At 46.0% G+C, this 52256-nt stretch overlaps 1 protein-coding gene across 1 annotated transcript; it reads right to left on the bottom strand.

The window, feature by feature from the left end:
• Window positions 1-9968: 9968 nt before the first annotated feature.
• On the bottom strand, window positions 9969-48268 carry LOC6596773 (broad-complex core protein). Its single transcript, XM_026990090.1, has 8 exons — window positions 47850-48268; window positions 28888-29505; window positions 24738-24926; window positions 24235-24670; window positions 23895-24162; window positions 23681-23823; window positions 23446-23496; window positions 9969-11386 (listed from the first exon to the last, which is right to left on the bottom strand). Exons 2-8 carry the CDS (start codon window positions 29071-29073, stop codon window positions 9984-9986), a joined length of 2676 nt encoding a protein of 891 aa, XP_026845891.1. The 5' UTR covers window positions 29074-29505; window positions 47850-48268; the 3' UTR covers window positions 9969-9983.
• Between the last annotated feature and the right edge of the window lie 3988 nt (window positions 48269-52256).

Below are 52256 nucleotides of genomic sequence, written 5' to 3'. Positions count from 1 at the left end.
ACGATAAATAAGCAAATACTCGTCAAGTCGTTACCCAAACCCCACATGCAGGCCACGCAAGCAAAGCGAGTTACAAATGGCGAGTAGCGAGAAGCGAGAGCATGCAGCGGGAGTGAAAATTAAATCAAAAGTAAAACAACAAACATCACAATTACAATACAACTAGATTGACAATCGCATTTCGAATATGAAGTTCAGAAGTGTCATTTGCTTTGGTTTTGGTTCGCTTGTTTTCTGTTTTTTGCTTTTGGTTTTTTTTTTTTGTCGTTTTGGATTTGGTTTCGGTTTTGTTAAGTTGTTGTTGTTTTGCTTTTCTTTTGTAACGAAATAAGAAGAAAATTTAACAGAACGAAAAGCTAAAGGTAAGTTAATGATAAATTATGAATTGCAGTTAGTAAAATTATTGGGCAGCTACGATCAATCGTGGATCGAGCACGGAGGAAGCGTGGTGAGACTCTTTTTGATTGGATTTGTATTTGTTGTCGTATCCCTATTACCACGCAAACTTACCAAAACGAAAAGTGAAATATTTTGAGTAGTCTTGTTTCAATAGATATATATGTTTATAATAGTTGTAGCGGTTTGGTTTTTATCCATTATTAAGGTTTCTCTATATATTTATTTTAAAGATATTCTTTATACAGATGTATGTGGTGTGTACTCTTGCTTATTTTGTACAGTTGCATCAGAGCGGGAACAATAGGCGATGAGAGAGAAAGAGAGAGAGAGAGTAGAGGTAGATGTAGAGATACAGAGAAAGAGACAACTATACAAGTACTGGAAACGCATATGCTAAGGTCAACGCTGAGTGAACAGAGGAACAGAGGATCGAAGATGATCAGATGATCAATGGTACAGAGAAAAAAGAGAATTGACTTCTAAAGGGGTGTTAGGGAGTATGTGTGTGTGTGGGTAGAGGAAAAATAGGAGCCGCGCCCCTTACTTGTAGAGATTTTATGGGAAAACAGAAGTCCAATCTCCTGCAACTTCCTTGAATTAACAGTACAGTACCCAGATCCACCAACGAGTGTGCAAATCAAACAAGGCAACATCGAGTGCAATAACTACGAGTATTCATACTCGTTTCTTTTTGTTTGTATGGCTGTAACGGTTAATATAGCTAGCGGTTAGTATAGCTGAAGATGAAGAGGTATAGAGGAAAAAAGAAAAGATAGAGAGATAGACAGAGCGAGCGGCGAGGTCTTTCGATCAATGCTTAGGTGCTTTACAGCCTTTACTTTGGTTCATCAGCTTTACAAGAGGTAGAGTTAATGTTAAGAATGTGAGCGAGTAAGAGAGAGAGCAGAGCGAGTGGGAGAGCGACTACGGTAGCGAGTGTGTGGGTCGTACTTACAGGTCGCAGATGTTCTTTTGTAAATGAGTAGTAGTTGGTCTATAGCTACAGCGAGTCTAGTACAGAGTGAGAGCGAGTAGTGGCGAGAGGCGAGGCGAGTTTTGGAGCGCGTGAGCAGGCAAAGGTTATGTTATATGTAGTATACATACAAGTATTTAGGTATGTGAAGGGCCAAAGCGGCGGTAGAGAGACAAGGTGATTAGATAGTACTTGCGGTAGCCAAGGCTGGCAATGCTGACTAGCTGCTAATAGTAGTTTTGTTTTCTGATTATCTAGTTTGTATATAGAGGAGGCACTTTTTACAGTAGATATCGATATCGCAGTTGTCTCAAGATCAAAATACAGATATCGATTGATGGATAGTTAGTGTGTGTGAGCCAAGTAGAAGAAGAATAGAGAGATAGAGAGATAGAGAGATAGAGAGAGAGAGAGTAAAGACTAGAGCAAAGAGGCGCAAGAGATAAATGTATATTGAGTTGGAGTCAGAGTGACAGCGAATAGACAGTCGACTGCAGGGAGAGAGAGAGACAGAGGGAGAAAAAGAGAAAGAATAGGTTGCGTGTAAGAACGAGAGGCCATGAGAGGAGGGATATAGAATTCTGTAATGTTACTAACTACGTATCTTCTCTTTTGTTTTGTATTTTTACTACCAATGTAGCTTAAGATGTTGGGCTAACCTTTAGCAAGCGCGCGATCTTGTACTTTGACTGACTAACGAGTAGTGGCTATCTGGTAGCGAGTAGAGAGTACCGAGTACCCAACTACCGAGTTAGAGTTGCAGCAGCTGGGGTGCTGTGACGGTGGGTTGGCTTGAAATCAGCTCTCACATCTTTCCGATTTTTTGGGCAAGACTCTGGGGGGATTTTTGATTTATTGGCTCTCTTGATCTCACGCTTCACCCGACAAATTGTGTTTTGTTGTTGTAGCTGTTGTTGTTGATGTTGTTGTTCTTGTTGTTGTTGCTGTTGTTGTTGTTGTTGTTGCTGATGAGCCAAGCCATGCCACGCCGTTGTTTGCAGCAACATTTATAGCACTAAGCACAAGGTCGACCGGCAAACTGGGACTTACGTTTATGATTAATAAGTGTATTTTTTTTTTTTAACTTTATTTCTTAACTATATGTCTTCGAATTATATATATATTTGTATATATTTCTTTTGCTTTTTATATGTATATGTGTTGGAAGAAAGCACGTTCTCTGTTTTTGTTTTGTCCAAGGTCTAATAAGGAAATTACGTAGATACGTTCAGTATTCAGTTTTTAGAAAGGCAACTTGTGCAAAAAGAAAAAACACGAAAACAAACCGAGCTCTAATTGTAAAATTGACTACAAGTACGTTGTATGAGGTATAAGGTATAAAGAAGGCCACAGAGTGTATAAACAGTGTATATATTCATCATATGTTTATCATATCATAATGGTCCATAGGCATGAGTTGTGAAAAAGTCAGCAAGTCTACTACGTTTAGGTCGAACATCGATGTACATGAGGTATAATCTAAAGTTCCAAACTGTCCTAAAAGAGTTCCAAATAATGTATTTTCCTATACCTATCTTAGAGTCTAATGTCTTTTGTGTATAATACGCGTACAATCTATTTTCCTTTTTTCCTGCTCATATATTTTCGGTTATATTCAGATTTGTCATCAGGGTTTTCTGGGATCTCTACATATATTACGGTTTCGTTTCTTTGTTCGTCTTGTATAATAGGCTTGTATGCTATATATATTTGTATGTATGTATATATATCACTACAAATGGCATTGCTTTAAGTTAATTAGTTTGAGTTTTAGTTTGAGTTCGGGATCTTGTGCTAGTGCTAGTTCTAGTTCTAGTTCTAGTTCTAGGTGCTCGAGGTGGCTATGGAAGTGCCACCGAGACTACTGCTGTTACCGTTGATCGTCTCAGATCGCTGGTACAGATAGTAGTCGTAGAGTGTCATTATTTGTCGCTGCTGTATGAGCAGTTGGTACTGGTCATTGAGTCGCTTGGGATAGGCCCCTCCTAAACCAGGATCATGGGCTGTCATGGGCAAGCCAGTCATGGGTGCTGCAGTTGCAGATAAAGTCGGTGTCGTCTTAGCTGTGTAGTGCGTCGTCGTCAGGTTGATGTTGGTGTTGGTGGCTTTCTTCGCTGTTGTTTGCTGTGGCACATTGATAGTGCCCGGCAAAGGTGTTAAATCTCAGATTGACGAATTAAACTGATTATAGAGTTTGATATCCTTCATTTCCATTTCGCCGGGTCGTGACTTGTGATAGGTATAAATGTGCGTCATGAGCGAGTTGCGCGAGCAATAGACTCGCTCGCAGATGGCACAACGGTATTCCTCTTGGCGCACGGCGTGCTTGTCGGCAATGTGGCGCTTGAGGGAGGCTTTCGAGCAGAGGAGCTTACCGCACAGCTGACATGAGAAGAGTTTCTTGGGCGAATTTCCTGTAAATTGGTTGTGGATTTTTGGATTTTGGTTGGTATTGGTTTTTGTACTAGTAGAGATCTTCATATGTTTTTTTTTTTTTATTTTTATTTCTATCTATTTTACTTTTCATTTGAGTGTCGTTTGGTTGTCGTTACTCATTCTTATTATTCTTACTTCTAAAATGATGTGTGTGTATTCGATGTGTTCTGGATGAATGCAGTTCACATATACATATGTAAAAATATATACGTATATGGTATTCTTCATCCGCTAGTGCGCGGAGTGGAGTACCAAAAACAGAGTGGGGGGAACAAAAACTGCATATTTCTGTATGTCTTGGCTTATGATGATGGCAAAAGGACATTAATAAATAACATTACATAGACATATATAACGAAAAAATGATTAAGAATTACACAAAAAACCAACACAGTCGTTGTACGGGCCTTAGGACCTGTAACCTGGATCAGGCATCATTCGATTCGATGCCGCATACAGGTGCAGGTAGCGGCGCACACACACATAGCTGGCGGCCGGGTGTTATCGACTTAACAGTTACGGTTATCGGTTACGGTTATCGGTTATCAGCTAACGCATAGCTGGAGCTTGGTGCTGGGAGTGTGGGGGGGGATTGAGGGAGGCCTGTGGTGGGTGAATGCAGCGATCATGTGTTTAGGAGTCAAGATGGGGGGCACTAAAAACCAGGTCCGTGTCAGGGGTTAAAGGACTCAACAAAATCCCTCGTTGAACAGCTATCGAAGACGCCAAACAGCTGCTAGGGGATTATTTCTGGCAGGGGGTTATATGATACGATGATATGTGCTATATATGTGTGTACTATGTGATATGGTTCAAAAAAACTAGAACCAATTCAATGGCCACACCGCAGTTGATAGGGAAACCAACCAGATCCAAAGACAGCGACACTCCCCGGGTGGAGGCAACCCCAAAAGAGACTGTGGTTGGTAGAGGGGTTACAGGGGGTAGGGTCAATGGGGCAAAGGCAAAGAAAGAAATCGTCGGCACGTACAATTGTTCACTTATATACATTCTATTTATTTAAATAATAACACAATATCGGTTTTTTTTTTTGTTTTTTTTTTTAAATTATGAAAATATTTTTCATATTCTTTGTAGTTGTCTGTGGGTGTTGGTATGGGTGTGGGTGTGGGTGTGGATGTACGTCTCTGTAGCTGTTCATGTGTGTGTGTGTGTGCGTGTGTGTGTATGTGTGTATCAGTGTTAGTTGGTTGGGCTTCCATCTCGCATCGTTTTGATCTTAATAAACTTTCTTTACTATTTATGATTTTTACGAAATAAATGGGGTTTTCTATCTGTTTCTGTTTCCAGTTTGATTTTTGGTTTTGCTTTTCCTTTTGCTTAGAGTTGTGCCTAGTTGACATTTACATGAATATAAATTAGTAATTATTTAAACGTTTCATTTTGTTTCTTTGCTTTTTTGCTTTGCATATATATGGATGTAAGTGTGTGTTGCTTATTGGCGCAGACTTTGTGCCTAGGCGCCCTTTTGCCTATATACAGAGGTGTACGTACAGGAGACACAAAATGTACATTTTTCTTACTAATCTAAGAGGGGGAAAACTTAATAGTTTCATTGTATATTGGAGCTTTGCATTTGCAGAAGAATAATTCGAATGTGGTTTGTCAAAGAACGCTCAAATATCTGCTTGTATCTGGCTCTGAGATCGATCTCTTTCTTTGTTGCTTTGCGATCTGCTGCTGTGTTACGGAAGTATTGTACGGATATTGTAATGGGTATTTGGTATTGTTAATGGAATTATTACTATCTCTATAAGTATGGGGTCTGTGTGTGTGTGCGAGAATATTGGAGAATTGGTTTGATTCTTTGATTCTTTCTGGCCAAACGGAACAAAACGGAATGAAACATTGGTACTACCACTTTCTCAGTTTCATTCCAAACGGTTCTATTTCTATGTCTATTCCGATTGATAGTTGTTGGGGCTTGTTCGGCTCTCTTTTTCTTCATCCTCCGATTTGCTATTTGATTTGACGTTTGTATGTAATTCTATCCATGAATTGGTTACTGTTACTGTTACTGTTACTGTTACTGTTACTGCACTGTTTACTATGTACCATACTGTATCTTGTCTCTGTAGTTATTGTAGTTTTGAGTTTACTTCTTATATATTCGCGTATTGTAATTGTAATTGTATTTTGTAATTGTAAGCTTTTATGTGGCTTGGAGCTAGTGGTTCATTGGATAATACGGTATTGAGTATGCTTATATAACTGCCAAGGGGCGGTGGAGTGATTGGTGTGGGGGAGGAGGGTGTATGGGTGGATAAGTGGAGAGGGATGGCGGAAACACAAATACTCATATAGTAAATACATACATTGAAACGGATCAACTATTCGGCTTATTCGGGTTATCGGTATTCTGCGTGTGTTCGGTATTTGGTATTCTGTATTGGTTTGTTTATCGTTTATCGTTTATCGACGAGTTACTGTTTGCTATCGATCATATCGATCGACCGATCTCTTACTGTTTGCTATCTGGGGTATTAATCAATATGCTATTTTAGTGAGATGGTTTTCGGTTAGTTTATCTTCTCAGCTTAGTTTTAGTTTATCCTGTTCGGTTTTCTGTGTGTGTATGTGTGTATGTGTGCGGTGTGGTGTGTGTGTGTGTTTTTGAGAGTTTACTGTATCGGTATCTGAGTATCTGAGACTGATCTGATGACTGTTTTAGTTAGATACACATTTTACATCATATGTACATACACACAAACAACATTTAAAGTGCAAAGCTGTCTCTTCGAACTGGTATTCACAGTATTCATAGTATTCATACTGCTGTGTTTTACAATTTACATTTACATTTTCATTTATTGAACGTAATAAAAAACGATGTGACATTGCAGAGGTCCGAGGATGAGGCTGAGGCCAGTCCCCGGATAGTAGTAGTAGTAGTAGTAGTAGTAGTACAAGGAAGCTGTTTACTCGTGTAAATAACAAATATATTGGTAGATATGGCATTGCATATGGAGATCCTCTTCGCGACTCTCCGGTGGGGGTGGGGTTGGGGGGAATAACAAATAGAAGGTCTGGGTTTGGGTTTGGGTTTGGTTTTGGGTTCTCTTAAAATTAGATACAGATATAGATATAGTTTTGTGTATATGGTAGTAGTACATTAAGTATACTCGTATGTGCATAAGCTTAAAAAATCAATCAATTTGGTATCAAAACACGTAACTTAGTAAACGTTTTTCAGACTTTTTTTGTTTGCCAAAAATAAAAATTATTGGAAATATATTTGCTTGCCCCCTGCGAGTAGAGTTTTAGGGTGCAAGGGGTACTAAGTGATAATCAAAAATAAGTTTATATAAAAAATAAAATTCGACTATACTCGCACACAACGCTCCTCGTTCCTCGATTCTCGATCCGCGATCCTTAATCCTCCTCTTTGTATGTAAAGATACATCAACTTCGGCCTGTGGCTTTTACTTTTAACTAAAAGGCTACAGCTCTTTGTTCTATTACCTAAAACCCCCCTATCCATTCCCTAACGCTATTGACCACGCTAAGAAAATTGCACACTCTTAAAAATGAAGACCTTCCCGCCATTCGATCCGCTTCGGTCTCCGTCCCCCATTCATTCGGTTGTGTAGTCCGTAGTTCGTTTTTGCCCTTTCTCTAAAGTTCTACTTCAAAGGCTCATCAGTCTCATTTAAATCAATGTAAAAAGGATGCAAAAACGCGACAAAAGTAAACAGTCTAAATTTTGATTATTCTGCCAATTGGAAAATATATTTATAAAACGACTAACTGAGGGGCCAAACAATTTTATTGTTCAAGTCATCAGTTTATCAAGTAAATCGAGTCATTAATCGACAGTCAACGATAGTCGTTTATCGTTCAGTGGATTATTGAATGAATCATTTATCGATAGTCGACCATTGTTTATCGTTTTTATCGGGTTTAACGGAGTCTAAAACCTAATCAGTCCTCATGAGATGAGATAACAGCTCCAATGAAAAAAACCCTACGAAAAATATACAGTGCCCCAAATCGATCTCTAAATAAACTTCAGCTGTTTGTTGTCTATCCTAACCCGGGTCCTGGTCCTGGTCTTGGTCCTGGTCCTGGTCCTACTACTGCTCCTTTTACTGATCCCACTCTCCTCCTGTCCTTTGCCTACGTAAAGATCTCCCCTCATGAAATTTTCACTTTTGAAATTAATGTTTTTCCTTATGCTGTGTATCCGTTATGCTGCTGAGTCCATAGTCTTAGTATAATATGCATATTCATATGTATCCATATCCATATATCGTATTTATATGCGTATTTATGTATATGTAGCTATAGCTTTATGCATATACATCCTATTCTTCCTATTGGTAATGTATTCGTAGACATATAAAAAAAAAAAAAACCGTATGACACACATATACATATATAGTTTTACTTAAGATCTAGAGTTCATATTGTTTCTGGTTTCTGATTTCTGGTTCAGTAACCATTTTGCTACTCATTTGATGAATATTTTTAGTGGCTGCTACATTTACACATATGCATGTATGTATGTTGCTTGTATTACATATATGTAGATCTCTGATATCTTACTATAATACATACAAAAATAACGAACAAATAAAAAGTGTGTGTTCTTGTGTGGGATCTACAGAGAAGAATTTTTGTTCTGGGGCTGTTGGGGGGTGTTGGGATGGTCAAGGGTCAGGGGTCTGGGGTCGAATGTTTAGCGCATTGCACATTGATGGGTGATCCTTGGGTGGCATCCGCATCTGTAACTCTGGATTATGAATGGAAGGCTGATGACGGTCGGACGATCCTCGTTGGGTAATACTCAGGGGGTTCAGTGTGTGTGAGAGTGCTTTTATTTGTGTGTGTGTGTGTGTGTGTGTGTGTGTGTGTGCGTGTGTGGGTTAACAGTCTTCTATCCGTGTGTGCTCCAAAGGTCCGCTTTCTTCTTGTTACTCCTTTGCTTCCTTCTCCTTTGCTCTGTTTTCCTCCTTGATGCTTTCTCCTAGCCTAGTTCTAACGACCATCCTTTCTATTCGCATCCCAATTTGGGATATGCACAAAAAAAATGCTTATATTGTATATGTATCTATACGTTTTTATCCTGCCCCAGGATTCCAGCGCGATTCCTACTTTTTGTATATTTCTTTCCTCCGCTTTAGATGTATCGTATGTATTGTATATAGCGTATATATCGTAAAAGACTTTTGTTTTTGCTTGCTTTATAATCAAGTCGTAAATAATCACAGTTTTTCCATTTGCCTAAAAATGTTTTTTGTTTTTTTTTTGTTTTTGTTTTTCTTTCCTCTCGTTTCACTCTCGCTCTCTTTTTTCTTGTTCTTTGTTTTCGTTTTTTTTTTGTTCGTGCCGAAAAAGTCTTTGAATTTTCCGCTATTTGAGATCCAAAATACATATGTACGTAGTAGTAGTAGTTCTACAATTCTCGCTTTGCTGCATCATCAATGAATGGTCCTGGAGAAGGAGGATATCTTTGCGTACTGCTCCTTCTGATCCTTCTAATCCTAGTGTCGGTCGGTCGGTTCTATTCTAACATCTTCCCATCTTTCGCCTCCTCTCTCGAAATGCGTGTGTCGGTGTGTGGGTGTGTGGGTGTGTCTGCCAGTGTATGTGGGTGCCCGATTCTTCTCGTGGTGTCGTCTCCTATCCTCTCCTGTCTCTATGTTTTTCCGTAGCATACTTTTCTGCGCCTCGCTTATTGATCTAATAAATTCATACGTTCATAGGGATTCTGGTGCTGGTGCTGATGCTGATGCTGGTGCTGATGTGGGGGATGCGTGTGCGGGTGCGGGTGCGGCAGCTGATGCGGATGCTGGTGGGGCAACTGATGCTGATGCGGATGCTGATGGTGATGCTGCTGGTGGGCCGACAGATGTGGTGGCAGATGGTGGCTGAGCTGTTGTTGCTGCTGCTGATGGAGTTGCATGGCCGCCGCGGAAAAACCGCCCGCACTGCCTCCGACTCCTACTCCGCCTCCGCCCGAATGGTCCAACTGAGTGAGGTCTACGGTGGGCGTGCTGCTAGCTCCCGATCCGTACGGTTCCCCGCCCCCGACTGGGGATGCCCCTGTGCCCGGTGGTCCCGCAGCAGCAGCTGCCGCCGCCGCCGCCGCTGCAGCCGCTGCCGAGTTGTTGAGCGCAACGTGGAACAGCTGCTGCAATAATTGATGCTGATCTTATAAAAAGTCTATGCACGGCTTGACAATGCCCGGCGACGACTGCTGCTGCTGCTGCTGGTGCGCCGCCGCCAGCTGAAGCGTTGAGCTGGCCGTGCCCCCGGCCACAGCCGCTGCACCCACAATGGGCGACAGCAGAAGCTCAGCAGCAGCGGCGGCCGCAGCTGCGGCGGCTGCCACTGCATTGCCGCCGGCTCCCCCGCCGCCGCCAGCGGCTCCACTGTTATTGGCCGCTGCTGCTGCAGCGCTCAGGGAGCTAAGGGACTGATGGAGACGGCTGCCCGGACTGCCGGCCTGGCCCACACCGACACCGCCAACGCCGGCTCCATGATGGAAGTACGAGTGATGGTTCTTCTGGCGTCGGTGGTAGATGCTCTTGTGGTTGTTCAGCGAGTTAAGGGTGCGGAACACCTTGTGGCACAGGTTGCAGACGGCATTGTTCAGCGGCTGCAGATGCTGTTGCTCCTTGTGCCGCTTCAGGGTGAGCTTGGTGCTCAGCAGCTTGCCGCAGACATCGCAGCGGTGGCACGCATTCAGCGGCAGGGGCAACAGCAGCCGATTAGCCTGTGCCACATCGCTAGCCCTTACGGAGGAGAGCAGACTTCCCCCAGGTCCGCCGGCGGCCGAGCCACGACCGCCACCGCTGCTACCGGCGGCAGCGGAAGGCGACAGCGAGGCGCGTCGGTGGTGCAGCAAATGGTGATGCTCTAGCGGGGATCCCGCCCGTGCCAGCGCATGGGCATGGGCAGCGTGCGCATGGGCATGGGCATGATGGGCGGCGGCGGTCAATTCGTGATGTGTGGCATGCAACTGATGGTGGCTGGGCAGCAGGGACAGCGGATGCTGTCCGAAATGTGAGTGATGCGAGGTCGGCGGTGGTAGTGGCGGCGAAGATGGTCCTGATCCTGTGCCCGACGGCTCAATGTCCCGCTCTCGGTCGAGCGATCGCTCCCGTTCGCGTTCACGTTCCCTCTCACGCTCCCTCTCGCGCTCTCTCTCCCGCTTGTGGTAGGCCTGGGGTGAGGGCGAGGGTGTGCCCACATGCCCATCTGTGGCACCGCCATGCGAGGAACGGGAAAGGCTTTCCCTTTCGTGGGCGAGTTTGATGTTGCTGCCACCGCTGCTGTTGCGCTGTTGTTGTTCTTGTTTCAGTTGTTGTTGCTGCTGCTGTTGCAGATGCTGTTGTTGTGGATTATGTTGTGTGGAATGATGTTGTTGTTGTTGTTGGAGGAGGAGGTGGTGTTGTTGTTGTTGTGATGATTGTTGTTGGTCTACTTGTTGTTGTTGTTGTTGTTGTTGTTGTTGTTGTTGTTGGTTGTTGCTACTACTATTACTAGAAGGATTGCCACTACCGCCGGGCACTATGACGCCGCCGAGTAGGCTGCCACCACCGGTGCTGCCACCTAAACACGGTCATATAGAGGGAAGAGAAGAAAAAAAGAGACAATAGTGACTTTTCTGTATAATTGACTTTGTTGTTATTTATTTTTTTGTTTTTGGTTTGTTTGTTTGTTTGGTTTTTCTCTTGTAGTTGTTTCGTATATGTTTTAGTTTTGTTTTGTCTTTGTCTTGTGGGTGTTTTAGGGTGTCTGTGTCTGTGTCTGTGTCTGTCTTTGTGTAGATCTGTAAGTGTTTGAATGTTTGTTGTGTATGTTGTTCTGTTCATTTGTTTGTTGTATTCGATCTCTCTGTGTTTGTTGTCTTTGTATCTGTTTCTGTGTGTGTTTCTTGTCTGTGTTTCTGTTTGTTTGTTTGTTTGTTTACTTTTATAACACTAACAAATCCAGGCTCAAAACAATGTAAAATTTTTGCTAATTTTTATTTTTATTTCTTTTTTTTTTTGCTAACATTGGTTTTTGTTTTTCCTTTCTTTTAATTGTACTCTCTTATGTTTCGCTCTTTTTGCGGAGTGTGGAGCTCATTTTTCGAATGGTTTTCGATTTAACCGAAGAAATTTCAATTTGTTCAAAAAACGCTGTGCTGATTTCGATTTCGATTCAGATTTCAGATTCGGTTTGCAATTTCGCATTTTCGAATTTCGAATTTTTGGTTTTTTCTTTTTTGTTTTTCTTTTTTTCTGGTTTCCCAAAATTTTGGGACAAAACGCATGGAAATAAAATGGTAATAAAACGGTTTTTTTTTTTGTTGACTGTTGTGGTTGTTGGCTGTGGCTAGTTTTTTTTTGTGATTTGTTGATTGTTCAAATACGAATTGGAAAGGTTCTCAAGAGCTCAACTTGCAGCAAGCTAGCTTCGCTTCGCTTCGATTCGATTCGATTCGACTCGGATTTTTGGACTTCGAGATTGCCTTTCGATGACTCTCTCCTTCTGGACTGCTGATGACAGTTGCAGCTGCAGACCAGCTGCCGCTGCCACTGCCATCTGCCACACACTGCCATTTTTTGGCATACGAATACCGTTTTTTGGAAACAGTTTGTCTTTTTTTGGATAATTTTGGTGGTGGTTGGTAACCAATTGGGTGTGTGGATATCGATAATTTCGTGGATGCTTTTTAAAACCAATTTTTGTTCGATTTCGATTTCTTGAATTCGATTTCAATTTTCTCAATTGTTTGTTAATTTTTTTGTTTTTTGATTAGCAAAATTTTGAAACATTTGTTTTTTGTTTTTGGCCTGATTGATTTGTTGTATGTATAAAAATGTTTTTAGTATTATTTTTGATTTTGTTCTTTTTTTGGGTTATTTTTCGTTTTTTCTTTTTTGTTCTTTCTTTCTTTTGTGGTTGCAAGTTGTCAATTTTTTTCTTGCGGTTTGTCACTAGTGTCTCTTTTTTTCTTTGTTTCTTTTTTCAAACTCAATCGCAGCACCGTGTTGCCTGTTGGGTTTGGGTTTGGGTTGAGGTTGGGGTTGGGGTTCAGGTTCGGCTTTGGGGATTGGTTAAAAACGAACCAAAACGTGCTTAGGATAGGGGATAAGGGATAGGGGATAGGGGTTAGGGGTAGGGTCGGGGGTCACACTTAGTGTAAAAGGCTTCATCGAATTGGTTGGTTGGTTTTTGGTTTTTGTATGTGCGATGGGGGGGTTGGGGGTGTTTTTAGGGGCTGTGGGGTCTGGGCCTGGGTCCGGGGCTTCTCTTAGTTTTCAGATACTTAGCATTTGTTAACCGGCTGCTGCTGGCCTAATGGTGATGGGGGTGGGTCTTCGAGGAGGGGGTTTTGTGGGATAAGTATTAGTATTAGTTATTGTAATTGTTGTTGCTTTTTTTTCCTTGCTTCAGGGGGTGCTTAAAGTAAATGGAGGCAGTATTTTTTTGCGCAGCCCTTTCATAGGTTTGATCTTACGACTGTCTGTATGTATAGGTATGTATATAATGTAGGTGCATGTGGGGGAGCTGCATGTGTGGCGGGGTAGGGGGTTCAGTTCGGAACACACATACAACGGAACACAAGAATGTAGTAGGAGACGGTAGACGCGGAACAGAGCCAAAAATCTTGCACTATCTTCTAGCTATAAGTGTAGATATGTATCGTATGTACTATGTGTATGGGGGGATGTTATATGATGAGAGGTTATAACCAGAGTAAGAGAGTTCGAGGGAGGGGTAGTCAGATAGAGATAGAGAGAGACAGAGACAGAGAGAGAGAGAGACATAGAGAGAGAGAGAGGGAGTGCTAGTGGGAGATCATCAATTCGATTTCTTCTTCTGTTTCACAATGGGGGTGGTAGGGGATTGACAACTCGATTGACATGCACACAAGACACTGAGTGGAGGTGGAGTTAATGGAGTGAATGGACTCTAGTGTAGTTCGGTGAATAGAGTGAATGGAATGGATTGTATTAGTGAATAGAGTGAATAGGATGGAGTGGAGGACTACAGTGAATAAAATGGGTTGATTGGTCTTGCCCCAATCAATCGATCTCATGTTGTGGTTGTTTGGTTGGTAAATGAAATATTTCCCTCTTCATGTGTAGACTTTTATTTGTAATTAATTCATGAATTATAGAATCGTAAGTGGGGCGTGTGGTGTTCAATCGCACAGTGTTTACCGCAGTAATCGCTTCGTATTTATACATAGATTTTTATTTATTGCAATTTCGTTTTTTGTTGTTGCATTCTCATAGTAGATCTTACGCTTACGGATATGGGGTGGTGGTACACACATTTATTATAGGGTATGCTATGGTATGGTTATGGGTTATATCTTGTATCTTGTTTTTTTTTTTTTTTTTTTTTTTACTTTCAACTCTTAAGCAAATTCTAATAATTAACGAACACAGGTGTACTCTTCAAAAGTATCCGGTCAAAATATGTAATTAATATTCATATAACTTACGGATTACAAAATACACAAAAAATTGGAGAAAAAAAATATTTAGCACTATAGTAAAACACATTTTTTGTATCCTTAAACCTATTCATATGCATCGTGATTCGTGTGTGCGTGTATGCGTGTATGCGTGTGTGTGTTTGTGTGTTTGTGTGTTTATGCGTATGTGTGCTTCTTCTTAAACCCTAAACTATTCAGAAAATCTGTTAATTATATTAGTTTATTATCGTAAAGATCTTTGCAATTGGTCGGTCGTTCGGTCGGTCGCTCTCCCTATCGCTCGGCGCTTAATTTTTCCTCCTACTCGTACATGCATACATACATGCATGCATGTGTGTGCATCTGTGTGTATATATACTCTATAACTCTTCAACATTATATATATTTTATGTAAAAAACAAACAAAAAACACTGTACCTTGGTCTTTATTTTAAGTTTAAAAAGAGAGTTAATAAATCGTAACATCATACTCGTATCCTTCATGTTATCCTTCCCTTCCAAAGTTGTTTCTCCTTGTGTGTGTGTGTGTTTTTTTTTTTTAATTTTTTAGATTTGATTGGTTTAAATTCTATTTAATTAAAGCCATTTCGAAGAATTCACTACGGGGCACACACTTCTCTGCCTTGGGCTTTACTCTAAAACATTCCTCCTTCCTTCTTTAAGGGTTATTAAGATTATATATAGCTAACGAGAAGAAAGTGTGTTGAAAAAGGGGGTATGGTGGTGGGGGTGCGGGAACAACTACTAATAGTACTTATCGATTTGCAGTATAAACTGTGTATCCTTGTGTGTGTGTTCTTAGCAAACTACCAAAAAGGCAACTCCTAATTCGTAACTAGCCTAAGTCCGTGTGCTCTCGTCTGTACTCTCTGTTACTCTCCCTTTGTTTTTGTTTTTTTTTTTTTTTCAAGTTTCTTCTGTTCTTCTATCTATCTTAAGTTATCCCCATCCTTCCTTCCTTCTCCTATCTTTTTATTTCTTTCCTTAGTTATCAGATATCCTCCCTTCTACTCTTTTTTCTTTCATCTTTATATTAAAAAGCACCGTTTTCTCTACTCTCATTCTCCTTTTTAAAGTATTTTTGAGTGTATTGATGTGTGTATGTGTGTATGTGTGTTGTGTGTTGTGTGTTATGTGTGTGTGTGTGTGTGTTTATGTGTCTTATTTATCTATGTAGTATGTATTCTGATGTAGATTATTCAATATGCAATGTTCAGTGTTCAGTGTATTCAAATACAATCGCTTGAATCGCTTATGGATTGTGGGGTTGGTTTTGTTTGGGGCTTCTTCTGACTTAGGAATTAGGGGAACAAATCGTTGGGGGCAAACTTAACAAAAAAAACACGTTCCTAATATCAAGGCGGCCCTCAGCTTGAGGTGAAGTTTGCGCTGGACAGGTGGTGGTGCTGGTGGTGCAGTTGACGATGGTGGTGCTGATGCTGGTGCTGTTGCTGTTGCTGTTGCTGATGGTAGTCAAAGTATACGAAACCCTATGAGGAGGAGTGATGATTCAGCTGCTGATGCTGCTGCTGTTGCTGCTGATGGTAGTAGCTGTTGCCCGGCGTCTGCGCAACGGCAACGGCATTCGGCTCTGCCTTCGGTTGCTTCAGGTTGCGATGGTAGATGCTCTTGTGGTTGCGCAGGCTGTTCAGGGAGCTGTACACCCGCTTACAGATGTTGCACACTGGCTCCTTGGTGGGGCGCATGTGCACGTTCTGGATGTGTCGCTTGAGGCGTGTCAGCGAGCTCAGGTTCTTGTTGCACGGATTGCAGCGGAAGTCGTCGCCGCCGCTTGTCGCATTGTTCAGACTGCCCCCTGATGTGTTTATGCCCCCGCTCGTTGAGTTGTTCAGATTACCTCCGCTATTGCCGCTGCCGGCGCTCGTTGCTGCCGCTGTGGCACTGGCCGTGGCCGCCATATTGGCCATCACGGCAGCAAACATCTGCTGTTGGGCCGTTGTGGACGTGGGCGTGCTGCAGGCTAGTATCCCATTCGGCGTCTGGCGCCCTGAATTGTTTGTCTGCTGTTGATGTTGTTGTTGCTGTTGCTGTTGCTGTTGGTGTTGCTGTTGCTGCTGGTGTTGTTGGTGCTGTTGGTGTTGTTGGTGCTGCTGGTGCTGCTGGTGCTGCTGCTGCTGCGGCAAGAGTGCGGTCACGGAGAGGCCACCGTTGCTGCCGCCGCCACTGCTTCCGTTGGCTGCGAATGTGGAGAGGTTAAGGCCACAGATGCCAGGGGCATTTGTGATTGCTGTTCGGTTTGTAGTTTTAGTTGTTGTTGGTGATAGAGTTGTTGTTGAGTTGTTGGTATTGTAGTTGTTGTTTGTTTGTTGGGAGTAAACGTTGTTGTTGTTGTTGTTGTTGTTGTAGTAGTAGTTGTTTTTAGTTGTAGTTGTAGTTGTAGCATTTGTCGTCAGTTTACCTGACGACAATTTTTGGGGAAGAAAGTCAGAAAACGTCGCATTAGCCCAAGGACAACGAGTTTTTTATTTATTTTTTGTTTTTTATTATTGAATTGAATTTGCATTTTTGTTTCAATTTTGCGTGATTTCTCATTTGATTTCGATTTGGTCTTTTATGGATTTTGATTTGGATTTTGCCTTACTATTTTGGTGGTAGGGATTTTGGCCGGATGGTTTTTTTTTTTTATCAGTAAATGGAATTTCGTTTAGCATTTTTTGCATCAAATATATGGTATTTTTTTGTTTTGTTTTCATGTACGTTTTTCTTCAGGTTGCTCAGAATTTGATGAATTTAACTTTGGATTTACTTTTCGATTGTTTAATCTTGTTCTTTCTTTCAGTTTCTATATATATTCTGTTCATTCTGGTGGGGGGAGGGGGAAGGGTGCGAGGGGTCAGTGCATGACAGTGACAGTGCCAGAGATATATAGAGATATGGACAGATGGCAGATCGGATGGTAGTAGATCACTTGGGACTTGGGATGGAGTATACGGGTATATGGGTGCCTGGGTGTCTAGGTGTATGGATGTCTGGGTATGGAAAAGAAAACCGAATGAATCCTCAAGGATTCCTTCTCTCGCTGGGGTAAATGTGGGAGAAGTTTAATTTCTTTTTTGATTGTTCGTCGGACGTTTCAGTTTCAATCTCAAAATTGATATTTTCTGTTTCCTGTCACTGCGACTGTTTCTTTTTCGACTGCGACTGCGACTGTGACTGTTTCACTGTGACTGTTCGTTCTCTTGCAGTTTCTCCCTTTTTTTACGTTTCGAAAGATCGAATGGATCGATATTTTTTGGAGAGACTACCGATACTCAACATGTGCAAAATTTGTTGGGGGGTTTTTTGTGGTTTTTTCGGTTGGTGGGATTGTTGTTGGTTTTTTGGAGGGTTTTTTTTGTTTTTTTTTTTTTTGTTTTTGGTTGCTGTTTTGTTGTTTGTTGTTTCACTCATTACCATAGTGTGCGGTGGTGTTGGTGTGTGGGTAATATACAAAAAGTAGGGGTGATTGGTTGGTAGGGGGGAGGTAGTAGGAGCATTTCAAATTCAAACGTGAGAAGGGAGCAGAGAGAAGAGGCTGTGTTTGTTGTGTGTGTGTGTGTGTTTGTGTTTGAGTGTCTCTGTATCCGTGTGTGAGGGAGTGTTTGCGTGTGTTTGTGTTTAAAAAACACCATCACCAATGAAGGTTACACTGTTTGCCTGTTTTGTTTTTGTTGTTCGTGTAAGTGTCTTCTTGCCGTACCCGGTGTATGTTCTCTCTCTCGCTCTCTATCTCTCTCTGCACGTGTGTGTTTGTGTGTATGTGTTGGGGGGGCGGGCGTGTGTGTGTGTGTGGGTGTGTCACTTAAGAAGCACTAAAAATAAACCCTTGCCAAATCATCCATCGTGTCGTCTATCACTTTCGGATCTTAATGATACTATTTTTTATTTTTTAGTGTTTTCAAATTCAAATTCAATTTCAAATTAGGTTTTTGTGTTCCTTATTAGCTTAATTTAATTTTGTTGGCTGAATTTTGGTTACAATTTACATTGTGCTTTGGTTTTCGTTTACAATTGTATTTTTTTTTTTTTTTTTTTACTTTTTGGTACAGTTCTTAGTTTTTGTTTTTTGTTTCTATCCCTTTATAGGTTTTGGGGGCTGTGGAAGGCTGGGGGTCGATGATGGCATTGCATTTCTGCACAATAAGAACCCATCCTAATGCATTATCCTTCGGAACATCTCCGATATCTCCGACAATATCTTTTTCCTTTTTCCTCTTTATGCTCTCATCCTTCTTAAAAATGATTTCTTTTATATTTCTTCTATTTACATTTTTTTTTTTTCTTTGTTTTAATTTTTTTTTTCATTTGATTTTGCCTATTTTATTTAAACTGTTTCTCATATATTCATTAATTTGTGCTTCTCCTAATATCTACGACTCCCATGATTTCTTCTACAGAATTGTACACCTTTGGTTCTCTTCCTACTCTGTGTTTCTACTCTGGCGGGACCTCTACGCACCCTTCCCATTCCATATCCAGCCCCCTTCTTCCACAGCAGCCAGGCCAGCAAAGGATCGAGGACCATGTGTTCTTCCATGTGGTTCAAATTCGTTCAATTCGTGTGTGCTTAGCAGATAACTTAAATAGTTTTTAATAGGTGGTGGATACATATTTTGGGCTTTTGACTTGTTGAGTGGTTTTTGTCGGGGTCGCCAATTGTGGAACTTAAAATTAGAGAATTTTGAATGCTGTTCGCATGGGAATTAAAGTAAGGTTATACACAATTTATGTATTGTTGTATATTCTAGGCGTAATCTAGATTTCTATTCTCTTCATGAGTTGTGTTTTTTGTTTTAGTTTTTTTGTTTGTGTGTGTGTGTGTGGTGTGTTCATGTATAATAAATAGGAGCAACAAATATATATATATGTATGTATATATAGAGCGTAATTTAAAGCGGTTTTGTCAATCGATTTGTATATACTTTGCAGCCTTTTGTTGAGATTTACTCTCAGTATAGTTCTTTAGTGGTTGGGGGTATTTTGGTTGGTTGTGTGGGGGAAAGAGGGTGTGGTGATTGGGGAGATTGGTTGGTTGGTTGGTGTGTGATTGTATCATGTATCGATTTGTCTGCTTTTGGGGATCGCTTGAGAGCGGCGGCTGTAGCTGGGGCTGTGGCTGTATCTTTGTATCCATTGGTTGGGGGGTTTGGGGGATGTTTAGTAAAGCGGATTTATATACGTATACGAGGGGTTAGATCGATTCAATTCTTAACAATAGTTTGTATATATATACTGTATATATATTCTGATATATATATATATATATATATAAGTGTGTGGGTAGGTAGATATATATATGTATAGGGGGTTTCACAATTATTTTGGGGGTAGAAATTTGTTGTAAATTTTGGTCGGTTAGTAAAATTGGAAAGTAAATAAAGAATAGCGTTAGTTGATCAATTTGTTGGGGGTTAGTTTTTTGTCTCTTCGCATAATAGAGTTCATGTATGTGTGTGCCTGTGTGTGGGTGTTGGGCGGGGATGTGTGTGTGTGAGTGAGTGCGAGAATGTGTGCAATTTTGACTCCTTCGATTTCAAGGTGTGTGGTTTAGTGTATGTGTGTGTGTGTGGTTTAGCTGTGTCTCACGATTGAGTGTGTGTGTGTGTGTGTGTGTGTTGTGGCGTTCTTTGTCTCGTGTGTGTGTGTTCCTGTGTGCGTGCGTGTTGTGGGTGTAGGCGTGATCGTGTGTTTCGGTGTGTTGCTGTGTGCGTGTTTGTGGGGTGGGAACCTTTTTTGCGTTGTAGTATGGGTCTGCCGTGTGACACGCGGAACGCTGGCACGCAGTGGAACGGTTTTTTGCTTAGCTTTTTCTTTAGTTTTCACTCTAGTACTGTGGAACGGTGAAACGGCACGGAACGTAGCGCGCTCGTATGTATGCAATGGTTTTGTTGTTTCTTGTAATGTATGTGTATGTGTCGCATGTTTATGTTTTCTTTTTTCTTTTGTTATGGAGCGGTTTTCTTTCGGTTTTTTTCGGTTCTCTCGTTGGAGCTAGACCCCTACTTATGTATGTATACAAATGCCAATCTGTGCTGCTTTGAACGCGGCTTGCAGCGCCCTTCTAGGGAAAACGAACGGAGGCCTGCTAGTAGGATCTCGGGGTGCGTACTCATTTCTGTATTCGTATTCTATGAGGTTTGATTTGCGGTTCAATACTTGTGGAGGAGGGGGATTCAAGGTGCGCTCAAATTTTCTGTGTGTGTGTGTGTGTGTGTGTGTGTTTGTGGGGGGCTGTTGTAGTGTTGGGTTGTGCTCAAAACATAAGAGGCCAAATTTTGGATACGATCGACAGGACACGATGACACTCGAGTATGTGGGGGCCCAATTTCAATACCAAATTCAATTCGGGTCGAGTGTGTGCGAATGGGAGGGCATTTTCAACTGGGGTAACTCGAATAGGGGCGGTGGGGGAACGGAACGATGATCGCCTTCCCTTCAATCAATAATTGTTAAAAAATGATAATGAATATGGAAAACTCGATTCGAAAAGCTTTTTCATTTGACTTTTGCTTGGGGTAGTGGGCGGTTTTTCGGTTTGGGTTCAAATTTTGTTTCGTTTTGGTTTGGTTTTTCGAGGGTGGGGGGGTTTGGAGTTCTGTTTTTTTGGGGTTTGAGGGTTGATTTTGGTTTGGTTTACTTAGTTATAGACACAAGCACGACGACGTACAAATAAAGGAAAGAGTTCAATATTCAATATATATATATATATATTTATGTAAGTATTTGTATATATTCGATCTTCAAATGCGTTGCGTTTTACGAATAGAAACTTAAAAACGTTGGACACCAATAAAATTTTTATTTGCAAAATGTACTCGGGTGTGTGGTGCGGAGACTCCTCCTCAAAGGATGGAGAAGAGAAGTCTCACTGGTCTGGGAGTCTTGTGTTCTCTTGGTCTCTGGGGGTTGGTTTAGGCTCGGGGCAACGAACGGAATAGAACATAAGGTTACAGAACGGAAGAGAACGCAACGAAATGGTACAGAACGGAACGCAAGAGAACGAAAATGTTTTGCAAACGTAAACTAACAAAAAACCATACAGTATTCAGGGTTATCAAATGATAGTTTGTTTCATATACATACATATAAACTAAAAAGCATTTGCGTGCTCTATCTCTCTCTTTCTCTCGTTGAGAGAATGGTAAACGATCGTTAACGAAGAAGCAGTAGAAAGGGAGGAGAAACGGAGGAGAAACGGAAACAAACGGAATGAAACGTAATGAAACCGATACTAAACGAATTCGGAGAGAGCTGGGCTGGGAACGGGAGGAATGGGTTTAATAAACTGAACGTTCAAAATATTCTTTTTTTGACGTACTTTTGTCTTTGTGTTAAACTCATGTTTTGATATCTAATTAATATGGATGTGTTTGTGTTTGTGGTGGTGTCTGAGGCCGTTTCAATGTCTATGTCTATGTGTGCGTGTTTGGGAGTGGGGTAACTATGTGAGTGTGTGTGTGTGAGTTTGGTGTGGAGTGAGTGCTGCGTATTGCTGTAGTACATTTTGCTGGAGTTTGACTTGGTTTTTTACTTTTGGCGGGGGTCGGGCGGGGGGGGGTTTTCATTACGAATACAAAAAATTAGCACACAAAATGAAACGGAAACAGGAACAAAAAATTAGAAAAGCAACGAAAATTTTGTAAAACGAGGAGAACGTTAAAACGGGGGAAAAGGGAAATTAAACACAACAAATACACGGAAACTATATATATATTTCTTATCTCGTCGTTGCAGTGTGTGTTTTGGGATTAGTTCTGAACTGATTTTGGATCTGGATCTGGATCTGTCAACGCGAGCGCGTGAATGAAAAGCCGGTAAAGCGAGCTCGTCCAAAAGCATTTCCCTACGTTTTTGCTCTAAGCAATAAACACCAATCAACAAATTGAGCCGCAAAAGCCGCAGGACCTTTGACGGCATCTGCGGAGGAGGAGAGGCCTCCTCTCCGGATTGTTGCGGCCTAACCGCAACATACATCATGCAACAGTCCTCCGGGTCTTTGGGGAGTTAATTAATTTTGTGTAGTTCATCAAACAAGCTGGGGATGGGGGAGGGTTTTCTGGTGCCTGTTGCTTGGCCTTGTTGTTGTTTGGTGTTTACTATCTAAACTTGTCTAGAATTATGTTTGCTTAGCAATTATCCTTCTGCATTCAAAATTTAACTGACGAGCGACGCGTGTCGAGTGACGAGTGACAAGTAACGAGTGACTCATCATCGTTCATCGTAATCCTCATCAACATCAGCATGGCGTTTTTGTCATACATAAATAACTTGTGTTTCTAAAAAACCGAGAATCTAAACTGCATTTTGCATTCGTATTTTTTGGTAATTGTGGTATTTCTGTGGTTTATTTTTATTTTATTATTTTTTTTTGTATTTTCTTCGTTTGGGGGTTGTGATATTCGTGGTTTTTGTGTTTTTTGTGTGTGTGACCGAAACAAATGAAAACATTTACCATCGAAACAATCAAACAAGAAAGAAATTTGTACGCTTCTACGACATTTAACTCGACTTTTTTGTTTTTTGTTTTTTTTTTTGTATTTGGAATCGCAAACAAACTGAAAAACGGTTTTGGTAATTAAAAAGGACAGTAGTAGTGGTTCTCTCAATCGACAGTTTCTTGTTGAGCCGCGGTCTGGGGGGCGGGCAGGGGGTGGATCGATCGGTCGTCTCCAAAGGTATAAATCGATATAAATCGAAAGTTAAATCAAAAAAGTCCTGCTCCTGATCAACACGCATACATACATACAAAAGAATGGATGCATGGATGACACTGCCTCTCAAGTCAGTTCGAAAACTCAAACAAAAAATCGAGAGAAAAAACAATAAAAACAAATTTTCAAACAACAAAACGAAAAAAAACAAGAAACTTTAGTTTAAGATCAAAAAATATTATTTTCAACCAAATTTTGTACGGGCATTAAATAAATCTCTCAGCACTTTTTGGGCAAATAGGTTTTTTTTTTGAAAATTGTTTTTTCTTTTTGCTTTTTCTTTGCTTTCCATTTGGTTTTTTTGTGGTTTTTTACTGGTATCTTTCTGGTATTTTTACTGGTATTATTATTTTTTTTTTTTTCGTATTTTTTGCATTTGATGTAAAAAATGTAATAATGAGCTTTTGAGCGCAAATAGAGCGAAACAATAGAAGTACAAAAAATAGAGAAATGCTCGGACTCACCTTGTGGGGACACGGCAAGATCACCGGACTGCTGCAATTGTGTGTTGAGACCTGATCGAGGGACAGTGTAGAGGGACACACAGAGAGTGAGCCGCGAAAGAGGCAAGCAGAAGAGGCAGTGGCAGAGGCACAGACAGAGGTAGACGAGAGCGCAAGAGGTAAAGACAAATTAGAAAGAAAGAAGAGTGTTAAAAATGACGTTTGATGTGGCAGGATCTATGCACCGAATACGCACCAAGCAATGGATGATCGAGATTGGTCATTGGGAAGTTAAAGGCGGCTGCCTGGAACATTTTGTTCTCTGCCGGCGACATGATGAACTGTGGTGCCGCATGATGTGAGGCGAGACTGTCACCGATTTCCTCATCATTACCAGAGCTAGAAAAAAGGCAAGAAATATACCAAAAATTAGTCCCCAAGATCGGGATCATCAGGACGGGGATGAATACCTTAGGGAGCCCTTGCCACCGTCACCGCTGCTCGAGCGATTGGCATCATGCTCGCCGGTGGAGTCATTGCTGTGCTCATCATTGGGATTGGCATTGTTGTTGGAGCACACCAGCTCCATGGGCTCTGACTTGACCTGATCATCGGCGGCGGCGCGGGCCAGGGGTGAGGGTGTGAGGCTGCCCAGTTTGTCGCTGATGGAGATGCCATTGCCGTTGCCATTGCTAGCGCCATTGTTGCCAGTGTTTCCGTTGCCAGTAGGTCCGTTGCCTGAAAGGTCACAAGAGATTGGGTTTAGATCTCGTTTAGGCACGTGCCTCCTCCTGTGTGTCCAGCACTCACGTTTCTCTTCCTTTAGCGGCGGTGTATTGTTGTTATTGTGGTGCTTGATCGTACTAAAGTCAGCCGGCGTCTGCTGGGGCGATGCGCTGCGCGCATGAATGGGTGGCAAGTCCGGGCTGTTGTTGTTGCTGCCACTGCCGAGAGGCAGACCATTGTCGGCGGATCCACGCATACGCTTGAGGGCATGAGAGGTCTCCTCCGCAGCGGCGGCCGCACTGCTGCGGTGCATCATGGCCATGCGCTTCAGAATCTGGTTGTTGAGGTGCGGAGGCAGCGACTGTGGTGGCGGCGGTGGGGAGCCAGCTCCCTGGCGGCTAAACAGTGTCGAGGCGCCACCATCATCATGGAGCGCGCCATGGAGTGGATGTGGATGGGCGTGAGAGTTGAGGGGCGTACGGACGCCGGCATTGGCCAGGTTCTGTATTTGAGCCAGGTGCTGCAGAGACAAGTGGGGGTTGAATTGGGGTCATGCGGGGGGAGGGGGGTTTAAGGGTTTCACTTACGCTATGCGTATCCTCTGCCTGCTGTTGGGTGAGTCCTGACACACGCAGCACTTCGGCTGTCTTGAGGAAGGACTGCAGTGACTTCTGATGCACATTGACCTCTCCATGATATATGAACTCCACCAACGAATGCAGATCCATGAAGTTCACATCCTGCAGGAGTATAACAGGATGTTTGCAGGGTGTGCTCTGAAGAGAGATGAAGAGATGGGAACGGACAGTTAGTGGCTTGAATGATTCATTTGGCAATGGAAGAGGAAGACCCTGCCCAGACAACCTTCAAATTGTCGCCTGAAAATGTCACGACTCGATTTGAAGTCCGTTTTTTTTCTACATTCATTCGGTCTCAGCTTCTGCTTTTCAGCTGCTGCTGCTGCTGCTGCTGCTGCTGCTGCTGCTGTTGCTGTTGCTGGTGACATGCCCCATGTGTGTGTTCAGGGCCAACGCATTCCAGTTTTCTCTCTGTACCCCATTCCCTTTTTGTGAGTATCTGTATCTACATATGTTTGTATGTACTGGCATGCGTGTATCTGTGTATCTGTGTATCGGTGTATCTGTATCTGCGAGTGTGTCTGTATGCTTTGTAAATTTTCACTTATCAAGTGGAACTCCAACAAAGGGAGCTGCTGGGCTGTTTCTGCTAGAAATTGGGTCAAGTCTCTCTCGCCTCGGATCGTCGCATCGCACATCGGGCATCCCGGACGACGCTGACGACTCCGTTTGTATCTGTGTATCTTTGTAGCTGTGTCTTTTGGTGTGTGTTTCTGTGTGTGCTCGTCTTATTTACTGCCGCCTTGTGCAATTCGCATATTTGCGATTGAGTTAGCGCTGAAAGATTGCCTGTCTGTTTGAGTGTGGTGTGTTGTATCTATATCTGTGTGTGAGGTATTTTTTTTTTTGTTTTTTTTACAGATTGTGAAATTGAGGTCAGTTCAACGAAAGACGACGACAACGCAAGGAACGATCATCAGGCAGCAACGCATGCGAGCAGTCAGCCCCCTATTTCCTGCGCCTCCCCCTTTCCAATGCATCTGCCTGCACTTGAGATACTCGCACTTTGAGATACTTTCCCTCCATCTTTGCACTTCTTGGACACATCATGCAAATGAAGGGGGACAGTGCCAGCGGCAGTAGCAATGGTAGTTTGCAGTTGCTGACAGTTTACATAAAAGCCCAAAAAATGCTTTTAGCAAATGCCAAGCGAACCCATTAACCCCACCTTTGACCCACCTCCCTCTGGGGCCCTCGCTTTGCTTCTGTTCTCTGTTCTCTGCTGTTCTGTTGTCTGTGTTGTTCTGTTGGCAGTTTTTACACCTAATTAAAATAATGCTCTGCAGTTAATTAAATATTTATGCATAGGCGCAAAGTCGCGAACAATTGCGACGCCAAGTACCAGTGCCCCTCCCCAATTGGATGCTGGATACTGGATGCTGGATGCCCCTTCTGCTGCTAGAAGGATCTGCTGCTGCTGCTGCTGCTGCTGCTGATGCTGCTGCCTGGGCCCAGAGCCAAGTGTCTTCTCACCACTGCCCATCGTCCAGTCCAGTTTGTCCATTGAGCTGCTGCATTTTGTTGCCCCGAGACTGTCTCTTGTTTGGGTGCTGTGCCCCACCGCGCCCCTCCCCCTGGTGTTGTTTTGTTGCATGTATTTCAAATTGAATTTTACAAAAGTTCTGTTGCCAGCAAAGTTTTTTGTATACTAATTTCTTGGGTACATAATTTCCACCCAACAAAAACGACCAAACAGAACAAAAAACGAACGAAAAAAAAACAGAATCAAGAAATGCCCCTAAAAGGAGGAGAAACTCAAGAAAAATGCAACTGCGACCCTTTGTTGCACGTTTGCTGTTGTGCCTGCCCCCTCCCCCTGCATTTAGTTTGCCTTTTTAACAAATTAAATGCCGACTTTTTCTGTTGTTGTTTGGAATGAGAGCAGGAGGGAGCACCAGGGAGGATCTTGCAAAACTTTCACGGAGACAGGAGGGAGGCAGAGACACAGAGACGCGGAGACGGAGACATGTTCTTGTTTTCAGAGTTTCAGTTCAGAGGGCAGCGGCATGCCCCTCCACTGCCGTTGCCATAGCCGTGTTACCATTGCGTAATCAGAGTCACCGACTGCCTCGGCCCCATGCCCCATGCCCCATGCCACTGCCACACCGCTCTCCTAATTGCAGTTCTTCTCGCTTCTCGGTGCAAACAGAACTCCTTTTATACCCTTACTCCTGGACAGAGAAGTAAGGATTTCGCCTATAAATTATCTGTCGTTTCAGTATCCGTATCTGTGTCTAGAAGGTATCTGTATCGGTATCTATGTCTGTAAAGGTAAGGTATCAAAGCAAAGTGCTTTTATTCATATTTACAACATATACAAAGCCTCCATATCCCTCGATAGGCACAATATCTGCTGGCAGGAAGGGAACGAAACGGAAAGGAATGAAACGCTGGCTCTGCAAAGGGTATCCACTCCGTAGGCTCGCGACCCTAAGATACTTGGCTTTCCATTCCTCTCATTCCTATCTCTCTCTCTCTCTCTCTCTCTCTCTCTCCCCCTATCTTCCTATCTTTTCTCTTTCTCGGCCGTGCGCATAATTTGGAACAAAAACCGGCAAATAATAACAGAAGAGTACGGAAAGGAACGGAACAGAACGTAACGGAGAACGGAAAGCACTAAGTTTTCTATCATGTTAACAAATCATGTCGAAGGACGAAACAACGATGGGCGGTATCCTTGAACGAGAGTAAGAGAGGGGGGGGGTACACTCTTTGTAATTTATATAATTTCTACTGCAGCCCCTGCCCCACACTGCCACACCATTGCCCCAATGACAGCTCCGTTACAATGCAAATGGCAAACGTTGCTCTTCCTCTCTCTCCCTGTCGCTCTCTAACTAGCTGTCCCTCTTCCACCAAAAAACCGCAATTGCGTGCAAATATTTTCAATGCAGAGGGCTGTGTGGCTGCCGCAAAAGTTTTTGGCGGGCAAATGTCGACGAACAACAACCGATTCACATAATTTTAATGTCATAATAAAAATAATGAAGCAAAGCTGCAGAACCCCCCGAGGGAGAGAGGGGGAGGGGGAGCAGTGAGCAGGGAGCAGGGAGGGTGGGAAGAAGGAGGGACTGCATTAGTTTGGAAGTTTACTTTGGCCTGCAACTTGGGGCCGCAGAAACTTCAAGGATTAGCAGGGCAGAAGCCACGGCAATGGAGTCGCCCGGTGGCAGGAGAGGCAAGCCACAGGACTGGGATCCTCATGCGTTGTTGCATGATCAGGCGACACAAATCAATCATACGTAACGTGGCCCCCCCTCCCCAAGCAGTTGTGAGAGAAGGATGGTTGGAAGCAAGGAAAGGACATTCCAGCAATCGACTAATTTACACCACAAACTGCCACAGAAACACCGCGCGGAACCGAAGGAAGGCAGAACTTTACGACATGTTACGGACTGTACACACAACTACTTCCTTTCTTATGTGCTGCCTTTCGTGTCCCCCTTTCTCGTGTCTATCATGGTTGTTGCGGTTCTCCTGCCTACTTTCGTGTGCAACTAAATAAATAAAAATGCAAACAGAACGCAGTCTATGGGCCGTGCCACATGCTGCCAACTGCTGCCGCAGTGAGTTCCCTTCTATAATGTTTTTTAGCTAAAAGGCACACAAGCGACACCCCATTTTCCACCCAAAGAAAACAGGAAAAGCCAACATGAGGACCGGAAAACGCTAGGCAAACTGGCTGTAACCTCTGCGGGAGGGCAAGGGCAAGGGGTACCAGCAGTCTTCAAATTTTCCTCATCTCTTGGGCTCCTTTTTGCCTTGAATGTCCACTAATGGGAGGAGCTTTGATGATTGATTCCCAGTGGATGTCTAGATGGTTTCCTTTCCGTCAAGTGACTCACAAAATGTATCTCCATCTATAGATACATGCAAATGCATTTGAGATCCCCCAACCCCCAAACTGGAAGGCAATCAACGGCTGCTGCACATGTGTTTGGCATGGCAGATACAAAAAAAAAAAGAGGAAAACAGAAAATGGCAGTGAGAGTGAGAGTGAGAGTGAGGATGCCAGACAACTCGGCTGACTGGGTCAATCTCTCGCACTCACAAAGAAGGGAAATATCAGAGATCTATAGAGAAAGAGACGACGACTCACCTTCAACAATTCGCGGAAGTAGGGACTGCAGGCGGAGAGGACAACGCGATGCGCCTTAATGCTGCGCCCCTCACAGGCGAGGGTGACATCCACAAAGGCCTCATCGTCGCGCAGATTCTCAAATGCCGATGTGATGCTGCTCTGATAATTATTCCAACGGAGACAGAAGTGCTGTGTGTCGTCCATTTTGCTTTGATAATCCTGTCCCTCAGCTGTGTCCGGTTTGGGTGTGGGTGTGGGCGTGGGCGTGGCTGTGGGTGTGGGCGTTGGTGTGGGCGTGGCAATCGGTGTCAATGTGGGTGTCCGACTGGGGGTGGTGGTGGTAGTGGGTGTATGGATTGCTAGTGTTGGTGTTGCCTGCCGAGCGTTGTGGTCGTTGTTGTGGTTGTTATTGTTGTTGTGATCGTCGTCAACCGACACAACGCTGGCCTTCTTCGAGGTCACCTTCTTGCGTATGTTGGCGGCTGTTAATTTGCCCCCTTTGTAGAAAGGTAGGGCGACTTTTGGGTCCCGAAAATGCGGGCAATATCTTCTTTCTCTGGAGCTGTTGATACTCGCTCTTTATTCTCTGTATTCTGTGGGTATTTGTTGTTTTTTCTCTTAATGTTTATTGTTTAACTGCAAGGAAAGAAAGTTTGGAATTAAAACAAGGCACAGATTGGATTTCCATTAGGATTCGAATATTGTAAACATGTACAGCCCCAGGTTTCCTTAGGGCACATTCAGGCGTTGATCTGCTGTAAAAATTGCCCATAAGCGAGCGGACACTATTTAGCGGAAGCTACGATTTGATTCCAGAATTAACTGGACAATTTTCTTTGCTATATTAGAATATAAATGCAAGAAAATAGAAGAACAATTCTAGAAAATACTATATAATTAGTAGAATACAAATTGGCTTGCAAATGTCACCAACTATTCCAAACCCCCTCTGAGGGCACATTTTCTGCTGCATTTGCGTTAAATTTCCGCATTTGTTTGCTGCTTTTTCCCCCAGCCCTCTCTCCCCATCTCAACCTCTCTTTCTGCTTCGCAAAATGTACCAAAAATTGTTAACAAATGCAGTTTAAAATGTCAACCACGGCGACGACGCATTTTCGTCGAGCAGTTTTCTATGTCACACGGTAAAAAAAAAAACAAAAATCAAAAAAACAAAAAAAGCACAAAAAACTATCTGCAAGACAATTAGCCGAGGGAGGAGCAGAACGGGGGGCAGGGTGTCTGCAGACAGCGCAAAAAATTTATAACGAGTGCAGAACCACCGAAAGAACAGAACAAAGAAAGAAATGTGGAAAAAAAAACAAGGTAAAAGTGAGAAAAAGAGCAAACGCATCGCAAAAACGGGAGGTAAAAAATAGTATAATTATAGCAGAAACAAATACAAAATATAACAAGCATAAGCATATAACACTTGTACTCCAGAAAGCAGGGTGGGAGGGAGGAATTGTGGGAATGGAGGGAATGCTAGAATGAGGACAGCAGGCACGCATCGCTGATCGCTGCAGGAAGAGAGAGAGAGAGGGAGAAAGACACTATGCAAAAACAAAACCAAACCCAAACCCAAAAGCAAACGCAAATTTCATTTGAGCACCGAAAACTTTTGCTAGCATTCTCCTCCCTCTCTCGCAATGCCAGTCCGCTTATCGCCAACCGCGCAACGCAGCAAAGCTTTTTTGTTGTTTTTCCACGACATTGAAAGTGAAAACTATTAGATAAGTCCGACGCGAGCGGAGAGCACGCGGTAGAGTGCGCTGCACTTTGTAAAGCTGTCCCACGCACACACACACATACACACACACACACAAACACAAACACACAGCAAAAGCTCATGCATATAAAAATAGCACCACTGACAGACCAGAGCAGAGAGCAGAGCAGAGCAGAGACAGCGCTGCGCAGCTTAGCTCAAGCCAACGGTTCTTTGTCTATGGGAACGCGCACACACACACACACATGGAAGACGATACCGTCATCCTATCATCGTATTCCCGACCGGCTCCACTGACTGTCACCCCTCGGCTGGTGGGGAATGGGGGATCTCACCTTTCTCTCCAATTGGATCTTCATCAAACCGATCCTGTTGATACCCTTTTTTTGTGGGTGGGAAATTCCGTTTGAATTCCAAACATTTTTGGTGTGATTTTTGCAGTGGTTGAAAATATCTGGGGATTTCTGCTGGCGTATACGCAATTTTAATGAGATCTTTTATTTCGGTTTTGTTTATTTGTTGTTTTTTTTTGGTCACCCAAGAAAATGTACAAAAAAATGTATTGTATTGAGAAGGGGGCACACACACACACGCGCGCGAGTATAGGGGGTTGGGGATGTTTTTTAGAATTGAAACTACAGTGGGACCAAGACCGTAGCGAACCGAGCGACCGACCGAACGAACCGATGCAAAAACACTAAAACTAAACTATTTGAACGATTTCATCGAGAGCTGTGTGTTACGGGGGTGAGGAGGAGGGGCGCAACCGCCCAGGGCTGGATTGTGGACACCAGAATCTAGGATCGGATGGAGGATCATCCGGCGGGCGGAGAGAACGAGCGAGCGTCGTGTGGAGAGCGTTCTGCGTTTGAGGAGGTCTGCGGTAGACTGAAGGCACGCTGCTGCTGCCTGGCATGCCAGAGGACTGGGGCTGCTGCTCTTGCCGCTGCTGATTTTTTGCTGCTTGCTTGCTGCGTTTGGCGACTGCAAGCGTATAAACTCGACTGAATTCGCGCCGAAGAAGAAGAGAGTGCCCGACTCTGCCACTGCCACTGCCACTGCCACTGTTGGCTCTGCGTCTGCCTGGCCAGCAGCAACGGCAGCGTCGACGCTGACAACGGCACCCGAAAAAGCGCATTAGGACACACACACACATGCGAAACTATCCAACGAAATTTCGGCAAATTCTGCTTCTGCTGGAAGAGAGCCAGAGAGAGCCAGAGAGCGAGAGCCAGAACGCGCGCAAGCTCTGTTGGCGTTTCGGCGTCGCAGGCTAGGCGCGCAGACTGCCCAAAGGATTGGCCAACTGCCAGACAGGGATAGCACCAGGGACACACACTCTTGTCTGTGTGTGTGCTTGTATTTGCACCTGGAATCCATCTTGAACCTGGGCCGCGACAGGCGACCGACTGCGGCCGTGTTAGAATGGAAGAATTCCCAGACGCAGCACGCACACACACACACACACGCATACACTCAGAGGCGCACGCTGCCTGCAGCGACGCCAGCAGCTTTTTTGGCAAAAAAAATCCAGCGTCAAAGCGTCCAGCTTTTCTCTCGCTGCCTCTCTCTCTCTCTTTTGCTCTCTTGTTTAGAGTCGGAGGCAGATTTTTGTGCATAGAACGCGCCGCAGTCGCTGCTCCCGGTGTCTGTCTCTGGCTCCGACACTGTCTCTCTGCCAGCGTCGCTGCCATCGCTGACTAATAACTAATAATAATGGCATGGCACGGCAATGGTAACAGCATAGACAGGGGCAGAGGCAGGCAGACGCAAAGCCGTCTCTCCTGGCGCCACTGACACCTCCGATTGTACAGGAATGGACTGGACTCCAGCAATTGCCTCCAATTACGTTCGCCCCGATCGAAGGTCTCGCCTTGGGCTCGCGTTACCAGCGACACATGGGAAGCACTCGCATTACTATTCCCGTCTGGTGGTCGACTGGTGGACAGGAGCAGCCGCGCCGTGGGAAATGTCTACAAGGGCTGTGGGGCAGGCATCGGATTGGATCCCTAATAGATCATTTCACCGTTCCAGTGAAGCGGAGAAGTGTATAGTAATAAATTATTCGTATTCTGTTATATTTCCTCACTGCATATAACAGATCGTCAGTCCGACGCTTTCACACACACACACAGCACACACACGAACACAGGCGCCTGCCTGCATGTGTGTGGTAGTGTGGCCGTAGTGTTTACGAACTTTCAAGGCTAAATACTACATTTCTGTTGTTGTTTTTTGTATTTTTTTGTAGCTGTATTATTATTAAATTTTGTTTGGCGCATTTCGCCAAGTGTTCGTTCTCTCTCCCGCTCTCTCTCGCTTTCGCACATTCGCATCCCACACTGCCGCCGTCTGCTGCGACGCCGACGTTGCCGCCGCCGCCGCCGCCGCCGCCAGCAGCCTTCAAAATAGTTCTAGAAAAAAGTTGATTTCGTTGCAGTCGTTTTTTTTTTGTTTGCTTTCGGGGGTCTCTCTCCCGCACACACACACACTCGCACTTCTGTTTGTGTGTGAGTTGCGTTTAAATAAAAGCAATTATTTGGGTGACTGCGCTGTAGCTTATAAAAAAAAACAGGAACCAAAAAATGAGATTAGATAGAGAAGTAGTTTATTCAGCTGGAAACTAAATTGTATAATACTATTAAAAATAGACCAACACCAACACATGCTTATATCCGATCCGATCTGGTTCGAGCTCATTATGACATTCCCATTCCCATTCCCTCCCCACTCCCACTCCCAACCAACCCCACTGCTCCACTACATCTTCATAGATCTAGCAAATTGATTAGCTTCTCGCACTTTTTGGTTACCTCTCTCTCGCTCTAACCTCCATAAAATATGCGCAATGTTAGTGTTTGCAGCAGTGCTGCCCACTAAGCTTTTTCCGGTACAATTTTTTGTTTTTGTTTGACAAATTTTCATACAAATTGCGGGCCTTAATTCCTAGTGTTTCCTAGCAGTGCTGCCAGCTTTTTTTATGTGTTGTTTTCTGGCTTTTTGTGTTCTTCAGAAAGCGGGAATTGTTGTTTTTTATAGCTGAAATTTAGTTCCGTATTTTATTCAGTCGCTATTATTTGCGGGTAAAAACTTAAGTTCTCTGTTTTTGCGCATCACTGGCACTGGCACTGGAACGTCCGCAAACTTGTTTGCCGCCCTCATCGCCATTCTCTCGCCCCCCCTTCGCCCAAGCTTTGCGCTCTCTCGCGTGTCTATTCGCGCTCTTCTATTTCTACTCCTACTTCTCTATGCTTTTTTTCCATTCCTGGCTTCTGTCGGCGGGTCGGTCCGCGTGCGCGCGTGTGTGCGTTTGTTTGCTTTTTCTTTCTTTTTTGTTTGTCCGAAAACTTTTGCGGATTTCTTTTGACTTTGCTTTAGCTTTGGCATTCGTTGTTCCTATCGTTGTTGCCCGTCCGTGTGTTGCTGTTACTGTGTGCGGTTTCTATTTTCAAGGTTAGGCGATTTAGTTCTGCACACACACACGCACACACACACGCACACACACGAACTTACTGCCTCTGCCACTGCCTCTATTCATTTATGTGTGCCTAAGCGGATTTTAGTTGGTGCTATCAGGTCGGGTATCATTCCGCCATTCGACATTCCCACCTACGACAGTTTACAAAACATTAAACAAGGTCAGTCCACATCAACATCCACACAAGGCCCCACATGCCCCCATCGGCAACCACATCTACATATTTACACGTCATACATACACACTTGCACGCGGGGCCCAATGGGGCGACAGTTCCACTTGTTGCCGGCTAGACGCTCTGGCGCCCACATCGTACACATTTCCCACCCCAGCCACCACCCCTTCCGCGAAGAGGAGAGAAATGCCGGCCAAATGTAAAATCTAACGTCCAAAGCACACACAAATCCACACACACACACGTGACGAGTGGCAAAGGGAGGGAGGGAGAAAGAGAGAGAGAGAGAGAGAGAGAGCGCGCAGGGCAGCCACACAGCCAGCACCATCGAAAGCGAAAGTTCTCTGTAAAAACTAGTCAAAGAGAGAGAAGGGAGAGACGATGACGATGACGTCGCAAGGCACCGTTACAGCAGCCCAGAGTGGAAATGCAGCCACGCTGTGTCTGCGTCTGTGTGTGTCGGTGGGCTAGACAAATGCTAGACAGACACAAGCAGAGTCTGAGCAGAGAGAGAGAGAGACACGGAGAGTGACATAGCGAGGAGGGAGGAGCCTCTCACTGCAAGTGCAGTGGGGACCAGGCACCACGTGAACCCGTCTGCGTCCAGCATAACGGGGCATTGCATGGCATTTGCATAAGCACATGTACATATGTACGTGCATGTGTGCTATGTGGGCCATGACCATCACAGTGGAGGGGTGGTTTGGGGCACCCTAGTTGCACCTGATTAATGCGTGCTAATTAGCCCATTAAGCAAATTGTAAGCAGTGGGGGGTCACCACACCACACAACACCAGACAACACCTAACCTAAGCTCCCTCCCTTCGCACACACACCCTCCTCATTCCATCAAACCCAAAGGCAAACATAGAACATGCCCGGGCGAGAGAGAGAGAGAGAGAGAGAGAGAGGGAGAGCGTGCTTCTGAGATAGCACACACAGGCATATAAAAACAATTCAAAACAAAACCCAATTCTTCAACTCGAAAACTGAGTCCAAGTTCAAGGTCTCGCGTTCATCGTCTGCTCTGCCTCGCAGTCACCGTCTGTGCTGCCGTTTGCGTCGCTGCCGCAGCTAGTTGCGCATAATAGAGACGATTGTCGTCTGGCGACCACATGCAAGTGTGTGTGTGTGAGAGAGTAAAAAAACCACATTAGAAGGCAGCGCAGCCAAAGCTTTTTTAGAAAGAGAGAGAGAGAGCCGAAAGCGTGTGAGCGAGGCAGAGGCGAGAGAGCGAAGCGTTGATGTGTGAGAGCGTTGCAGACAAACACCATCTCGGACAGGCAGCAGCAGCCAGCCCCGCTCCGCAGTCACTGTCTGGCCTGCGGCTTGTCTATCGGTGCTGAAGGATGGTGGGGGAGGGGGATCCACTCGAAAAACTTATACTGGGAAGGGGCTAACAGGGGGAAATCGTCAGACAGCAGACAACACAAAAAAAGAACTGTCTGCGGATCTGTGTCCCTGTTCCCTGTCCCCTGTCCTTACCCCCTTCTATGATCCAACTCTCTGTCAGACGGAGGCCTTGGCTTTATGTGTATGTGCTGTGTGCTGTGTGCCTCTGTCTGCCGCCGCCTGCCTGGCTGAGCTTCCTCCTGTGCCTACATAAGATCCGATCCCCTCCCCCTGCCGCCAGACAGCAGACAACTTTTGTCTACGCTTCAACTTCTTTTTGCGACTTCCACTCCACACTCCCCATTCCACACTCCCCTCTACACTACCTAGCCCAGTCTTTGTTGCTTTAACGCTGACAAAGTTGATTTCTATTGTTAGTGCGCTGCGACTGCGCCGTCAGCTTTGGCTCGTCCGTCCCTGTCCCTGCCCCGCTCCCTCTCCCGCTTCCTTCCCACTCTCTCTCTGGCCTGCTTCCTTCACGTTTGCGCTGTTGCTGTAGTTGTTTTGCATTTTTCGCTAATTTGACCTTCACCTTAACCTAGTCATCGTGTGTCGGACATTGGGTCGTTTACCCCGCAGCAAATTTCAACAAATCGCGAGCCAAAGTCGAAAATGCTCTCTGTCCCGCTCGCGAGAGATTGTTGTTGGGTGTCAGTGTGCGTGTGTGTGTATGCGAGGGAGTAAGTGGGAAAGAGCAAGAGCAGGCGTGAGAGCAGAGCACCCCTCCTAATGTCGCTAGACAAGCACCGCGAATCCTCTCTACGCCCTAGCCTTCTCCCTCCCACCGTGAATGGGAGCGAGCGTAGGTTTTGAGCACGATCATGCACTGCACTCAATAGATTTTCGCTCTAAAGCTCTCCGCTCTCGCTCAACTAGTTTCGTGAGTAGTTTCTGTGTGGTTTCTATTTGAGCGCTTTCTCTATCTCTGCTATACTCTCCTATTCGTGTATCTAGCGCTCTCGAGTGCTGGAAAACTAGCAATGTAAGTTTTCGAGCTGAGTCGCGCTGCTCGGCAAAATAGTTTCGTCGCTAGATCACGGTGCGGCATTTTCCAGCGCCGTTTAGTTTTGAGTGTGACTCGTCGGGCTTTGGATCTGTTCCGCGGACATGGACGTCCCATGTCCCATATGGACTCCTTCTCGTTGGAGTTCCTTTTTAGGTTTTTGTTTTATACCTGTGCCTGTGCCTGTGCTTGTGATTGTGGCCGGTACCCCCACCCCACCCCATCCGAAGGGGAAGGGGAAGTGGGTGATTTGTGTTTTTTTCGAGCGCGTTCGCTGTCGTCATCGGCTGCGTCGCCGCTGCTGCAGCCGTTGCTCGGGGCTTTGAACTGTGGCTGGCGCGTTCAACGGCTTCTCCGCCTGTCGTCGGGAAGCGTGTAACTCCGAAACGAACCGTTCCGTTCGTTCCATTATCGCTCGAGCGAGCGAGCCGCCTGATAGCCGTCGTCCCCCTGGTCGCCCGCTTCCAATCAGTCAATTGTCGTCCCTCTCCCCCTCCCCCTCCCCCTCCCCGTCTCCCACTAATGAACATTGAACTGCAAATTGCAAAAACGTACCAAAATAACAAACAAACGACGTTGTCGCTGACTGCTCTAGCGGGACTCCCTCCTCTTCGCGCTCACCCAATTGCTCGTGGGGATGGGGTACATTAACCTTGCGTCCAAAACTCTCTGCTGCTGCTACTCCCACTCGTCTCGCTATCGATGTCTTCTATCTGTCAGAGATCACTGTAAGTAGTCTTTTTTTTTGTTGTTCTGTATTTGTTGTTAGCTGGAGAGGGGGTGAATGGGTGGGTAGCTACTGCGCCATTTCTGCTGCGTCTCGGGTTCTGTCTGTTTTTTCTGTTTTTCTGTTCCGAAATTGGAAATTTGCATTCCATTGGCCAGCGCCTGGGAACGGGTTGGTTGGTCGTCGGCGTTGACGTTGGCAAAACGAGCAAACGGCTACGTAAGAGCATAACGGTATCGAATACATAGTAGGGAATAGGCAGCCCCACCTGCCCGACATGGAGAGGGGTGGGGAGGGGGCAAAGAAATGCGCTTCTAAGTTGCCAGCGCAGCAGTTTTTTTTTGTTTTCTGTCGACTGGAAATGGGGATTCGGGAAAATTGAAATGCGAAATGCACTCAAAAAGTTCAAGCAAACGCGAATAATGTAAAAGGAAACAGCGCAACAGCAAAAAATTAAAAAAAAAAAAAAAACGGCAAATTACTGGCGGAGAACAAAAGCCTACGGAAGGGTGGTGCTGACAAGGAGAGAAGGAGGCAGCAGGAGGTGCAGAGTGACCGAAAACGATGTGAAAGAGAGAGTGAGAGAGACTGAGCAAAAGTCACGGGGGTGCAGTCGAAAGTCAGCTGCGCAGCCAACGCAAAGAATATGCTCTCCCGCTCTCACTCGCTCTCTCTCGCTGTTGCTGTTGCTGCTTGTGTATGTGTATGTGTGTGTATGCGTACAATTGAATTCGCATTACATGGAACTTGGAACTTTGTTTGCTTTTGCCTTTCCAACGCTCTCATTCTCTTTGCACATTCCCCCATTCCCCCCGTTTTGGGTGTTGTCATACATATTGATATGTCGGTGACTGTAGAGATGCATTTACATGTGCGTGTGCCTGTGCGTGTGTGTGTGTGGGTGCCAGCTCATTAATTTTATAGACCATTTTTCGCAATATGGCACATACACACACAGAGGCACAGCACAGCACATGCAGGCGATCAATTGACACACATATGCAGGCGCATACATACATATACATATAGAAATAAAGAACGAAAACGGGCAGCCCCCTCTTTACCGCTATCCCACAACCGATACCCCCTTGAGCTTTGTTACTGCTCTGCTGATTATTCGATCGCACACGCACAGTCCAGTCCCACAGACACACACATACATCCACTGGCATACAACAATGTATTAGCATTTCTCATCAAAAAGCTGTTCTGCTGCCGCTGACGCAGCCGCTGCGCTGCGCTGCGCTGCGCGCTACTCGCTGCTTGGTCGCTGCTGCGAGGTTAAGAAACTTTTTGGGTTTAATAACATTGCACAAGGTTATTAGATAAAAAATGTGTTCAGCAAATTGTGCGAGTGAGACGGAGAGAGAACTCTGCGATCGACGATGCCGCCTCCGCTGCTGCTGCTGCCGCATGTGCAATATGCGAGTGTGTACATACATATGTATGTTTGTATATATGTACATGCATATGTATGCATGGATGTATGTAGGATATTCCAGATATATCATGGAAGAGGGAGTGGGGGTGGTGGCTTTTGCTGCTGGGGATTATTTTTAGGCACACAACACGCTCACAAGCACATATGGCAGTACTTTTTCGGGACTGCCTGCAAATGCCGTTGATCTTTTGGCGACTTTTTATTTTTTGAATGTGAATGCATTGTGCGATGGTGGAAGGAGATCGGGAGATACTCGAATGGAATGGAATGGAATGGGGTTCAATGCGCATCATGTGTACTCATTACGGTTTCCTAGCACACACACACACACACTCACACATTCTCGCATTGACAGGGGTCTCTGCGAGGGTCACTGTGACACAGTCACGGCCACTGTCACATTTACCGTTAATACTCGTCTCGTATTACCCGCCGCAAGACGAAGCTCTCTAAGCCTTAGCCAACAATTTCTTTTTTTATATAACACTCAGAACCCTCGCTCGATCCGACGGCCCCAGTGTAAGCTGAGACCCCGAGACAAGACAAGAGAGATCGAAGAAAAAGAGTGCACAAGTGAGTGCATAAAAAAAATGTCAACGAAAATGCAGGGATGGGGCGAGGAACAGGGGAGCCAAGCAGACCCTCCCCCATTCCACCATTCCCCACTCCACCAACCAACAACAACTATTCCATATGACACTCATGACCAACTGACTGACTGAGCAGCAGCAGGCCTGGAAGCAGCGTGGAAGAGTGGAACAGTGGAAGAGGAGAAGGTTGATGAGGAAGAGGAACAGCCAGGGAAGGGAACGGAACGAAACGGGACGGGACAGAAGTGCATGGATGGTCGTCTGTCGTCTGGAGCGATGCTTCTCTGCACAAAATAGAAGCATCGCGAACAAAATGTGGAGCTTTAAAAGGGATGGAGCAGTAGGGAATGAAGTAGAGAGTAGGAGAGAAAGAAGGAAAGAAGGGGTGTGGAGAATCACGGGAGCGGAGAGGAGACTGAAGCATCTACTATCTTGTTGTCGCTGTCTAGTCTTCTCTCCCTCTTTTCACTCTTCTGCCTCTTCTGCTGTCTTTGTCCCCTCCTTTTGCCTTTGTCCCTACTTCTCTCCTATTTGCTTCCTTTGTCCCTCAACCGCCTCCTCCTTGCCATTTGTTTGTCTATCTCCAGGGCTTGGCCTTGGAGTAACCGTTTCCGAGAACTTGACTCTCGATTGGAGCCCGACCAGCCTACATATGCCTCGCATTCGCATTCGCCTTCGCCTTCGCATTCCCTCTGCTCCCTTTGCTCCATTCCACTGTTCCCCTGCTGCCACTACTGCTCCATGATCCCCATGATCTGTGCCTACTTTGTCGATAGCGATAACCATGCACTTGGTTGTTGTTGCTGTTGCTGTTTCTGTTGCTGTTTCTGTTTCTGTCTTTCTTTTGTGTGTGTTTCTGTCTCTTTTTTCTGTTTGTTTTTGCTAGTCTTCTCTCCTTCCAGAGTCGTCGTCGCGTGGCCTTGAATGGCACCATCATCGTCGTCATCATCATCATGATCATGATCATCATGATCATGATCATGATCATTATTATTATGGCTGGCTTTGTGTGCAAGTTGTTTGTTATTGCATCTGTCTGTCGCTGCAACGTGTGTGCATGTTCATGTGGATGTGCTTTGAAGTTGCAGCCAAACAAGTGCTCTCACTCCCCCTCTCTCCCTCTCTTACTACCTCTCTCTCTCTCGAATGAGTCACCTCAAAAAAGGGTGGGAGAGGGAGCTATTATAGGAAATGGTGTATCTGTATCTATCTGTATGGTGTGTCCACTTGTGCGACCGACCGCCTCAATTGGCCGCCGGCTGTGCCTCTTTCTTCTGTTCTGTTGATTGAGAGCCAAGGCTAACGGAAGTACTGCCGCCGCTGCCGCTGCCGCCGCCCCCCCACCACACTCACCACACTCTGCACACCCCTCATCCAGTCTTGGTAGAGGCTTCTTCTAATTGCCCCCACGAGAACTTCGGGAGCGACAGCGAAGAACTCCGTCAGGCGGCAGAGCCGACCAACTTCTGTCATTTTGATTAACTGTAAATGGCAAACGGGGCGGATAGTCTCTTCTCTACTTCTCTCCTTCTCCTTTCCTTTCCTTTCTTTTCTTTTCTTCTCTTTCTTTCTCTACTATTTCCCGTTAGTCCTTGTTCAGCGGAAGAAGCCCTGCAATGTTTTAGTGTTCGCTTCTTCAGCTTTACTGTTAATCGCTCTTTCTCTCTCTCCCTCTCTGTGGAACACTGGACTGGAACTCTCTCTCTCTCTCTCTGTGGTTCCTGAAACACGTCTCGATTGCATGATTGGAAGGCAGAGGAAGAGGCTGCCGCGGCTGCTGCAACAATTGCAGTCAACCTTGAATGTCGGCCACTCGCACACACACACACACACACGCACACACTACATGTATATATATGTACATATACACTTCGAGCTATCTCTCTGCCTCCCTCAGACCTGTCTCCCTGTCTAGTCTCCTCGTCAGGCGGCGGCCACCAGTTTGGCGAGTCTCTGTTTTTTTTTGTTTTTGCCTTTTTCTAGTGCCATCATCATCATCATCATCATCATCCATTCCTATCCCCATCCTCCAACCATCCTCCATGGCTCCACCACGTGTGTAAGTCGTCCCTCTCCTTCTCTCTCTCTCTCTCTCTATCCCTCTCCTTTTCTCTCTCTCTATCTCTATATCTGTTGTCGTAGTCTGCTTTCTGGTCTTTGGCTTCCTCTGTCTCTAGTTTCGTGCTTCTCGGTTTTTTTTCTTTTTCTTTTTTTCCTTTTTTCGCTAGGCACACGCTTCGTTGGCTGCAATTTTCATTCAGTTTTTCTCTCGCGTCGTCGTGCGACTCTCCGCTGCATGCCCCCTTGCCCCCTTGCTGCCCCCTTTCTGCCCCATCTTCCTGTAGCTGCAGCTACTGCTGCTGGTCTCCCTCTGGCAGCAGCACGCGGTGCAGGAATGCAGAAAAATGTGTTAGTGGAGTAGTAGCCATTACGTCACCTAGGCTCCCGACTCCCCGACTCTGCCACTTTGCCACTCTGCCACTGTGTTGCATGTGTGTGTTTGTGTCTGTGCGGCAAGAGTAGGTACCGGTCTTTGTGGCTTTTGTGGGGATGCGGATGGTAATGGCGGGTGGGAAGGGAATGTGGATGTTGGATGTGGCACATTGTTGTTGCCTGTCGCCTCTGTCTGGTCTCTGGTCTGTGGGTCTCGGTCTCGGTCTCGGTCGCCCTAACAACTAACCAAAGCAGCAAAGTGCCAGGGGCAGGCTGTGGGGCAGGCAGGGGCTAGTCGTAGACTGGAGGATTTTGAGCCCCCGCATCTCGTTTTGTGGTTGAGTGCGTGTTTCTCTCTCTCTCTCTCTCTGTCTCTCTCTCTGTCTCTTCATTTGGCCTTTGTTGTTGTCCCATTTTTCTGGCCTGCTTGCCCCCTGGCCCTGCCCCTGCCACCCGTTGCAAGCATCGTTCTACTGCGAATGATGAAAAGCGAAAGTTGTAGAACATTCTCAGCCGCTCTACCGGTGGATGGAGGATCGGTGGCTGCACCGGCGCTTACCTGCTGCTGGGGGTCTTAATCCTGTGGATTCCTGAGTACGATGTCTGTGCTGAGTTGCTGAGGTCAAAGTTGAGGTTGAAGTTGCGGTTGAGTGAGGGTCTCTCACTCTCTGACTAAAGCCACACAAGGTTGCAAGGTGCGAGGTGCGGGTTGCGGGCAAGGATCTGTCCTGATCTGTCCGCCAAAAAACAGTTTACGTAAAAAACAACAAACAAGAAACAAAAAAAAAAGTGGGGGACAACAAAAGAGAGGAGGGGGTGGGAATGCACTTTTGGGGTTGTCCGTGTCCGGACTCTCACGGTCTACGGGTTTGGCTGTTGTTTTTGCGAATAAATGTGCGTGAAGCCGAAGAGCGGCAACGGATCGGATGAGGCGGATGAGCTGCCACACGAGACACGTTGTACGTTTGTTCGGTGCGACGCTGAACAGCAAACTGCACTTTTCTGGGTCTCTGCTTCGGTTTCGGCGTTCGTCTTTCGGGCTTTCCGACGCTCACGAGCCGCAGTCGGGCGACTGTCGTGCGCTGAGCCGAAGCGCAGTGCCAAGATCCTCTGCTGCCTTGGCCCTGGCTGGAGCTTCGGGAAACTGCAGTCAGTGACGAGACGAAGAGGCGGAGAATGGCAGAGCCAAAGAGGAGAATAGAGGGGTGACAGGAAGAGGAGGTAGAACCGAACAATGCATTGACGACGACGACGGCGACAGAGACAGAGACAGAGACGCCAGCAGAGATCGGACGTTTCTGTTGCTGCCGCTGCTGCCTTTTTGCAGGGCGGCTACTGTGCTCCGCTTTCGTCGCTCTGCTCTGCTCTCCCCGCACTCCTTTCCGCGACCGCTACTGCCTTGAGTGACTTCCTGCAGCTCGGGTTATGTCTTTGCGTCTGTGTGTGTGTCCCTCTGTATCTTTGTATGCAGATGCACCGAAAATTTGCACAGAACGTGGGAAGGGGAGCAGAAAGGGGCTCTAGGCCACGACGATTCTTCATCAAAGTGCTAATGACTGAGAGGGAGAGAGAGAGGCAGAGATGCAGAGTGGCAGAGATGCAGAATGGCAGGAGAGCGAGCGGGAGAGGGAGCTATCCAAAAACTTGAAGCCCAAGTTAAGATAAGAGAGAGCGAGAAAGAGAGAACGAAAGAGTGGACAAAGGCAGCTGCTGCATCTCTCTCTTACTCTCAAAACTGCAGTAGACTAAAATGTCCTTCATGTGAATAAGAGGGAGACCCCGATTTCGATTCGATAATTTCAATGTGTGTATCCGTATCTACAAGATGTAACTGCGAGATTTCTAAAGATCTGGAGATGTACGGATGGATAGATCCTGAGATGTTGTGAAACGAGGATGAGTCCTATTCGGGGGGTGCCTTCTGTGTGTGGGGTGGGGTTTGCGGTTGCAGTTGCAGTTGCAGTTGCGCCTTACATACCTTGCGGCTGCATTCGGCCTTTGTCAGTGTTTGCACACAGTCCACGCACATTGCGGCGCGAGCATGCGAGGAGGAGTCTCTAATTGTTCACTGATTCACTTCCTGTATCTGTATCTGTATCCTTTATCCTGTATCCTTTATCCTTATTGGCCTCTGCTCTGCTCCTTCTTCTGCAAATCGCGCGCGAATCGCGCAAAGATCTTTCCGATCTTTCGTGGATCGGATCTTTTGCCCCTTTTTTCGCGGCTGCACTTGTCAAAAAAAGTTAAAAAAAAAAACAAGAACAGAGTCCTTTTCCACGAGAGTGCGTGTGTGCGTACAGCAGTGTACGAATTTGAAAATGCAATTGGAAAATGTTGCAACAAATTTGAAACGGTATTTGAAAATTGGAATATTGCGATTATATTTGGAATATATGTATATATTTCTTTTTGTGCGTTTGGTTGGAACTAACTTTAGTAACTGAACGAACCGATCGGAATCGAAAAGCTCAACTGAGGTTCCCCCGAAAAAATGCAATATTGAATGTGTGTGGTAGAGTGGAGTGTGTGTCGCTGCTGCTGCTGCCACACTCTCACACACAGACACACACAGGCCTACGTGTGCGTGTGTGTGTCTGCCCAATTGAATCAGAGAATATATCTCCCCGCTGCCCTGCCCCTGCCCTGCCCTGCCCCTTCTCTCTTTCCCTTTCATATATACATTATGTTTTCGCTTTTCGCTCGCCTTTTTTTATATTTTTTGCTCGCTTTTTTGTTATATACTTCTCATCGTTGTTCGTCGTCGTCGTCTGCCGTTCGTCGTCGTCGTCGTTCGCTTTTGTTGTTGTTGTCGTTGTCGTTGTCGTTGTTGTTGTCGTTGGCTTCTTTCAGTTTTTTGGAGTGCAGCGACGCTGACTGCGCTGCTTTGATCGCGCGCTGCATTTTTACACAGTGACAGCAGCAGCAGCAGCGCAGTCGCCAAAATAAACGAAGAACGTAGCGGCGGGACAGCGGGACAGCAGCAGCAGCAGCAGCGGCAGCGGCCGAGGCAGTATGCGTGTGTGCTTGTTTCTGCCTGTGTATTGGTGCTGCTTTTAGAAGTTTTGTTTATTCAAAGGCCAGGCGGACAGGCCACAACCAATTTTTGGGGGAAAATTGTAAAGACAAAAGTGTCGCAGTCGCGAGAGCGACAGAGGGAGAGGGAGAGGGAGAGGGAAAACGCAACACAACGCGCTGCTGCTGCGAGTGTTTGCTCTGCGAGAGCGCGGGACTGGAGATCGCTGCTGCAGCAGCAGCAGCAGCAACAAAAAGCCCTCTGCAAATAGACGGGAACACATTGCAACTTTCGCTGTGTGTGTGTGTGTGTGTGTGTGTGTGTGTGTGTGGCCAGCCCTGCCCTGCACGCATACTGTCGCACCGATCTGCGGATCTCTGGCCCTCCCGCCCCTTGCGATGGGCTGTGGTTGGGGGCCACCAATTGAAAGTATAGCCCACATTTCACATACAAAAAACAAAAACAGCAGAAGAAACCCCAATCCCAATTCCAAAGCCTCAGCCACAGCCCCCAATCTCCAACTCCCAGACCCAAAAAAAAACACAACTCTTTTTTTTTTTTAGGCAATTTTCAATGTGGAAGACGGCGGCCTGGTTTTTTGCATTTTTTTTAGGGCCCCTACCGTTACACACCCTCTGCCGTTCTCTTCCCTTCCCCTCTTGCCTTAGTAGGAGGCCGTTCTGCTGCTGCACTCGATGACTGCGACTGCGACGCAGACTTGTTTAATATTTTGGTTACCGCATTTTATTACACGACGACGACGACGACGACGAACGGGCTCTCCCTTCCCTCTGGCGGCACTAACCCAGTTTCCCTCTCCCTCTCCCTCTCGCTCTTACTCTCTCGCGATCTCTTGGGATCGGATGGAATCGGGCTGCCTGCCCTCCGCATTGCCCTTCGCTCTCTTTTGCATCTTCTTGCACGCACAAACAAAACCAAAAGATTGCCAAATCGGCCCCGGCCCTGAAGGACACAGTAGGTGGCGGGACAGCGGGACTGCGGGACCGTGGAAGAGCTCAACAGTGTGAAACAGCGGTCAGCGGACAGCCTGGAACAGCGGGAACGGGACAGCGGTGAAGTCGGAGGGAACGGCAGCGGGAACGGAAGAAAACTTGTTGCCACTTGCCGCATCTCTTGTTTGCCCATATATTTTTTTGGGCTCATTGTTGTCGCTGCGTTTTTTAGTTTGCTGCATCCATCCCCCCAGCCGCCCCTTGGAGAAGCCCCCTTGAGGGGGGGGCACTATGTCTTATGCCTCTTTTATGCGTGGCGTATCGGTTTTTCTGCTTGTCGCGCACTTGTGCTGCTTGCATTTTTCAAGAATTGTTTTTAATGTTTTCTGTAATTTTTTTGTTTGCACTTTTTTAAAGGTTTTTTTGGGCTTTTTTTTCATTGGTTACGGCCTGTCTCGGTGCACCCATCTCCACCCATCGTCTGCAGTGAACGAACGGGTCTCGTATTGGCGACCTTTAACCGATTTATAAATGAAACCGCACATGAGAATCGTATCTTCAGCTGCAGAGCGCTGTCGCCCATTCAGTTTTCTTTCTGGGTCTGGCAGTTGGATGACTCTTTCAAGATCATCCACGAAAGTCACGAATGGAAGCCACGTTTCACCGTCTTCTAAGCGGCGTTTGTGGATGAGCAGCGTTTGCCTTGCAAACAAAATAACAACCTGCCATTAACCCCTAGGTGCGGGGAAGAGCAGGAGGAGGAGACCTCGACAACAACCTTAAAGCAGAGGCACAGGCAGCGGCAGCAGAAAAGGCAGCGACAGCGACAGCGACGGCGACAGCGAATGATCGCATTGAACTTGTCGCTGCCCGAAAGCGTCGCTGTTCGTTCTAATTGGAGCTGCATTGGCGGTGGGGCATTAGTCAGATACTCGCACATTTGTTATCTCTCTCTCTCCCTCTCTGTCTGTCTCTCGCACTCATACGCTTTCTGTGAAGGCCTAATATCGTATGCGTGCATTGCCCGCAACGCCTCAAGGCAGCGATCAGACAGCAGCGGCAGACGGCAGCACGAGCGCAGGCGATCAGGCGTCGTCGACGTATACGTAATATTCCGAGGAGGTCAACGACGGGCAACCCACGACAATGGCAGTGAAAGAGGCAGCAACAACGCGTTAGAGATCGCCCCCTCTCTAGACAGCGCGGAATTGTGTTTACAAGAAAAAGCTTTGGGGAGCGTGCAGGGCGGTTCAACGACCGCCCTGGCGTGAGGAATCAACGAATGCGAATTACCGATCTACCCGGGAATGCGAGAGATTTACCGAGAAAAAAGATTCGGGAGACATTTCTGGATGAACTTGGATTGGCGACCGTTTCAGAATTACCAAAACCGTTCTTGAGGGGCTTTCTTGAACCGTTTCTGAGGGGCTTTCTTGAACCGTTTCCCGAAGCGTCGAGGAAACTCCAAAGCTAAAAAGATAAACTCTTTGGTGGAAGAATCTTTTGGAAGAATCTACTGGCAGAAGATGTTTACAGATACAAAGAAAAATAATCTATAGTATCCATCTATGGGTTCCAAGTAAACGGGGGAAATGTTTAATGGGAAAACATTCCAGAAGACCAGATGGAAACCGCTAACATGATTGTAGATGGCAGGAAGCGAATTTCAAGAATAATCTTAGCAAGGGAAGCGGATGCAAAAGACTCCATTTTGTTTGCAGAAATTCAGCAAAGAAGGCAATGATGATTTCGGTTCCTTGTGGGCCGGATAGACACGGATCTATTGACAAATTCGACTTCAAATTGAAATTAATCCTGAAAGCAAGAATCAATCAAATCGAGAAGAATTTCCAATTGGAAACGAATCTTAGATGCCTCTTCCGACAAAGGATCCGTGTAGGAATGCCTACACTTACTTGTCTTTTGCCGACGATGCTCGAGAAGGATCTGTCTAAGCGATGCTCTAGCCCCAAAAAGAAAACTCGAATGAATAATGGTCTGAGTCCAGGAATGAGGACTCTGATGTAGGGACTGATGGAAATCACTTACGTTCTTGTGTGTGGGGCAGCTGGACACCTGCATCTGCGTCTCCACTTGCACTTGCATCTGCAACTGCATCTCCCGGTCGGGGCTACCGGCTTGGGCTCCGGCTTGCGGGCTTCGACTCCTCTCGCGACTCCTGGCTGCCGCTGCACTTTCACTTTCACTTGTCTTCTTGGCTGTTTCTGTGTTTTCTGTTGTTTCTGAGTTTCTGTTGCAAGTTGCTCGCTTTTCGTATTGGCTTTCGATTGTGTTTTGGTTTCTGTTTTGTTCGGTTTTCAGTTTCGAATCACGGGATTCTTTCGGTTGCACTTTCTCTGCTGCTTTGCACTTTTTCAATCTTTTTTGATCACTGATTGGCTCAGGGTTTCGGGGTTTCTAATTCTTAGACTTAGCTTTGAGATTTTCCAGCATTTGTTGTGGATATTGCACAGTATTTCCTTTTGAGCACTTTGGCTTTCGGTTCTCTCTCTTTTGGTTCTCTCGCCTTCACGCAAACAAAAAATATGAAAACAATCAACAATCAATCAATCAATCAATCAATCTCTCGTTTCTCTCTATCTGTCTGTCTGTATCTTCTCGTTGCTTTGTTGCTTTTGTATCTTTGTAACAGTCTCAGCGGATTGGCACTTGAAAAAAAATTGAACGCGAACAGAACACTAGAATGCTACGGATCTAGGGGTCTAGGGATCTGTCTCTGGGGGATCTATGGCTCTGGGATCCTAGCTGGGCTCCAGGCTTTTGGCTTTTGGCTTTTGGCTTTTGGCTCGTGGCTCTGAATCTCTATGTTTATATTTATAGACTTCCAGTTGGAGTTTTGAGGTTTTTGAGCTGAAGTTGGGGTTTATTTGGGGGACCTTTGACTTTTGTTGGTTTTGGTCTCTGATGTGGGTTGTGTTTATTATTTTTTCAGGGATGTTCCAGTCCGCGTCGCAGCACGCGCACGTAACGAGCAACAAACAGCAACTAACGTTATTTCTGGAGCCCAAACGCTGTGGAAGCGGCAAAATCCGCACAAGTCGCAATCGGTGGCAGCAGCAGCGCCGGCTGCGGCAGCAGCAGGACCAGAACCCGAAGCCCAAAAGCCGAAGGCACGACGACGAAGTGCCTGCCGCCGGCACGAAGGATGGACGACGAGGACGAGGACGACGACGACGATGACGATGACGCTGGCTGGAGCTTTGTTTTGGTGGTGGAGAAAGCAGGAGGAAGGAGCCTGAGACGGGGGGGCAGAGGAAGGGCGGGAGCCAGTGGCTGGATGCTGGGATGCTGCGCGTAAAGACACGCGACAATGAAATAGAAAATTTAGCACACAATTGAAGTCATTTTACACAAACACACACACAGAGATACCACTAGCTCACACAGAGCCAGATACAGACACAGATACAGATAGACTGTGGCACACACAGGTACACGTAAAGTTGCCGAGCGGAGGGGGGCGGGGTGGGTCTGGGGAGGGCTACTACTTCTGCGGGGCCTTCCGTTTTGCGCCAAAAGCTATGCTATGTGCCACACGCTGCCGCTTGCTGCTGCTGCACTCTCGCGTCGTTCACTGCCGTCTGGCTACTGCACCGGCCAGGCGGCGGCAGGCAGCAGGCAGCCCGATGCCGGTCAGCCCGCTGCCGCCGCCGCCGCCACCGCCGCCGCTACCCCTCTGCCCACCCACTTGTTTCCGACGCACATAAAAATCACCCGCCAAACGGCGTACTAAACACTCATTACTCATTTCGGCCGCCCAACCATCCGCCACCCGGCACCCCTTCCGCCCATCAGCCACATCACTGCCAGCGCTTCAGCGTCCGCCCACCTCCCCACACACACACAAACACCACCAGGGAGAGAGAGAGAGAGAGAGAGAGAGAGACAAAGACAAAGACAGGGACAGAGAAAGAGTGAGAGAGCGAGCGAGAGAAAGGAGAGATTTTTGCTCATTTTTTCTGCGTACGGGCGTTCGAAAAAAAGGATGCGACGCTGCGAAGCCAGCTGCGACGCCAACGCAGCAGCAGGAGCAGGGGGGGAGGAGGAAAATCAGAAACAAAACAAAAAGAAGGAAAAACGAAAAAGCGAAAAATAATAAAACCAAAAGCGGTGGCAGCGCAGCAGCAGCATCAGTGGCAGCACAAAAAAAAAAAACAAAAAAAGACCGAAGCGAAAAAACAGGAGGCGGAATGCGTGTGTGTCTGTGTGTGTGTGTGTGTGTGTGTGTGTGTGTGTGTGTGTGTGTGTGTGTGTGTGTGTGTGTGTGTCGGCGTAGGAAAAAATCCCGTAACCAACCCCACTGCATGCTGCGGCCTCTGCTGCTACTGATGCGGCGCTGCACACACACATACACAGACGTACACACAGACAAACAACCCCCATAGTGGGAAGGAAATTTTAAAAATCGCGACGAGAAGCAGCGGAAAAGAGCGCGAAACAAAAAATGATATGAAAAAAAAACACAAAATTTGTAAAAGCACGAAAATAAAAAGAACACACACACACACGTGCAATAGAGGAGCAGCAGTAGAGCAGCGACGGCAGAGGCAGTGGCAGTGGCAGAGCAGCAGCGTCGCGGCGTGCCAAGGAAAAAGGGGAAATCGACGCACAAAAATAACCAAGCGAATATAAAGGATATCGTACGTGTGTGTGTTGGTGTGCGTGTGTGTGTGGGAGGAGAGAGCAGTTTTTAAAATTTTAATTTGTTGTCTTTTTGGCTCCATCTCTGTCTTTCTCTCTCTCTCTCTTCTCTTAGTACAGTGTTGAGGCTCCCCAAAAAGTAGGCAACATTTGTAGACTGATGCAGATCCATAAGGGAGATGCTTAGCGTTGAAGATCCTTAGCGAAGGCTTCATCGATACAAGAAGAAACGATAGGCAGCAACAGGAACGACAGAGACCAGGATATACGACGAAACAGGACTGCGGATAACAGAGAATAACAGAAAGAACCACGTACAGAATGACGGGGAACGGCGTTGAGGCAGCCACGACGTCTTAACGGCTACTAAACTGGCCAAGACGCTAGAGCGATGTCCTGGACAGCAGCAGCAGCAGCAACAGTGGCAGCAACAGCAACAGCAGACTCCGAACCAGCAGAAGCAATGGGGAGCCGGCAAAAGTCGCCGTGGCCTTCATTGTCACGAGGCCGAAAGACGACGACAACGACAACAACGCAGCAAACAGCGCTGCCAGCGTCTCAGTCGCTGCTATCGCAGGAGGTCAAAGTTTTGGGGGAGCAATCGAAAGAAGACGCCTTCGGCCCCCACTATACGCAGCCCATCCTGTTGCTTAGGCCATAGTTTTGATTGAAGCAAACAGCGACTAAACCCACTCGCAGCCAGCCCCTCACCCACTCCTTCTACCCTGCATCGTACGCCCCTAACAGCCCCCTAACATCCCCCCATAGATCCCACAGTAAACACTCGGAACTATGCGCATAGCAAATGAGCGTAATAAAATCAAATGCTGATAGTGCCTGTAGTTGGACGCATTACCCCCGAAAATCAAGATGCCGCCCCCCCAAAAGCACCCACACACAGATGCTCCAACACAGGACGCCCACACACACGCACAGACACAGACACAGACGCCGACAGACCGAGTCGAAGGAGCCCCGAATCCGAGAGCCCAGAACACTGAGAGCCCGAGAGCAAATCTACTACACGCAATCTTCATTTTCAACGCCATTCAAAGCCATTCCAATCATCATTATCGTCGCCATAATCATCAAGTAAAGTACCCACCAGTAGCGCCTCGACGCAGCGCCACCCCCTGGCCACCCCACAACCCCCCTTTCATCCGCCTTCGAAAAGATTCTCTTAGCAAAAGACGAGACGAGACGGCCACAGCGAGAGATGCCAACAAGTGCGCCCCGAAGTATTTTTTTCTTCTATTTTTTTTTGTTGGTTGCTTTTGCTGCTGCTTTCTTTTTCTTTCGTTTGGGAGCGAAAGCTGGGAAAGAGAGCGAGATTACAGCGGTGAGTGTGTGTGTGTGGGGGCCGAGAGAGAGCTCCATAGAATAGGCGGGTGGGGCAGAAGGGGAAGGGGAAGCAGTAGGCGGCAGAAGGCGGTAGACTGTGTGGATGAGGATGTGAATGTTGACGTCTTCGTTGTGTAGTTTCGCGTAGTTCATTGAAGGAAGAAGGCTGATGGAGTGGAGTGGTGTGGTGTAAAATAGAGGGAGGATTAGAGGAGGTGAATGGCAGAGGAGAGGGTGGTGCCAGAGGGCTGGAGGGTACGAGGGTAGGGGAGTTAGGCAACCGGCAAATGCGACAAATTATTTAAGCTGCATGTGGCGCTCAAGGAGATTTCTTCTGACGCTGCTCCCTCTGCTCCCCCTTCTTCTCCTGCTGCTGCTGCTCCCTCTGTTGCTGTTGCATTACTTCCGAATCTTAGACAGATTTCTCGCGCATCGGTATGCAGACAGATACAA

Source organism: Drosophila persimilis, unplaced genomic scaffold, assembly GCF_003286085.1.
Source record: "Drosophila persimilis strain 14011-0111.01,24,50 unplaced genomic scaffold, DperRS2 tig00000520-arrow-pilon, whole genome shotgun sequence".
Taxonomy (NCBI): domain Eukaryota; kingdom Metazoa; phylum Arthropoda; class Insecta; order Diptera; family Drosophilidae; genus Drosophila; species Drosophila persimilis.
The sequence above is the reverse complement of the archived record's forward strand: the minus strand, read 5'-3'. Positions and strand labels throughout refer to the sequence as shown.

Coding starts and splice junctions, on each gene's coding strand:
- LOC6596773 (XM_026990090.1), bottom strand. CDS start 29,073: ATGGACGACACACAGCACTTCTGTCTCCGTTGGAATAATTATCAGAGC. Junction 23,824..23,894: donor GGTGGCAAGGGCTCCCTAAG/GTATTCATCCCC, acceptor CCTTTTTTCTAG/CTCTGGTAATGATGAGGAAA. Junction 11,387..23,445: donor TCTTGCCGTGTCCCCACAAG/GTGAGTCCGAGC, acceptor GACCGTGTTTAG/GTGGCAGCACCGGTGGTGGC.